Here is a 63,407-nt window from a genome sequence, read left to right as displayed (position 1 = left end):
AGAGGCTAAGGCAGGGGAATCGCTTGAACCCGGGAGGCGGAGGTTGCAGTGAGCCGCGATCAGCCACTGCACTCCAGCCTGGGCGACAGAGCGAGACTCCGTCTCAAAAATAAATAAATAAAATGAGGGTTCCCAGGGGCAGTCACAGTGTGAAGCTGCATTTAATTGGTGTCCCCGGGCGATGCCATAGGAGAACGCTGCCCTAAAGAGCGCAAGAAGCGGGGAAAGGGTGCGTCCAAACCTGGGGGCGGGATGGGGCGGGCCAAAGTAGCGGTGGTAGTTCCACCGCTGGGCCCTTCCTTACTGACCGGGTCAGGGAATAGATGTGAGGTTGAGGTTTGGTGAAAGCCCGCCTCGAGACACTGAGAGCAGATTGATTGATTTATTGATTGATTTTGAGACGGAGTCTCGCTCTGTCGCCAGAATGGAGTGCAGTGGCACGATCTTGGCTCACTGCAAACTCCGCCTCCCGGGTTCAAGCGATTCTCCTGCCTCAGCCTCCGGAGTAGCTGGGACTATAGGCGCGCGCCGCCACGCCCGGCTTTTTTTTTTTTTTTTTTTTTGAGACGGAGTCTTGTCATCCAGGCTGGAGAGCAGTGACACGATCTCGGCTCACTGCAACCTCTGCCTCCTGGGTTCAATGAAGCCATTCTCCTGCCTCAGCCTCCCCGTAGCTGGGATTACAGGTGTGCACCACCACGCCCAGCTAATTTTTGTATGTTTAGTGGAGATGGGGTTTCACCATGTTGGCCAGGCTGGTTTCGAACACCTGACCTCGTGATCCGCCCGCCTCAGCCTCCCAAAGTGCTGGGATTACAGGCGTGAGCCACCGCGCGTGGCCAATTTTTGTATTTTTAATAGAGACGGGGTTTCATCATGTTGGCCAGGATGGTCTCGATCTCTTGACCTCGTGATTCACCCGCCTCAGCCTCCCAAAGCGCAGATTTATTTTTCATGAGATATACAGGAAACCAACTGTTAGGCTATCCTGCCTTGGCTCCTCCTGGAAAGGAGAAATTCCTTGGGATCCACCAATGTGGTTTCCGCAGAAGTAGTCAAAGACAGAGCTCATTCATAAGAAGCAAAGAGTAGCCAGCTAGATTGAGACCTCCTAGTAAATCAATGATTCCGTGGTTGCAGGTGTAGAGTCCCTTAGGAATGTTGTTCCAGGTTGTGACTAGACACAGAAACACTATTATATGAAATTTAAATCATGTGGAGTGAGGATATTTGTAAAATGAATTATGCACTTTATTGAAACAAAACACCAAATATCATTTGTCCTTTTCAGGCTCTGATCCTATTGGACTGTTGTGTTCTAGACTGTATACACAGCCTCTGACCACTCTGGTTTTGGTCTAGGTCACTATGCAGCTTCTAATTTTAAACATTTTAATCTGCCGTGAGCTTAGCAATCATCTTAAAACTGGCTCAGAGGGCCTATTACTTGCATCTTAGAACTGGCTCAGAGGATCTATTACTTTCTTTGGTCTCAGCCATGTTTTGGCTAGGTGACACTGTTAGATAAGGAATTCCATTGTATATTGAAAGATGGTTGACAAGTTGGTCTCAGGTGATGTGGTAGATTGATGAAAAATGGCTCTAATTGGCTGGGCGCGTTGGCTTATGCCTGTAACGCCTGTAATCCCAACACTTTCCGAGGCAGAGACGGATGGATCATGAGGTCAGGAGATCAAGACCATCCTGGCTAACACGGTGAAAGCCTGTCTCTATTAAAAATACAAAAAAAATTAGCCGGGTGTGGTGGCGGGTGCCTATAGTCCCAGCTACTGGGGAGGCTGAGGCAGGAGAATGGCGTGAACCAGGGAGCCAGAGCTTGCAGCGAGCCAAGATCATGCCACTGCACTCCAGCCTGGGCAACAGAGCGAGACTCCATCTCAAAAAAAAAAAGACAAAAAAAACTTGTAACTGAATATTGCATAGCAACTTTATTTGTAATAGCTAAAACTCTGAAAGCAACCCAAATGTCCATCAACAGGATAAACAAACAGTGGCACATGTATATAATAGAACACTACTCAGCAATAAAAGGGAATGAACTGGTCAAGTGCAATGGTGCATGCCTGCAATCCCAGCACTTTGGGAGACTGAGGCGGGCAGATCACCTGAGGTCAGGAGTTTGAGACCAGCTGGCCAACATGGCGAAACCCCATCTCTACTAAAAATGCAAAAATTAGCCAAGCGTGGTGGCAGGCACTTGTAATTCCAGCTACTTGGGAGGCTGAGGCAGAAGAATTGCTTGAACCCAGGAAGCAGAGGTTGCAGTGAGCTGAGGTCGCACCATTGCACCCCAGCCTGGGCGACAAGAGTGAAACTCCTCAGAAAAAAAACCTCAGAAAAAAAAAAAAAAAAGCTGGGGGAATGAACTATTGATATATGCCTTAACATAGCTGAGTCTCAAAATAATTATGTAAGTGAAACAAGCAGACCAAAAAAACAGTGTGTACTCAACGATTACATTTATATAAAAGCCTAGGAAATGGAAGCCCATGTATAGTGACAGAAAGCAGATGAATGGGTCCCTAGGAGTAGAGGAGGCAAAGAGGGTGAAGGGATTGCAGTGGGTCAAAAAGAAACTTTGGTGTGATGGGGATGTTCACTGTTTTGTTTATGGCAATGTTTTCATCATAAGACACTTGTCAAAACTTACCAAATCATACATTTTATATATGTGCAGTTTATTATATGTCAATTAAACCCCAGTAAAGCTGTTGAAGTCTTGTCATTGTTACAGAAGCATGGGCCTCTGCAACAATGACAAGACTTCAACAGCTTTAAAACAGTATTTTAAAAAATCATGTATTAGGAAATCAAATAGTTTTCTTATGTATAAATTGTTCCCCAATTACTCTTGTATGTTTTGGTTTTGTTACAACAAAAGCATCAGAACAGCAAAGCAGATGATCATTTTTTCTTTACCTCAACCCCCTATCACTAGTTAAAACTGCCCTTTGTCCTTCCAAAATGAATAGTGGCATTCCCTGCCATTAAAGCATTTCTATTATATGAATACTTTTCAATTAACATTATTTAGTTTATTCAAGGCCATTGATGACCTACAAATGTAGTAGGGCATTTTCCAAAACATTTGTTGGGGGTGAGCAGGGAGAAACTTTCTGAAAAATACAGGAATAACTCAAGGTGAATTGAGGTAGAACAGTAGGATAGTGATTAAAAGCCAGGAGTTGGCTTTTATGAACTGCCTCACTTGGTAAAATGGTAAGTGGATGTGGTAAGCAGAATGCCCAAAGATATCCACGTCCTCACCTTGAAACCTGACTGTGCCACCTTACATGGCAAAAAGGGCTCTGAGGAGGCAACTAAGGATCTTGAGAGAGGGAGCTGACCCTGGATTGTCCATGTGGGCCCAAATCAGTCACGAAGGTCCTTCCAAGAGGGTGACAGGAGTGTCAGAGTCAGAGAGTAAGCTATGATGATGGATGAGTGGCGAGAGAAGTGACATTGCTGGCTTCAAAGATGGAGGAAGGAGCCACGAGGCAAGATACAAAGGCGGCCTCTAGAAACCGAAAGAGCAGGGATGAGACTCTTCCCAGGAGCTTCCAGAGGGACCTAATCCTGTCTGCACCTTGATTTTAGCCAAGTAAAGCCTGTGTGGAACTTCTAACCTCCAGAACTGTAAGACGATATGCATGTGTTGTTTTAAGCTACAAGGTATATAACTTGTGAAGAGCTGTAAGAAAAAACTAACACAGTTAAGTATGCCAAATTAAGGGAAGGAGAAGATGCTGGGATCCCCCAAATGTCTTTGTCAAAAATAAAACAGATTCAGTGTTACAGATGAGCAACCTGGTCTGACCTTCTCTCCACCCTCTGGTCCATCATGTCAGTGATTTTCACAGACTCATTGTATTTGTTACTTGGTCAGCACCTCTGCTGTCCTGCTCGTCACCACCCAGTTCCATTCCTCTTTCTCATGTCCTTGGCTGGAATGAATCCTGTCCTCTTTGGACTGGTAATAGACAGGTACCCAGATCTTTTTTTTTTTTTTTTTTTTTTTTTTTTTTTTTTTAAGATGGAGTTATGCTCTTGTTGCCCAGGCTGGAGTGGAACGGCGCGATCTCAGCTCATTGTAACCTCCTGCCTCAGCCTCCCGAGTAGCTGGTATTACAGGTGCCCACCACCATACCTGGCTAATTTCTGTATTTTTAGTAGAGACAAGGTTTCACCATGTTGGCCATGCTGGTCTCAAACTCCTGACCTCAGGCGATCTGCCCACTTCGGCCTCCCAAGGTGCTGGGATTACAAGTGTGAGCCACTATGCCTGGCTCCCACCCAATTCTTAAAAGCCTTCAGTAAATTCTAAACACACAACTTTCCTGAGACTGTCCCCAGGAAGCCTGTCCCAGGGCAGCCATGCGAACCCCTCAATGGCAGCCCTCCTGCGCAGCCTGACTTTGGGCCCATCCTCACCCACCCAGGCACACTCAGCCTCTGCTGCACCTGCTGAGTGATGGCACTGCTATTCTAATGTTGCCATGGGCTTTCCACAAATGTCTTCACATCCTGTGAATGTTTCTCTTCCATAAGCCCTGCTTCAATGGGGCTCTGACACTGAACGTGACCCACCTGCCTCCCTGCCTGCTTCCCACAGCATGTCATCCAAAAGCATGGCAAAGAAGTTTGCAGGCAGCCCCATCCGAGCCTATGCTGTAGAACATGCTCCCTGGACTATGTCATCCAAAAGCATGGCAAAGAAGGCAGGCGGTCCCATCCGAGCCTATGCTGTAGCACGCTCCCTGGACTATGTCATCCAAAAGCATGGCAAAGAAGGCAGGAGGTCCCATCCGAGCCTATGCTGTAGCACGCTCCCTGGACTATGTCATCCAAAAGCATGGCAAAGAAGTTTGCAGGCAGCCCCATCTGAGCCTATGCTGTAGAGCATGCTCCCTGGACTATGTCATCCAAAAGCATGGCAAAGAAGTTTGCAGGCAGCCCCATCCGAGCCTATGCTGTAGAGCATGCTCCCTGGACTATGTCATCCAAAAGCATGGCAAAGAAGTTTGCAGGCAGCCCCATCCGAGCCTATGCTGTAGAGCATGCTCCCTGGACTATGTCATCCAAAAGCATGGCAAAGAAGGCAGGCGGTCCCATCCGAGCCTATGCTGTAGCACGCTCCCTGGACTATGTCATCCAAAAGCATGGCAAAGAAGGCAGGAGGTCCCATCTGAGCCTATGCTGTAGAGGACGCTCCCTGGCCTACTGGGACTTGTACTGTGTGTCTGGCTGATTCTCTGGAAAGTTCCTCTACAACTGAAAGAAGGCCGGGTGAGGTGGCTCACACCTGTAATCCCAGCACTTTGGGAGGTTGAGGCGGGTGGATCAAGACCACCCTGGCCAATATGGTGAAACCCTGCCTCTACTCAAAATACAAAAATTAGCCAGGTGTGGTGGTGGACGCCTGTAATCAAGCTACTGGGGAGGCCGAGGCAGGAGAATCGCTTGAACCCGGGAGGCAGAGATTACAGTGAGCCAAGATGGCACCACTGCACTCCAGCCTGGGCGCCAGAGCAAGACTCCGTCTCAAAAAAAAAAAAAAAAAAAGTGAAAGAGGAAGCCATGCCTCAAACCCCCCCAGTAGAAGGACTGTGACCAGAACTTGACTCCCCTGAAGATGAGACTCTCTAGAATCTCAAATCTAGAAATGCTAGCACCTGGCAATTCATTTAAAGTTTCATTGTTTAGCTCCCACTTATAAGTGAGAACATGCGGTTTTTGACTTTCAGACATACAGAGTGGAATAACAGACATTGGAAACTCCAAATGAATAGGAATGAAAGGTAAAGTAGACTTGGAAGAGGGCCAAGCGGGCGACTTGAGAGATCAAGTACCTTCATTAATTTCATACTTCGCCAGTGACCACCCAGTGCCACTGATTCAGGCTAGCTGGGTTAACCTGAAGGGAAGGGTGGAAGGGATGAAATATTATATTCAGGTGATGTTACACTAAAAGCCCAGACTTCACCACTGTGCAATATATCCGTGTAACGCAACTGCATTTGTACCCCTGAATCCATCAAAAAATTTATTTAAAAAAGTTTAAAGCTTAAACTTTCAGTAAGACACAACTTTTTCCAGCATAAGGACTGTCACGCTAGGTCTCCCTTAAAGCAAGAACTTCCCTCTCTGGTGCTTGTGTATCTCCCCTCTCCTCCTCATCCTCTATTTCTGTCATTTCGTACTGGTCAATTCTGCTGCTTGCCACAGATGTAGAAAAGGATTTTACGGCGAGTAGATTTTAAAACTGCTGTATTCTCAACACCTACACAATGCGTGGTACATTATAAGAGCTTCATCAAGGCCGGGCGTGGTGGCTCACGCCTGTAATCCCAGCACTTTGGGAGGTCAAGGTGGGTGGATTACCTTGGGTTGGAAGTTCGAGACCAGCCTGACCAATATGGAGAAACTCGTCTCTACTAAAAACACAAAATTAGCCAGGCATGGTGGTGCATGCCTGTAATCCCAGCTACTCGGGAGGCTGAGGCAGGCGAATCGCTTGAATCCGGGAGGCAGAGGTTGCAGTGAGCCGAGATCACACCATTGCACTCCAGCCTGGGCAACAAAAGCAAAACTCAGTCTCAAAAAATAATAATTAAAAATAAATAAGTAAATGAAAGCATAGTATATAGGGACAAGAAACAGCATCTATCTTTTTTTTTTTTTTTTTTTTTGAGACAGAGTCTTGCTCTGTCACCCAGGCTGGAGTGCAGTGGCACGATCTCTGCTCACTGTAAGCTCTGCCTCCCAGGTTCATGCCATTCTCCTGCTTCAGCCTCCCGCGTAGCTGGGACTACAGGTGCCCGCCAGCACGCCTGGCTAAATTTTTTTTTTTTTGTATTTTTAGTAGAGACGGGGTTTCACCGTGTTAGCCAGGATGGTCTCGATCTCCTGACCTCGTGATCCACCTGTCTCAGCCTCCCAAAGTGCTGGGATTACAGGCTTGAGCCACCGCGCCCAGCATTTTTTTTTTTTTTTTAGACGGAGTCTTGCTCTTGTCGCTCAGGCTGGAGTGCAATGGCATGATTTCTGTTCACTGCAACCTCCCTCTCCTGGGTTCAAGCGATTCTCCTGCCTTAGCCTCCGGAGTAGCTGAGATTACAGGTGCCTGCCACCATGCCTAGCTAATTTTTGTATTTTTACCATGTTGGCCAGGGTGGTCTCAAACTCCTGACCTCAGGTGACCCACCTGCCTCAGCCTCCCAAAGTGCTGGGATTACAGGCATGAGCCACTGCGCCTGGCCTATCATGTTTTTTTTAAAAGGCTGATCTGTTGTTTATTTTCTTATTCATCAATTCCTTTGAGCCACATGAGCTGGGTTGAAATAACACAGTTTTCCTCAATTTTTTAGAAAACTAAAGCCTGTAATCAGCTTTCCTTCATTTTTCCCTAATGTCTTCCATTTGGTGTTCACGTGTTCTTAGGATTCTCCTGGTTGTGACATGCTTTCAGATTCCATGACCTTCACAGAGGACTGGTCAGGTGTACTGCAAGATGTTCCTCTACTCCGGTTTGTGTGGTGTTTTCCTCATGCTGATGCTAGGGCCGTGGATTGGGGGGTGATGTGCTTTCTCGGGCCATCCTATTAATAAGGTCATGTGCATTGACCATCTCACGCAGTCCTGGGACCTGTCATATGGACAGGTGCTCCCTGAAGTGTGGCTGCGGTGTGTGTGTATGTGTGTGCCTTAGAGACAGACACATCTGCTTCCTTGGGAAATCATACTTGGTTTTATTTAATTCTATTTAATTAAATTGTATGGGAAGACCGCTATGCTTTTACTTCAAAGCTGAATTCCTTAAACTATCCTTGATTTTATATTTTCATTCGAGACTGTTAGGCCCTTTATCTCTTCTCTGAAGCCACACCTGGCTTGCTCAGAGAAAGTTTCACCTGCATTCTGCAATGTAAATTATTACATGAGTTCACTTTCTCTCACAACCCATGACTCGGGGGCCACATCCTTCCCAGACAGCTCTTAATATTCTTCTCCTGAGAATATGGCCAAGAACCACAAGACTTTCTCAGTCCCTCTGGAAGCAATGGAAATGGACTGTTTCACAGCCTGCCACATCCTGCATCGGCAAAACTGTCCCGTCCGGGGCCTCCCAGCACAAACCACACCGGCAAAAAGCTCTGCCTCGCAGAGCACTAAGGAGTGCAGGGCTGCAGTGCATCCACCTGGGAAGTGGCCATGGCCCATCCAGGGCTTGGTTTTGGATCTGCCGTGCGTGTTCGCCATACTGAAGATCACTTGTATTCATTTGGTGCAGGTTTAAGCCGCAGCAGGCTCCGGAAGAGCACCCCAGGAATGCACAACTCTGAGAGGTACTCGGGAGGTTGAGGCAGGAGAATCGCTTGAACCCAGGAGGGGGAGGTTGCAGTGAGCCAAAATGCTCACTGCAATGAACACTTATGTAAACGTATCTGTATGAGTCCCAGATTTAAATTATTTTGAGGACATACCTAGGAGGGGAATTGCTGAGTCATAGTAATTCTATGCTTAAATTTTTTAGGAACCTGCCAAATTTTTCCACAGCAGTGGCGTCATTTTACATTGCCACCAGCAATGTGTTGGCTCCGTGTTTTCCATGTTCTCACCAATACTTGTTATTTTCTAGGTGCCTTTTTTCTTTTCCTTGTTGTTGTTGTGGGTTTTTTTTTTTTGTCATCCTAGTAGGTATGAAGTGGTTGCTTCTTCTTTTTAAATATACTTCTGAAGTCCAGGCTTTTTGAGATGGAATTTTGCTCTTGTTGCCCAGGCTGGGGTGCAATGGCACGATCTCGGCTCACTGCAACCTCTGCCTCCCGGGTTCAAGTGATTCTCCTGCCTCAGCCTTCCGAGTAGCTGGGATTACAGGAATGTACCACCATGCCTGTCTAATTTTGTATTTTTAGTAGAGATGGGGTTTCTCCATGTTGGTCAGGCCGGTCTCGAATTCCCAACATCAGGTGATCCGCCTGCCCTGGCCTCCCACAGTGCTGGGATTACAGGTGTGGGCCACCATTCCTGGCTTCAGCCCATACTTTCTTTTTCTAAAACATTGTAGGTGTTGTCCCATTGTCTTTGGCATTAAATGTTATTCTATTTTAATGTCTGAGGCCACAATCAAGAATAATTAAACACAAATAGGGTATAAATAATGTTAAGGAAGGATTGTTGATTTTGTTGGGTGTGATGGTAAAATTGTGGTTAGGTTAATGTCTTTATTACAGATAACTACTAAAGTATTTATAGCTTAAATGATTATGTTGGGGATTTACACTTTTAAAAATCTCATAAGGAAAAAAGTGAGTGTGTGAGCAAGAGTGGATATAGATTTGCCAACAGATGACACCTGTTACCACCCCAAGGAGGATAGCAAATAGAATAACAGCTGGGTGTGGTTGCTCACACCTATAGTCCCAGCTACTTGGGAGGCTGAGGCAGGAGGATCACTTGAGGCAGGGGAGTGTTTGAGGCTGGGCTGTAGTGTTCTATATTCATGCATATGAATAGTCACTGCACTCCAGCCTGGGCAACATGGTAAGACCTCTTCTCTTCAAAAAAAAAAAAAAAAAAAAAAAAGGCTAGGCACAGTGGCTCACACCTGTAATCCCAGCACTTTGGGAGGCCGAGGAGGGCGGATCACAAGGTCAGGAGATTGAGACCCTCCTGGCCAACATGGTCAATCCCCGTCTCTACTAAAAATACAAAAATTAGCTGGGCGTGGTGGCACATGCCTGTAATCCCAGCTACTTGGGAGACTGAGGCAGGAGAATTAGCCTGGCATCAGAGTGAGACTCTGTCTAAAAAAAAGGCATAACAATGCCTGCCATTGGCTGGGCACAGTGGCTCATGCCTGTAATCCCAGCACTTTGGGGGGCCCAGGCGGGAGGATCACAAGGTCAGGAGATCGAGACCATCCTGGCTAACACGGTGAAACACTATCTCTACTAAAAATTAAAAAAAAATTAGCTGGGCATGGCATCATGCGCCTCTAGTCCCAGCTACTTGGGAGGCTGAGGCGGGAGAATTGCTTGAACCTGGGAGGCGGAGGTTGCAGTGAGCTGGGATCGAGATCATGCCACTGCACTCCAGCCTGGGCAACAGAGTGAGACTCCACCTAAAACAAAACAAAACAAAGTAAAACAAAACAAAAACAAAACAATGCCTGGCACCAGGAGTACAGGTGTAGCAGTCTCAGAATGTCAACTCACTCCATAGTTTGCAGATGTCATGGTCACCAAGAAAGACCCAACTCATATAGGCGGTGAACAACACTTTACTCACATTGAGAAGAGGCAGGGCAAGATCAGCTTCAATAGTGGGCATCAGTCTCCCAAGGCAACCTTCAGTCTACACGGGGTGGTGTTCGGCTTGCACCTCTCCTGTGCTGTAGACAAAAGATCCTGTGTCCTCCCCACCAGGAAAGATGGAATAGTGAGGTTGGCCAAGTACTACATAAAGCACATGCTTTAGAAGAACAAAGAAGACAATATTGAGTCTGAAACAGAGAAAGATATTACCACACAGGGAAATAAACCCAGTCCAAGTTGCAAGGGCTTTTTTTTTTTTGAGACGGAGTCCCACTCTGTTGCCAGGCTGGAGTGCAGTGGCATGATATCGGCTCACTGCAACCTCTGCCTCCCAGGTTCAAGTGATTCTCCTGCCTCAGCCTCCCACATAGCTGGGACTACAGGTGTGCGCCACCACACCAAGCTAATTTTTGTATTTTGAGTAGAGATGGGGTTTCACCATGTTGGCCAGGATGGTCTCTATTTCTTGACCTTGTGATCCGCCTGCCTTTGCTTCCCAAAGTGCTCGCATTACAGGCTTGAGCCACTGCACCTGGCCACCCAAGGCCTATTCTAATGCTGCCAAACAGGGGTCAAAAGATTGCACACACGTGACTGCCTTTCCTAGCAAGATTAAAAGTTGAAAGATCAGCAGGAAGTTGCTAACTGATTAACGTGGGTAGTGTATATAAAGTTATGTGAATTGCATGCTTTCTCCCTTCTTTATCTGTGTGTTTGAGAACATCCGTAATGAAAGTATTTATGGTGGCTGGGTGAGGTGGCTTACGCCTGTAATCACAGCACTTTGGGAGACCAAGGCAGGCAGATCACTTGCCTACTTTAACTTATATTCCTTTATTCCGGGAGAGAAGTTATTGAGATGTTAACTGATTGTAGGCAAAGGGAAGAAACATGGAAGTCAGGTTTGTTGGTGGAGGAAAAATGGTACTAAAGACTCTGCCCAACAAATATTCAGAATCCAGAAATGTTCGTATTTCTCCGTGGTTCAATTTCTCATGTGTCACTTTCCATTATAAGGATTCTGGGGAGCAAATAAGATACGATTCTTCCAGGTATCAACCCAGAGTCTTTTTCTTTTCTTTTTTTTTTTTTTTTTTGAGACGGAGTCTTGCTCTGTCGCCCAGGCTGGAGTGCAGTGGCACAATCTTGGCTCACTGCAACCTCTGCCTCCCAGGTTCAAGCAATTCTTCTGGCACAGCCTCCTGAGTAGCTGGGATTACAGGCCCATGCCACCATGGCTGCTAATTTTTGTATTTTTAGTAAAGACAGTGTTTCACCATATTGGTCAGGCTGGTCTTGAACTCCTGACTTCATGATCCACCCTCCTTGGCCTCCCAAAGTGTCATCCCAGGATTACAGGCATGAGTTGCGGCGCCTGGCCAAAATGGTGTTTTTTTTTTTTTTTTTTTTTGAGACAGAGTCTTGCCCTGTCACCCAGGCTGGAGTGCAGTGGCGCGATCTCAGCTCACTGCAAGCTCCACCTCCCGGGTTCATGCCATTCTCCTGCCTCAGCCTCCCATGTAGCTGGGACTACAGGTTCCTGCCACCACGACCAGCTAATTTTTTGTATTTTTAGTAGAGATGGGGTTTCACTGTGTTAGCCAGGATGGTCTCGATCTCCTGACCTCGTGATCCGCCCACCTCAGCCTCCCAAAGTATCATCCCAGGATTATAGGCGTGAGCCACTGCGCCTGGCCCAAAATGGTGATTTTTATAATTCAATCATTCTGTTTACTAATGGAATCTTTTTTTTTTTTTTTTTTCTGGGACAGAGGCTCACTCTATCACCCAGACTGGAGTGCAGAGGCCGAATCTGGGCTCACTGTCACCCCAGCCTCCTGAGTTCAAGCGATTCCTCTGCCTCAGCCCTCTGAGTAGCTGGGATTACAGGAGCGCACCACCATGCCTGGCTCATTTTTGTATTTTTAGTAGAGAGGTCTTTCATCACATTGGCCAGGCTGGTCCCAAACTCCTGACCTCGTGATCTGCCCACTTCAGCCTCTCAAAGAGCTTGGATTATAGGCGTGAGCCACAGTGCCTGGCAGGAATCTGTTAATGTGCATCTTGGCATATACACTGAGACACACACACACACATATATTCCAATATATATCAACGTATGTGATAGCCTCACCTAGGTCAAGATATGGTAAATTTATTTTCTTTCTTTTTTTCACTTTTTTTTTTTTTTTTTTGAGACAGACACTTGCTCTGTCACCCAGGCTGGAGTGCAGTGACGCAATCTCAGCTCACTGCAACCTCCGCCTGCCGAGTTCAAGGAATTTTCATGCCTCAACCTCCTGAGTAGCTGGGATTACAGGCATGTACCAACATGCCTGGCTAATTTTTGTATTTTTGGTTTTGCCGTGTTGTCCAGGCTGGTCTCAAACTCCTAGCCTCAAGTGATCCAGCTGCCTTGGCCTCCCAAAGTGCTGGGATTACAGATGTGAAACACTGCGCTCAGCCTTTCCTTTCTTTTCTCCTTCCTTCCTTACTTCTTGTGACTGGTCTTGCTCAGTCACTGAAGTGATAGGCTGCGGTGCACTGACACAATCATAGCTCACTGCAGCCTCAAACTGTTGAGCTCAAGCAATCCTCCTGCCTCAGCCTCCTGAGTAGCTGAGACTACAGGCGCACACCAGCATGCCATGCTAATTTTTAACTTTTTGTAGAGATGGGATCTCACTATGTTGCCCAGGCTGGTCTCTAACTCCTGGGCTCAAGCGACCCTCTCACCTAGGCCTCCCGAAGTGCTGGGATTACAGGCGTGAGCCATTGCATCCAGCCAAGATACGGCAGATTTCTAGTACCCCAGAGAGCTCCTTCCTGATCTAACTTTCCCACAAAGGAAACTACTCTTCTGACTTCAATCATCGTCAGTTCTGCCTTCCTGCGCTTCATCTAAGTGGGCTGGTACAGTGCACTGTTTCTCATACCTGGCTCCCTCTATTCACCCATGTTGTTGAACGTTCCTACCACTTCATTTTTCTTTTTTGGCTATGTAGTATTCCATGATGTGACTATCACCACTTATTCACTCTCCTGTTGATGGACATTTAGGTTGTTTTCATTTGGGGCTCTTATGAATAAAAATGGCAATGAACATTTTTTTTTTTTTTGAGACGGAGTCTTGCTCTGTCACCCAGGCTGGAGTGCAGTGGCACGATCTCCGCTCACTGCAAGCTCCGCCTCCCAGGTTCACACCATTCTCCTGCCTCAGCCTCCCGAGTAGCTGGGACTACAGGTGCCCGCCACCACGCCCAGCTAATTTCTTTTTGTATTTTTAGTAGAGACGGGGTTTCATCATGTTAGCCAGGATGGTCTTGATCTCCTGAGCTCGTGATCTGCCCGCCTTGGCCTCCCAAAGTGCTGGGATTACAGGCATGAGCCACCGCACCCGGCCAACATGGAGATTCTTTACATTGTTCTACCCTGGTGTATGTCTTAAGATTTTTGTAATAAAAAGTCAAAAACAGGCCAGGAGCAGTGCTCCCAGCACTTGGGAGGCTAAGGCAGTTGGATGACTGGAGGCCAGGAGTTCAAGACTAGCCTGGGGAACATAGCAAGACACCGTCTCTACTAGAAATACAAAACAATTAGCTGGGTGTGGTGGCAGGCGCCTGTAATCCCAACTACTGCGGAGGCTGAGGCATGAGAATCTCTTGCACCTGGGAGACGGAGGTTGCAGTGAGCTGAGATTGCACCACTGTACTCCAGCCCGGACCACAGAAGGAGACTCTTCTCAGAAAAAAAAAAACCACAGACCTCTCTCTGTGAAATGCAGTGCAACATAAGGAAAAGAGCCTAAGCTTGACAGCCAAACAGACCTCAACATGAATCCTCCTGTGGGCAACTGCTGGAAACGGAAGCTCGTTCAAATCACCTGTTTTATCTATAAACACTGAGCACATCCAGCAAATAAATATTTTAAGAAAAATATTTGAATATGTAAACAGGCAAAACACTACCTAATGCTGAATAACTGGTAGCTTTTTTTTTTTTTCTTTTTTTGAGACTCAGTCTCCCTCTGTTGACCAGGATGGAGTGCAGTGGCATGATGTCAGCTCACTGCAACCTCCACCTCCTGGGACCAAGTGATTCTTGTGCCTCAGCCTCCCAAGTACGTGGGATTACAGGTGCCCACCACCACGCCTGGCTAATTTTTGTGTTTTTAGTAGAGATGATGTATCGCCACATTGGCCAGGCTGATCTCAAACTTCTGACCTTAAATAATCCACCCCGCTTAGCCTCCCAAAGTGCTGGGATTACAGGCATGGTAGCTATTATTAAACCTGAGCAATCTAAACAATGATGTGATCACCCTATTGCAGGAAAATAGGGTAAGCCAAGAGCACTAAAAAATGACTCCCATTTCTTACACTGTACCAAAACTGGTAAAATTTCCTACTCTCAAAGATAATAGCTTTCCTAGGAAAAAAGGGAAAAAAATCCATAAATTTAAAAAACCAAAAATAAAAAAATTCCTTCTCTATACCTCACATCATATGCAAAAATTAATACAAAATAGATTGTAGACCTAATAGTGAAATGTAAAACTAAAAAATTCTATGAAGAAAACATAGAACTAAAATTCTTTGTGACACTGGCCAGGTGCGGTGGCTCACACCTGTAATCCCAGCACGTTGAGAGTTTGGGAAGCCAAGGCAGGTGGATCATCTGAGACCAGGAGTTTGAGAACAGCCTGGCCAACATGGTGAAACCCTGTCTCTACTAAAAATGCAAAAGTTAGCTGGGCATAGTGGTGCATGCCTGGTATCTTGGCTACTTGGGAGACTGAGGCACAAGAATCACTTGTACCCGAGAGGTGGAGGTTGCAGTGAGCCAAGATTGCGCCACTGCACTCCAGCCTGGATGACAGTGAGACTCTGTCGCAGATTAAAAGAAAAAAAAAAAAACAACTTTGTGACACTGGCTTAAGCAAAACTTCTTAGCTATGACAGCAAATCACAGTCCATAAAAAGAACAAATTGATAAACTGGATTTCATAAAAATTAAGAACTATTAGTCTTACAAACACATCATTAAGAAAAAGAAAAAGTTGGCCAGGCACAGTGGCTCATGCCTGTAATCCCAGCACTTTGGGAGGCTAAGGCAAGTGGACCACCTGAGGTCGGGAGTTCGAGACCAGCCTGACCAACAGGAGAAACCCTGTCTCTCCCAAAAATACAAAAATTAGCCGGGCGTGGTGGCGTATGCCTGTAATCCCAGCTACTTGGGAGGCTGAGGCAGGAGAATCACATGAACCCAGGAGGCGGAGGTTGCAGTGAGCCAAGATTGCGCCATTGCACTCCAGCCCGGGCAACAGTGCGAGACTCCATCTCAAAAAAAAAAAGAAAAAAGGAAAAAGAAAATGTGGCCAGAAGTTGTGTGTTGCACCTATAATCCCAACACTTTCAGGGGCTGAACAAGGAAGACTGCTTCATCCCAGGAGTTCAAAACCAGCCTGGTAATAAAGTAATAAAACCCTGTCTCTACAGAGAAATTTAAAAATTAGCCAGGCATGTGGCAGGCACCTGTAGTCCCAGCTACTAAGGAGGCTGAGCCAGAAGGATCGCTTGAGCCTGTGAGGTTGAGGCAGCAGTGAGTCAGAGTTGTACCACTGTACTCCAGCCTAGGCGACAGAGAGAGACCCTGTCTCAAGGAAAAAAAAGAAAAATGGGAGGGGGAGGGGAGGGGCAGGTAGGGTACAAAGTGTCCAAAAACTTGAATGTTCTTAGCAGCTTTATTTATAATAACCAAAACGGGAAACAACCCAAATGTCTATCAACAGGTGAATGGATCAACAACCAATTAAATCCATACAACAAACTACTACTCAGCGATAAAAAGAAATGAACTATTGATACATACAACAACCTTACTGAATCTCAAAATAATAATGCTGAGTGATGATTTCACAGGTGCATGCATATATACATATCAAAATTTATCAAATCATGCACCTGAAATATGTGCAATTTTTTGCACTTCAATTCTACCTTAATAGAGCTGTTTTACACACTCAAAATGATTTTTCTCTTGACCATGTAATATCCTCCCTTTAGGTACTGTCTTCCTTTCTGTTGAAGTCAAGTTTCTTCAAGAAGTTATGTATACGGCTATTCACTCACCCTTCAATCTAGTGTAATGAGACATCCTCTGGCAAAAATTGAAGCATTTTCTCACTGCCACATACAAAAGCCTCTCTTCACTCTGGAACCTCCTTAGTGTCTTTGCTGCATCTGCCCCTACAGATAACACCTGACTCCTGTGGCTTCAGAGATATTCACTAGCTCCTCCTCTCCTTCCAGTAACTCATTATAAGAGCCTATATGCCCAGGTAGTGTCACTGACCATTACCTTACCCTAATGACACTTTTTCTTTGGGAAGTATGATCCATATGTGCGGCTTCAATGACTTACAGGCATAAGATCCATACCTCAGCCCTGATTTCTTCAGTTTACATGCTGTAATGTCTACATATCATGCTAAAAAAAAAAAAGAGAGAGAGAGAGAACACTTTCCAGCCTGGGCAACATAGTAAGACCCCCTTCTCAATAAAAGTAAAAAAATATTACCCAGGCATGGTGGCAAGTGGCTGTAGTCCCAGCTACTTGGGAAGCTGAGTTAGGAGGACTGCTTGAGCCCAGGAGCTCAAGACTACAATGAGCTCTGATCACGCCACTGCACTCCAACCTGGACCACAAGACCTCATCTCTTAAAAAAAAAAAAAAAAAAAAAGAACATTTTACTTAGCACAGCTTTATGAAGGGCTTTACCAGCAGGTCTCAGCTGACTATTCCTATTTTCTAACCCAATCTATTATCTTTTTACTTTTTTGGTACATATTTTTATTGATGTATGATGTACACACCATGAAGCACACACATCCTAAGAGTATAGTTGATGAAGTAAACATGCTCATGTAATCACTATGCAGATTAAGAAATATAAAACATTACCAGTAACCAAGAAGCCCTCTTAGTTACTGCCTATGCCTCTTAACTAAAATATCCTAAACTCTAAACACATTGGCCTGTATTCTATATTCCCCAAATGTTTTACACACTTTCTTTACTGGACCTTCTGCCCTTCCCCTCCCGACACCATTTTCTCTTTCTCTCTTAAAGCTAAACACAGATCTCTTCCTCTATGGCATTAGCTCATCTTTGCTTACATTACACTCTAAATGTATCACCAACACAATGCTTTTTGCACTGTATTATGCCACCCACTTATTATTCACTTGGTAACTTTTCTGAAAGCAGTGACCCCACAGCACCATTTCTATATGTGTAACAACTAGCCCAGTGTTGCCACAGGAAAGTGTCTCCAATAAAATTCAGAGGGGAGGGGAGAGGGATAGCATTAGGAGATATACCTAATGTTAAATGAAGAGTTAATGGGTGCAGCACACCAACATGGCACATGTATACATATGTAACAAACCTGCACGTTGTGCACATGTACCCTAAAACTTAAAGTATAATAAAAAAAAAAAGAAAAAAAAAGGAAAACTTAAAATTCAAACTTTCTTTGGAGGAAGACCATTTGATATCTACTTTACCTGTGTGTGACATTCATTGCAGATAAATTTCCCTCTTGGCATCTCAGTCAATCCAAGGCACTCCAGGTGGAAAGCCCCGCAGCACTGAGCCTCACATAACAGCAGCTCACCTGATTTTTCACAATTCTGTTAAGAGAAAGAAAACATCTATCTGTTTTTTCATGTTTGAGAATGAAGAGTAAAACCAGTGTCAGTGGGTTAAAATAAACAAAGGTTAAAAGTGGCAGAAAATGAGGTGAGAAAGAGGCAAGGGCCTGTAGTTGTAGATTTTATTCTAGTTACAAAGGTGTACCATTGGAGAGCTTTGCCAAAGGAAAGCTAAAATCAGGTATTCATTTTTAAAAAGATTGTTCTGACTGCTACATGGAAAATGAGTTCAAGAGTAGAAAGGTCAGAAAAGAGCATAGAGATAAACCAGAAAGCTACTGAATGGTTCAAGCAACAGACACTGGCTAGCTAGACTTGGGCCATAAAGTTCCAAAAGAGCTCCCACCAAGGTCTGAACAGCCCTTTTGGGACACATCTAGAACCATCCCAGAGAGAGATCACTTTTCTGAAATAATCTCAGCTAAGATAGGGCCTCACTTAAGACAGGGGCTTAGGAAATAACAACAGGCATCTGTCATTATAAAACACTGTAAGATTTATGTATGTTTTTTTTTTTTCTGAGAGAGTCTTGCTCTATCGCCCAGGCTGGACTGCAATGGTGCAATCTCGGCTCACTGCAACCTCTGCTGACCAGGTTCAAGTGATTCTCCTGCCTCAGCCTCCCGAGTAGCTGGGATTACAGGCACGCGCCACCACGCCTGGCTAATTTTTGTATTTCTAGTAGAGAGGGGTTTCACCACGTTGGCCAGGCTGGTCTCAAACTCCTGACCTCATGATCTACCCACCTCAGCCTCCAAAAGTGCTGGAATTACAGGTGTGAGCCACTGCACCCAGCCTTGTACTACTATGAAAGGCAAACAAGGGGAAAGGTGACTAAATAAGTTTTAGCTTCAAGAACTCATAGAAACAGAATAGGTCTTGATCACTTAAGAATTAAAGCTTAAATAAAAAACTAACTAGGACAGCTTTAGGGAGAAAGGTTAGAGAGGTAGGCTAGAATTGATAGGGGACCCCAGGGACTTTATCAACCTATAGTCTGAGCTATCCTCAAATGTCTGACTCCCCATTATCTACTGTTCACATGTAAAAATTGAAAAATAGCATTATACATTGTACTTTGCATATTCAGAGTGCCAATAACATAAGTTTTTATATATAGTGAAAAAAACTGACCTTCAGCACTTAAATAGGAAAATGTTCATTACAATGTGAATTAGAAACAACATTTTTGCATTAACTAAATGTTATAGACTAATTCTTCAACTGGGATAACCATGTAATTTATCTTTCAAACTGGGACACTTGAGAGTGAAAGGAAGTGCTATTAATAAATTATGACAGAACAAGGGACCTACACAAAGACCGATCCAGACAAGCCAGGACCACAGGGTCACCTTACCTTTAATCTTTTTATTAAATGATCTTTGCAAAATGTATTTACACTCTGACCTGTCTCATTAAGTAAATAATGGGCATAACTGTTTTCGATGATTAACACTGTTGTTTGGGATCTGGTCCAAGTATGTAATAGTGAAGATAACAGGCAAAGAAATTCAATTGAAATTATATTGGCCACGATAACATTTTCTGGTCTGAGTTTACTTTTTTAGAGATCTCAACTTATTTATCTATTACTATTTATTATTTATGCGATAGGGTCTCACTCGGTCACCCAGGTGGGAGTGCAGTGGCATGACCATGGCTCACTAAAGCCTCTACCTCCCCAGATTTAGGTGATCCAATGACCTCAGTCTCCCAGTAGGGGAACTACAGGCATGCACTGTCATGCCTGGCTAATTTTTATATTTTTGGCAGAGACAGGGTTTTACCATGTTGCCCAGGCTGGTCTCAAATTCCTGGGCTCGAATGATCCACCCACCTCAGCCTCCCAAAGTGCTGAGATTTGTGCTGTGCTCGGCCTATGGTTTCAACTTAAAAAAGAACTAATATCCTCAAGTTTTTTGTTTATTTAAAAGTCTGTAATCTTGACCTCTTGGGCTACAGGTATGAGCCAATGCAGCTGGCTAATTTAAAAAAAAAGACAAATTTTTTAAAAATAGAGACAGGGGTCTCACTGTGTTGCCCAGGCTGGTTTAGAACTCCTGGCCTCAAGCAATCCTGCTGCCTCAGCTTCCAAAAGCACTGTGATTGTAGGTATGAGCCACTGCGCATTGCCTATCTTCAAGTTTTTATATACCAAATTTTAAGAATTACATAGGTACATCAAGACCATTAAAAAAAAATTCAAATGGTCATTGACTCTACTCACAAAGACTTAAAGGCTCTTTAACAATAAAGTGGAATCCCCTATCTCACAGAGAGGCAATCCAGCACAATGGTTAAGACTCTAAACCAACCAAGTCCAACGGAGCTTAAAGGTTAAAAAAAAGGAGAGGGAGACTCCATATCCAGACGGCCAGGCTTCTCTCATGAATATAAGCAAGCTATTTATCCTGTCTGTAATTTAGTTTCCTCATCTGCAAAATGGGGATAATCACAGAACTCTACTTATGAGATTATTACAATGACTAAATAATGTAATATTTATAAAGTGCTTCGAACAATACTTCATACATAGGAAATACTGGATAAATATTTATTAAATAAATAAAATATAGATGATAGGCTTTCTAAAGTCACCACGTTAAAGGAAAAATATCTCAAAACTAAAATTACCCTTCAAAAGTTCCTTACAAACCCAAAGATTCTGACACCATGAGAAGTACTGGAGAATTATATTTAAATAAGCCACCAGAGATTCACATATTCCATCTCAGACTTGCTTCACGGCATATATTCCTTCATGGGCCTTAAGGGCAGGTGGTTCACCAACACTAAACTATTTCTCCAAGTATCTTTCTTTGTGGGAAGAAAAAAGGGTCAAATCCTTAAAGAAAGTGACTCTACTGGAATCATCCAAAAGCACTGTTATTCTACCAAGAAACCATCATAAAGAGATGGAGTGGGTTTCCCTTTAAAGATGAACGTGCAATGAAAACACAAGTGGGCAAATATTTCTCTACCTGTCAAACATTCTCCTTGAGTGCAGCTCCTCCACCACGTTCACCCTGCATTGTGTTAGAGGCAGCCATCCGAGGATCGTGTTCTACACCTTCCTCAACAGTCTCCTTGGGGCTTGTGGCCGTCCTGTGAGGCATTAGTTCTCCCTTGCAAAGAAAAAACAATGTCCCACATCTGTATTATTGATGTCTCTTCCATTTGACCCCCTCCCTCTGGGCTATTTGTCTAGCCATTAAGCACTTACAGATGTTCAGCCAATCACTCGGGCGGACTGCATGCAATGTTAGTTCTAACCCTGCTGTGATTGGGCAGGTAGTGGGCGCCTCATGCCCTGCCACTAACTGCTCTCAGGCTGTTTGTTCCACTGGAACTTTCTGAGCTGTTCCATTTTAAGGTTTCACTAAGGGAGAGAAAACATTCTTAAGTTTATTTGATTACTTATTTGTCCTTCCAAGGTCAGTGTTTCCTAAATAATGCCCCTCTTGGGCATTCTATTCAAATCGTCCTGGAAAGAAACATTCTGCATCATAATGTGTGATGCTGACCTGACTTCTAACTCTCTTTTAACCTGAGTTGGAAACCCAAAGGTCATATCCATGATTGCACTGATGCTTTACAAGGAAATGGTTTTAAATCTTTTGTTTCCTGAAGGTCGATATTCATAAAAATTGTCCTAAGATTAAGTGGCTGATGGTCTCAAAAAATAAGCAAGTAAATCTTCCCGCTGATCACAGCAGTCTCAACTTTTTTTTTTACTTAAATAGAGACAAAGTCTCATTGTATTTCCCAGGTTGGTCTTGAAACCTTGTTCTCAAATGATCCTCCCACCTCAGCCTCCCAAAGAGCTGAGTGGCATGAGCCACAACGACCAGCCAGCAGTCTCAACTTTTTTCTTTTGAAACAGAGTCTCACTCTGTCACCCAGGCTGGGTGCAGTGGCATGATTTCAGCTCACTGCAACCTCTGCCTCATGGGTTCAAGCGATTCTTGTGCCTCTGCCTGATTAGCTGGAATTACAGGTGCACACCACCAGTCAGCTAATTTTTGTATTGCTAGTAGAGATGAGGTTTCACCATGTTGGCAAGGCTGGTCTTAAACTCTCAACCTCAAGTTATTTACCCGCCTCGGCCTCCCAAAGTGCTGGGATAACAGGCGTGAGCCACAGTGCCTGGCCAGTCTCAACATTTATAGGGCAGTATCTAAGTTCCTTCAGGTCACATGTTGAGTTGATATTGTGCTCTCTGGTTTTACAAGTTTACTTAACGATGAAACACATATACTTGATTGGACACCTACAGCACAGGATGTGATGATCTTTTAAAAAGACCATATTGACAGTTGCAATACGTGCCTTGCCTTATTATTAGGATAAGGCTCTACTTTTCCTCCAGGATGCCTTGTGGCCATGAGCCACTTCGGTAGAATAGTGTTCTTAAGAAAACTCAAGGGAAACAGGGATGTGGCCTCTGGTGTGAAAAGTAGCTTCTCTTTAGAAGGTGAAGAGACCAGGAACTGAGTAATACCTCTGAGCACGGAATCTCTTTTGATGAGTCATCATTTTTCACTTTTTTGCATTGCATCTTGGCTGCAGCATGCCTCTGTCGTTTTCCCGTCCTTGGTTTGTCAAATATCTTGATAGTGCCTATGACAGGAAAATAGGTGCTATCTGCTGGCTAATAACACACATGTCCAAAATCTCTTATCCTATTATTAGAATAAAAACCAACCTTAAAACTCATTTAATTCTCCAGCTTTATGGATTAGGAAAATGGGGGAAATAAGAATTGAGACTAACTCATCATGACATAACTAGTTGGGAAATGGCTACATATATGTAACTTCTCCCTCATACAGATTAAATAGTAAGTGTATAGGTTATTACAGAAATTTTAATTTATGTGATTGAAATGACAAATCTTGTAGTTCCTCAAAGGAATTAAATCCTATAGATGAAGTGGAAATGCATTTTACTAGTTATGAAAAGATAGCACTCCCTAGGCTTCAAGATTGGAGACAATAATATCAATCACTATATGATTTAAGGATTAAGGGCTGGGCACCGTGGCTCAAGCCTGTAATCCCAGCATTTTGGGAGGCTGAGGCCGGCAGATCACATGAGGCCAGGAATTCAAGACCAGCCTGACCAACATAGTGAAACCCCATCTCTACTAAAAATACAAAATTAGCCAGGCATGGTGGTGCATGCCTGTAATCCCAGCTACTCAGGAGGCTGAGGCAGGAGAATCACTTGAAACCAGGAGGGAGAGGTTGCAGTGAGCCAAGATCACGCCACCACACTCAGCCTGGGTAACAAGAGCGAAACTCCATCTCAAGAAGAAAAAAAAGAAAAAAAGGATTAAGATGGAGAGTTGAGGCCGGGCACAGTGGCTCACGCCTGTAATCCCATCACTTTGGGAGGCTGAGGCAGGCAGATCACGAGGTCAGGAGATTGAGACCATCTGGCCAACATGGTGAAACCCTGTCTCTACTAAAAATACAAAACAAATTAGCCGGGCATGGTGGAGTACACCGGTAGTCCCAGCTACTCAGGGGGCTGAGGCAGGAGAATCGCTTGAACCCAGAAGGCGGACGCTGCAGTGAGCCGAGATCGTGCCACTGTACTGCAGCCTGGTCGACAGAGCCAGACTCTGTCTCAAACCAAAAAAAAAAAAAAAGAAATTCTTCTAGTCCCTCCTGCACTTTCCATTAAACACATTTCAACTGTGTTATAGAAACACAAAGAGGAATGTAAGAGGTATTTCATAAAACATTCCAGGATATTTCTGCTAGTTAACAATATGAAAGCTGGAGTTTTGAAGACTGCCTCAGTGAGCTCTTTTTTTGACTGCCTGATTTGAGCTGGAGAAGCTCTGCCATCAAAACTGCTCGCAGCCTAACACTATAAGACAACTTAATATGAGCACAACAGAAAGGTTTGAAATTCTCATAAGCTGGAACACTTACACAAAATTTATAATGGGTAAAGTTCATGTTTTAAGTTTTATTTTTAAAATGAAATATAAAAGTATAGGAAAAGAGCTGATGATATTATTATTACTACTATTATTTTAAGACACATGGTCTCTCACTGTTGCCCAGGCTACAGTGCCTGCTGTGAGCAACAGCTCACTGTAGCCTTAACCTCTAGGACTCAAGGGATCCTCCCACATCAGCTTAACAAGCAGCTGTGACTACAGACATACACCACCATGCCTAGCTGATGTTTTTTAAATTGTAGATAGAGACAGGGTCTCACTAAGTGCCAAGCCTGGTCTGGGTGGAACACCTGGCCTCAAGTGATCCTCTTATCTCAGCCTCCCAAAGTGCTGGCATTGCAGTTGTGGCCCACCATGATCGGCCTGATATTCTTTTGAAAGCAGCCTATTTTTAAATCTTACAAGAAAATTGACCAACCTATGGGATTACAATTGCCACATGGCTAAATAAGCTAACATATTGCTATTTACTTGTTAGAAAATTTAATAATCGTAGGTCACATGAAAAATAATCTTGCCTCCATGATACTCTTTGCTGGCAGATCATGTCTGCTGCAGTGTGCTCAAATTTGGAATAACATTTCAAAAATGACACTAATCAATAAATGGGTTTGGCAGACAAATGAAGAGTGGAAGACAGAAGTGGCAAGGAGGAAACCTGGGGTGGATAAGAAGACAGGAGTATGACCATGAAATTGGTCAGGTGTGGATTTAGTTCCCTGACCTTGCTACCTTGTTCATCTTCACTTTTCTTCTATAAAACAGGAATACTATAGATAATAACCAAACTCTCTGTAATGCTTTAGAGAGATTACAGGTAGCATTCCTACTAAAAGTCCTGGTAGAGTAGATGTTCAATTTATGAATATTTTATCTGTTTCAGGAAGCAGATTTTGGGCAAACCAGTTTGAAAACTTGTACCTCACTGGTCTGGCTTACATATGAAACATTTTTTGTGGTTAATGGACAAAGTGCTTCAAACTTACTACTGTATTACATTCTTTAAATCTCAAAAATACTCACCTCCACCAAAATCTTTTGAAAAAGATGTGGCACAAGATTCAGTTATTCCATTCTCCAGGTGACCAGCTTCTTAAGCACTACAAATAAGTGAAAACAACACCATTTACAGATGAATGAAAAAAATAAACCCTTTACCTTATATGCCAAAGTCTAAATTGTCAGCTGCTATGGATATACACTTTTGACTTGTTTTAGCAATTAAAAAAATCAACATGACCACAGTAAAGGGTTAAACAGAAACTTCAGGGGGAAAAGGAATCAGATTTAAAAATGCTCCAACAGACTGGGCACGGTGGCTCACATCTGTAATCCTAGCACTTTGGGAGGCTGAGGCGGGTGGATCACCTGAGGTTGGGAGTTCAAGACCAGCCTGACCAACATGGAGAAACCCCGTCACTACTAAAAATGCAAAATTAACCGGGCATGATGGCACATGTCTGTAATCCCAGCTACTTGGGAGACTGAGGCAGAAGAATTGCTTGAACCCGGAGGGAGGAGGTTGCAGTGAGCCGAGATCGCACCATTGCACTCCAGCCTGGGCAAGGAGAGAGACTCCATCTCAAAAAAACAGAAACAAAAACAAAAATTAAAAAAAAGCAACAACAAAAAAAACTCCAACAGACCTGTGAACACCACAATAAAGACTGGCCAGAGATTTCCAACATATAGACTATATAGACTAGGTACACAATGCTTTCTGTGAATACACTATGCTTTCTGTGACTGAAGTGGAGAAAGAGAAGGGGTATGTACCCAGAGACCCACAGGTTCAATGTTATTGCACTGCACCCTGTACTTAAAATCCATCTTCCTGGCCAGGCACGGTGGCTCATGCCTGTAATCTCAGCACTTTGGGAGGCCAAGGGGGACAGATCATCTGAGGTCAGGAGTTTGAATCCAGCTTGACCAACCATGGCCAACATGGTGAAACCCCGTTTCTACTAAAAATACAAAAATTAGCTAGGTGCGGGGGCACATGCCTGTAATCCCAGCTACTCGGGAGGCTGAGGCAGAATTGTTTGAGCCCAGGAGGTGGAGGTTGCATTGAGCCAAGATTGCATCACTGAGCTCCAGCCTGGAGACAGAGCAAGTCTCAAAAAAAAAGAAAAATAATCCATCTTCCTACAATTGTGTTCACAGCTATTAGATTTGACACAGACCTGTTTACTTGGTGAACTGTACATTAAACAGTTCTGAAATACTGAATGGCATTCCAACTTAAAATGACTTCAGATTAATCCAAATTAAAGCAACATTAAAACTCAAAACAAATACTCAACATCAGGAGTCTAATCAACGGACATTTTATTCACCCACTACTAATACTTGTACTTGTATGAATTAGTTCAACCCAAGCAAATGTCTTTTCCTACAAGAATGATAATATTCCTCATCATAACTGTAAAACAACATTTAGTGGTCACAAAAAGTCAATACAATAAAGGCCCTTCTGTCCGGGCATGGTGGCTCACGACTGTAATCCCAGCATGTTGGGAGGGTGAGGCGGGTGGATCACCTGAGGTCGGGAGTTCGAGACCAGCCTGACTACCATGGAGAAACCCCGTCTCTACTAAAAATACAAAAAATTAGCCGGGCATGGTGGCACATCCCTGTAATCCCAGCTACTCGGGAGGCTGGGGTAGGAGAATCACTTGAACCTGGGAGGCGGAGGTTGTGGTGAGCCAAGATCACGCCATTGCATCCTGCCTGGGCAACAAGAGCAAAACTCCATTTCAAATAAACCAATAAATAAAAAATAAAGGCCATTCTTGCTATAGAGTTCCTAATGTTTGGGACTAAAACAAGATAAAATACAGCTGTGAATTTCTCAATGCTCATTTTATCATATTAATAAATCATAAGACTGCAATTCTCCTCATGTTCAGTATATATCAGAAGTCTAACCAAGTGAAGTAAAATGAATGGGCAAATGTTAGGTATCCAATTCAACAAAACGAGACTCCTAGACAAATCCACAAAATACATTTCCGCAATTTTCTTTAAATACCAATCATTTCATTTAGATAACAAATTAGTTCATTCTTTAACAGTTACCCAAAAGCTGTGGAATAAAATAATTACAATGCTCCCCAAACTACAGTCAGAGAATAATGCAGGAAATATTCTCATTTCTATTCTGATCAATTTTATAAATTAAAATAAAAATTAACAGCACACACACACCCCCCCACCCACCCACGCACACACACAAGAATCATACCATATGAATAAAAATCAAACTGTTCTGTTTAGAATGAAAAAGACCAAAGAACTTCTTAGAGGATGTGACTAAGATTCCAGTGACTTACTGTGTATATAGAGCCTAGTGTGGATATACATTCAGCCAGAGTACCCTTAAAGCACTACCAGAACAGATCATCTCTCATTCTGTTACTGATTAATCCACCTGCAGACAGGGTGGTGGTGTGCCTGGTAAACTAAAATGGAACTGAATCATGGCTTTAGCCTTATGACAAAATATACCTCAGAGTAACCAGGACTTCAACAATGAAGTAGGCCAGGTCAGATGGCAGGACAGACTCCCAAACAGACAAGAAGGCACTTTTCTCCAGAGTTTGGTGCTAGCCATAACCAATAATTCTGATTTTCTCTTGCTCTGATCCCAAATTTAATGGCAATCCCCTCTCCCCAAAAGTAAAAATTCAACAGTGACAAAGAGTTATTAAGCATAATTAATACTTAAAAGAGATTAGGCATCTGAGAGATGGTGAGGATAAATAGCAGGGAATTTTTTTTTTTTTTTTTGAGAGACAGTCTGGCTCTGTCACCTAGGCTGGAGTGCAGTGGCATGACCTCGGCTCACTACAACCTCTGCCTCCCAGGTTCCAGCAATTCTCCTGTCTCAGCCTCCCAAGTAGCTGGGATTACAGGCAGACACCACGACACCCAGCTATTTTTTTTTTTTTTTTTTGTATTATTAGCAGAGATGGGGTTTCACCATGTTGGCCAGGCTGGTCTCCAACTCCTGACCTCAAGTGATCTGCCCGCCTCGGCCTCCCAAACTGCTGGGATTACAGGTGTGAGCCACCGCACCCAGCCAATATCAGGGATTTTTTGGTAAATGGTGGTAAAACAACTGGACATCAATATGGGGGAGAACAAAACTCCATCTCAAAAATTCAAGATGGAACAAAGATCTGTATGTGAAACCAGAACCAAAAAGCTCCTAAAAGAAAACACAGGAAGAACACGTTTGTGTCCATGGGGTACACAAAGATTTCACTGATTGATTGACTGACTGAGACAGGGTCTTGCTCTGTCACCCAGGGTGGAGTGCAATAGTGCAATCATAGCTCACTGCAGCCTTGACCTCCAGGGCTCAAGACATCCTACCACTTCAGCCTTCTGAGTAGCTGGGACCAGACACGCAACACCACAGCCGTTTTCTGGTGTTTTTGGCATTGTGTTTTGTTTTGTAGAGAAAAGGTCTCCTTTATTGCCCAGGCTGGTCTCAAACTCCTGAGCTTAAGCAATCCTGCCGCCTCAGGTTCCCTAAATCCCTGGATTATAGGCTTAAGCCATCACACTAGATTTCTTGAATAAAACACAAAAAGTATGAATCACACAAAAAAATTGATACCCCGTCTCTACCAAAAAAATACAAAAAATTATCTGGGGAGCCTGGGAGGCAGAGATTACAGTGAGCCCAAATTATGCCACTGCACTCCAGCCTGGGTGACAGAATCAGACCCTGTCTCAAAAAAAAAAAAAAACAAAAGGGCTACAACGACATGGCAATAGGATAGAGCAGACTAGTGATGTTTGAGATAGTAGTTTAGTAGAAAACAGTTAAGAGGATTTGAACCCAGAAAAGAAATTATAACAAACACAAACTTAATCTTAAAAGCATTTTAAAATTTTTTTCACTTGGAAAGGACACCTGAAACCAGTTTATACACATACATGGTTACACAACTGCAAAACAGCCTTTCCTGTAGGAAATCTCAGATCATGTATGCCTGCTGACACACACACTAATTTCTATATGTATGTACATCAATGTTATAACTACTACTCAAAATGTCATTTTTAAAATTCCTCATTTCCTGAGTTTATTTCTTTTAGAACTTACAAAAATAACATACCTTTTTAGAAAGGCCAAGGTCCCCCTTCTTGGGCATAAATCCAGGGTCTAAATCATTGGATTCAAGAAGTTTCTTAGTTGGTTTTCTTTGATGTTTACTTTCATAAAGTCCTGAAACGCATGTATCTTTATATTAAATGATTTAGAAACTGGGCACAAGTTAATTTTTTAAAAATCCGTATACCACACAAAGTGAATCTCAATGTTTTTGATGTTTTCTCCATCATCTTATGGGAAGAGGCAGGATGGTAATTTGATTATAAAATATTAGTAAACAAAACAAGTAAACAGTTCTCAATGCAAACACAAACTAATGTGAGGGATGTGTGTGTGTTGACTTTAAATCACAAAATAACTAAGGGAGAAATCAAAAGGACAGAACTATCTTTATGACAACTGATTGTTGGTGAGGACAAAATAAGGAGGAGTGAAATAGAGCTTGGATAATGGTCATAAATGGACCACGATTACAGTTTCTGCTCTGCCCCTAAGAAAATAAAATTCAATAGGTAAAAGATAATTCATAGGATGACTCAAGAATTATATAAAAGAGCTGACTTAATAAATCGAGTTTGGCACATAATAGGTACTGAAACAACAACTATCTTTACTATTCTTTCAAAAATCTTTTTAATTATACCCAACTAGTTTAAGCACAATTGGAATCATTTCTTTAAGGAACAACATCAAAAGCTCCTGTTGATGATGTAAAAAAGTTACATCCAAAATTTAAAGCGGTACAGAAAAGAGGATTCTTCCCATTCCTTGACTGCCTATAATATTCAATAGTTACAAGGTGAATTAGAGACAATATGTTTAGATCCAACTCTCCCCAGGTGATTCATAAAGAATGATCAAGTGAGAAGTAACTGGTAATTAACTTCTAATGAACTGGTAATTACTATGTGGTCAGGTATATAACATCATACATTAATACATTATGATCTCCATTTTATAGATGAGGAAACAAGTTCAGAGACTAAACAACTTCCCAAGTAACACAAGGACTGGTGGAGCCAGCACCTGAAGCACAGTGCTTATTCCACTAATGTGCGGTGCCCCTCTTGAAGCCCTGTTATGCTGGTTGTAATTTACACAGTGGCTGATCAACAATCATGAAGAGCAACACTGGAGCAAGGAGCATAGTTATCAAAAATATGTCTTCTTGATAGCGTGCCACAATTCATAGTTAGTAACTATATCTAATTAGCCATCATTGTAACTATTTCCCAGGATAAAAGGGGGTAGTTTATTGTATATAGATACAATGTTGGCTTTACATCAAAACATACTAAAATCTCCTGCTTCCTCTAATCATATCTGCTCAAATACTGAGACCCCAACCACACCTTACCTGGCGTTTTAACTAGCAATTCCTCAGACTCAAGGGCAGGCCGTGGAGAGACTCCCGGAGCCACAGGTACAGACAAGGTCAGCTGTGGCAACTCAGCATGTCCACCTCCAAGTTCTGACTGAGCCAAGGGGCCCTCCAAAAATGGAACCTCCTTTTTTTTTTTTTTGAGACAGAGTCTTGCTGTGTCACCCAGGCTGGAGTGCAGTCATGGGATCCCCGCTCACTGCACGCTCAGTCTTCCGGGTTCATGCCATTCTCCTGCCTCAGCCTCCCTAGTAGCAGGGACTACAGGCTCCCGCCACCATGCCCGGCTAATTTTTTGTATTTATAGTAGAGACAGGATTTCACCATGTTAGCCAGGATGGTCTCCATCTCCTGACCTCATGATCCACCCGCCTCGGCCTCCCAAAGTGCTGGGATTACAGGCGTGAGCCACTGCGCCTGATCTACAGAGCCTCCCTTTCAAGAACTGGAAGCTCTTCCTTGGTTGAAATCAAAGAATTCTCATCCACCTGCTTGTTCTGAGCACTAGATCGACCTCGGGCTAGAAGGCTTTCCTCTTCACAGCGGGAACTTACCTAAGAACAAAAAATAAAATTAGAGTCCACAGGCCAAAATTGTTGTAATTTAAGTGTCAAAAAGAATAATGCACTTTAAAAGGAATGAAATTCTGACAAAGGCTACAAAAAGTGGATGAACCTTGAAGACATTATGTATGCTAAGGGAAATTACTTAGACACAAAGAACAAATATCATATGATTTCAAGTATATGCGGTATCCAGAATAAGAAAATTCTTAAGACAGAACATAGAATGGCAATTGCCAGGGGTTGAGCAGAAAAGGGAGTTATTGGTTAATGGGTATTGACTTTTAGTTTGGAAAGATGAAAAAAATTATTGAGATGGATGGTGGAGATGGTTGCACAACAATGTAACTGTGCTTCATGCCACTGAACTGTACACTTACAAATGGATAAAACGGGCCCAGCGCTGTGGCTCATGCCTATAATCCGAGCACTTTGGGAGGCCGAGGCGGGCAGATCACGAGGTCAGGAGATCGAGACCATCCTGGCTAACACGGTGAAACCCCGTCTCTACTAAAAATGCAAAAAATTAGCCAGGTGTGCTGGCGGGCACCTGTAGTCCCAGCTACATGGGAGGCTGAGGCAGAAGGAGGTGTGAATCCGGGAGATGGAGCTTGCAGTGAGCCGAGATCATACCACTGCACTCCAGCCTGGGCGAGAGTGAGACTCTCTCTCTCAAAAAAATAAAATAAAATAAAATAAAATAAAATAATAAAATGTTTTATATATATGTATATTTAACCAAAATTAAATAAAGAAAAAAATGAAGTTGACTGAGATACACTGAAGCTATAATATTGATAAGTCCACAACAATAATTCAAAGGCAGGGGAAAAAGACTGCTCTAATGTCTCCAATTAAAACAACTACTAATGAACTCCTTAATGTTACAATTGGTAATTAATGGGAAAGAAAGAAGCACTTATTCTGCCTTTCAAGTATTTCAGGACAATAATAGAGTCCAGTTAATGAAAGAGACTATCACTTAATAAAAATAGAGAAAATAATAAAATCTGAAAGTCTTCATTTTGTAACCTCTAATAAAATTATTAATATAGGTAAAGATCTTCAACTGGGGTTTTCAAAAAACCATCAGGGAAGCTGGGCGTGGTAGCTCACACCTGTAATCCCAACACTCTGGGAGGCTCAGGCAGAAAGATCACTGGAGCCCAGGAATTCCAGACTAGCAAGGGCAACATAGTGGGATATCGCCTCTACAAAATACTTGTTGTTAAAAATTAGCCAGGTGTGGTAGTGTGCACCTGTGGTCCCAACTACTCAGGAGGCTGAGATGGAAGGATTGCTTAAACCCAGGAGGTCAAGGCTGCAGTGAACTGTGTTCATGCATCTCTGCACTCCAGCTTGGGCAAGACCCTGTCTCAATTTTAAAAAAGAAAAAACAAACTGTCGGGCAATGGCTGATGGGAATAAAATATTCCTTTTTTTTTAAACCCTCAATATGCAATGTATTACACATTATCATCTCTGATATAGTCTAGCTAAAAATGTTCAACTTCAATCTATCAAACTGATAGATTCTATCTTCCACTTCACAGAGAACAGGAGATAGAGAAAATCTAAGTGACACCTATGAGAAAGCAATTACACAAATATAGAGAAGTAGATAACTTTACATGTCACTCTCTTAAAGACATGATCTTGATCAGGAAAAAGAGATTGCTCTGAATTCAAAGGGATTTGAGAACCATAACAACCAGTTACAATGAGTAGTCCTAGACTGAGTCCTGGTATGAATAATCCAAAGGTAAAGGTTAGGGGATAACTGGTGAAATCTGAAAGGCAGTTGATGTCAGATAAACAGATCTTATATAAGATGTAAGTCTGTTAAATTGATTATAAAGGAAAATGTTCCATTTTTTAACTACATATTAACCTATGTAGGCGTAGAAGGTCAAAATGTCTCTACTTTAAATACTTCATTTTAAAAAAACCGAATTAAAAAATAAGACAAATAAGATGTATTTATTTTTGAAATTAGGATCAGACTATATATATTTCACTTTATATCCTATATTTTTACTTAAGATAAAATCACAACAATATTCCTAAGTCATTAAATACTCTTTGAAGACAAAGAAGAAAAAATATATACATAAAGAAATATAATATGTAGACTCATTTATATATTTCCTGAATAACCACTAAATCCTAAGTACTGTGCTAGAAGCTGAGAATAAACAACAAGATCCCAGTTACAGAAATTATTATTTCATGAAGTTAAAGTATGACACTGAAGATAAAATTTCAGTTTCCTAAGGACCAGTGAAAGTTTGCCGAAATTTTGCAACACACCTTGTGCACCTGCTCCTGTACCTTCTTTTGTTTTTTCTTAGGAGTAAATATCTGATCATATTCTTCTGTATATTCCAAAAGCCACTTGCTTGCCTTTCTAAGGCATTTCTTCTCTGACCGCACAGCTAAAAGATGATAAACAAGTTCAATATTAATCCAAAAGTTTCAGGAAAACCCACTGTTTTTATGAGACCATCTGGTACTCCCAAAAATAACTAGATGGGAAACCACATAGTAAAATAGACTATGGCTTAAGATGCAAGAGGCACAAAATGGCTTATGTTTTCTCATATGCAAAAGGAACTGGGGGAGACAAAAGGACTTGTGTTACCTTATATACACATACAACAGTATATATGGGGTCCATCCAATATTAAGGAAAAGGTTAAATTTAAAGCCAGGTCTTATAGTCACTGACACCTGTACATATAAAGCTAATATACACCTAACAAAAATATAGCATCTAGATCAGGTAAATGGGTAAAATACATCTTGAATTGCAGATTAAGTATGGCTTATCTGAAATGCTTGGGATCAGAAGTGATTCAGAATTTTTCATATTTTGGAATATTTGCATCTACATAATAAGTTATCTTGGGGATGGGACCCAAGTTGAAACACCAGACTCATTTATGTATTATATACATCTTTTATACACATAGCCTGAAGGTAATTTTACAAAATATTTATTTTCTACATTACACAAAGTTTGTGTACAGTGAACCGTAAGAAAGCAAAAGTGTCATTATCTCAGCCACCCACGTGGAATATCTGTGGTTGTTTGGCATTACCATCATTCCTGCCTCTGAATTTATATGCTACTGATAGGCAAACATTTCCTTACACTTATTCACACATAAGTACTTAACAGTAAAAATATGACATACCCTTAATACAGTGAGAAAGTAGTGTGTTCAGGGTAGCTACGCAGCACAGCAGCATCACGAGAATACTTGTACCGGCTGATAAAAAAACAGTAATAACAATGTCGGGCTTTGTGTCTCCATCTATGATGCTGTGTTTTGATTAAAAGGTTACTGTATCCTGTTTTATTTTATAAGGTAAGCAGAGGCCAGGCGCGGTGGCTCACGCCTGTAATCCCAGCACTTTGGGAGGCCGAGGTGGGCAGATCACATGGTCAGGAGATCGAGACCATCCTGCCTAACACGGTGAAACCCCGTCTCTACTAAAAACACAAAAAATAAGCCGGCCATGGTGGCGGGTGCCTGGAGTCCCAGCTACTCCGGAGGCTGAGGAAGGAGAATGGTGTGAACCCGGGAGGCCGAGCTTGCAGTGAGCCGAGATCATGCCACTGCACTCCAGCCTGGGCAACAGAGCGAGACTGCGTCTCAAAAAAAAAAAAAAAAAGACTTTCTAATCATATTGGAAATGTGTAACAAGGGCCAAGTACTGTGTATTAAACTTAATAAATCAAAACAACAGGCCCTCTAAGGCCAACACGGTGAAACCCCGTCTTTACTAAAAATACAAAAATTAGTCGGGCATGCATGGTGGCTCACACTTGTAATCCCAGCTACTCAGAAGGCTGAGGTGGAGAGAATCACTTGAATTCGGGAGGCGGAGCTTGCAGTGAGCCAAGATTGCACCACTGCAACCAGCCTGGGCGACAGAGCAAGACTGCGTCTCAAAAAAAAAAGACTTTCTAATCATATTGGAAATGTGTAACAATGAGCAAGTACTGTGTATTAAACTTAATAAATCAAAACAACAGGCCCTTTAAGACATAAATGTGCCTCCCTGGGTTATCTGCCTAACCCATCATAGGAACTCAATTCAGCATTAAACTGGTTTTAGATCAAGACACTAGAACTCATATTTAGCAGTTATTAAATTACAATTATTAAGAAAAAAACTTTATTAGGTAAAGTCCTTTACTCCAAAAGGTTTCTCAAAATACATAGACACTAATATAAAAACAATTATTAAAACAACTTTGCCTGAATCTCAGGATTTCAGAAATATGAAAGTACTCATCTCTCACCTCTCCCATCCACTTAAAATGACAAAAACAGACCATTATAGCTAAATCAAAGGACATGTTTAAAGAGAAACAAACCCAAAGTGTAACTACACCAATTCTTGACCCAATTCTCTGTGCTCTGTCTTATGTAACATCACACTATGAATAACAATCCCATCATCCACAACAGTTTTTTTTTTTTTTTTTTGAAACAGGTTTGCTCTCATTGCCCAGGCTGGAGTGCAATGGCGTGATCTTGACTCACTGCAACCTCTGCCTCCCGGGTTCAAGCGATTCTCCTGCCTCAGCCTCCCGAGTAGCTGGGATTACAGGCATACACCACCACGCCTGGCTAATTTTGTATTTTTAATAGAGACGAGGTTTCACCATATTGGTCAGGCTGGTCTCCAACTCCTGACCTCAGGGGATCCACCCACCTCGGCCTCCCAAACTGCCGGGATTACAGGCGTGAGCCACTGTGCCTGGCCACACAACACACTTCTAAACACTGGACTCTCATATCTACCAACACTCAACACCTGTTTAAAAAGAAAAGGAAAAATTAGGAAGGGGCAATAACACTTCAGTGTAAGTATCCATGATCAACTACTGCTTAACAGCCTACACGACTTTTGATGAACAGTCAAGGCAGATTACTTAATACTTAAAATGGTTAACCTTAGGGAGTAGGAAAATACACAGACACACACAAAATATTTCAAACACTTCTTTTTGCTGCTGATAAGGAGTTCCAAAAGTAGTTTTTCCAAGCTATTTCCAAATAAAAGTAGATTAGGTGTAAAGAATTGTCTATCGAAATATTACTGTTATTTATTTAATAACGTCCTGACAAGCTTGCAATTACCTCATTAAATCAAAAAATTAGGACCTAAGGCCAACACTGTTTCCTCATATTCTTGATGTGAAAATCTGAGCACTCCTCTTAATAAGGAGTTACAAATACAAAACAAACAGCTCAAATGAACTAACTCCTCTCTCCAGAAACACAAACACAAGGCCTCATAATGAGTGAGTTCCTAGCGGCCATAATTACTGCAACTTACTTCTCCAATTTTCCCCTCCACAGTTAACTCAACAGCTCAAAAACTGTCAGTAACAAACAACAGTCACCATGATATGGTTAGGAGTGTGGCAGATTTCTTAACCAGTAATAATAGGAAAAAAAATTTGCCTATTAATAGATCTCAAGTTTCATGCACTTACTTGCAAGAAACTAATTAAAAGGCAGCCGTGCACGATCTACAAAAACAGCCATAAAGACTGTTAACATTTTAAGTTAAAGGAAACAAACCTGCTCCTCAATATAGCAAGATACAACTGACTTCCCCTTACATACCCTAAAAAAAGCCTTACATGAGAAATTTAAACATGGGAGCAGAAACACACCAACAAAAACACATATCAAACCCCACCTGTATATCTGTTTTCAACCATTTGGAGTCAAGGCGAGCCTGGGCAGCCAAACAGAAAGATTCAGAGGGCATCTTTTCTCCAGCTTCCTCCCAGGTCTCAGACCTGCAAAGTAAACATACATGTTGAAGACCTAACGCTTTTTAATAGTTTACAAAGACACTCCCGAAAGGTTTAATGCAGAAAAGGAAAGAGAGAGAGAGAAAACAGAAAGGGGGGCGAGAAGAGCTGGGGAGGGGAGTGAAAGGGAGAGAGGGAAAGAGGGAAGAGATGGAGGGAGAGGGAGGTGGGGAAGGGAAAGCTTCCTTCCAAGGTAGGCAGGGTGTGCCGAGTTTCTGCACCATGCTGACAAGACCTTGAGAATGGACGGTCACAGGAAGCCAAGTCACAATGTCATCTCCCTGCCCTCAAATCCAAAAGGTACACACAAGCTCATCGTTTTAACGACAAATGACAGTAGCACGAATCTGCCGCTTTACCCCACAGCAGGGCGCGTGCGTGAAACAAATCACTCAAAAGGATCGCCTGCAGAAAAACCCACAGCCGCCACCACTTGAGAGATGGAGAGAGGCCCGAGGCTGCGCCGCGGGCGGTCAGCGCAGGCCGCGGTGCTGCCGCCGCGTCCACGCCCGCCTCCCGGGCTCCGCCGCCCACCAGCCCCGCGCCCGCACCGCCCCCGCCACCGGCCGCCCAGGTGCCCCAGGCCAGGACCTGACGCGCAGGGCCCAGTGGCCTCGCCCCGCCGACGTGCGGACGCAGCCTCCCAGGAGCCGCTGGCTCAGCCGGCGCCCGCGATCCCGGCGCCTCTGGCGGCCCGAGGGGCGGGCCGACGCGGGACTGCCGCCCCCCTGCGTACGGCCAATCGCAACGACGCTGCTCCGCGGGCGCAGCCAATGGGGAAGAGGAGCCCTTCGCCGCTCCTCCGGTCTCTCCCGCTTCCAGCAATCCCGCTTATCTTCCTATTTGGAGCGCCCTGGCCGCGCCAAGGCCAACAGCGGGAGCCGGAAGGCGGGATTTCCGCACGCCAGCACTCCCACGGGAGACTGCTTGGCCCAGAGCGCTCTTAATCACGCGGCGGCAGGTGGTTGCGCTCACACAAACTGGAGCTATCCAGGGCGCGGGTCTAGTGGGGAGACCAGCTCCCCTGGGTATGAGAACAGATCTTTGTGCGGTCGGCTCGCTTGGGCCTGCAGAGCTTCCTCCTGTGTGTTCAACTGAACACAGCAAAAGTCTTGGGCAGATTACACGGAGCAGCTGTGGAAGCACTGTGCAGGGAATCCAAGAAGGAAACAGACCTCCAGCGACCACAAAACAAAATTGAAGAAATATAAAACAATATAGGCTGGGCATGCTGGCTCACGTCTGTAATTTTCAGCCTTTGGGAGGCCGAAGAGGGAGGATCCCTCGAAGTCGGGAGTTGGAGGATCCCATGTTGCCAGACTGGGCAACATAGCAAGACCCCATCTCTAAAAAATAAAAATAAAAAAATTTAACAATTGGCCAGGTGTGGTGGCACACACCTGTGATCCCAGCTGCTCGGGAGGCTGAGACAGGAGAATCGCCGGAGCCTGGGAGGTCAATGCTACAGTGAGCTGAGATCGTGCCACCGCACTCCAGCCTGGGAGTAAGATCCTGCCTCTAAGAAAGAAAAATACTGGCCGGGTGTGGTTTCTTATGCCTGTAATCCCAGCACTTTGGGAGGCCGCGGCAGGTGGATTATTTGAGGTCAGGAGTTCAAAACCAGCCTGGCCAACATGATGAGACCCGCTTCTCTACTAAAAATACAAAGATTAGCTGGGTGTGGTGGCGCGTGCCTGTAATCCCAGCTACTCGGGAGGCTGAGGCAGGAGAATCGCTTGAACCCGGGAGACGGAGGTTGCAGTGAGCCGAGATTGCACCACTGCACTCCAGCCTGGGGGACAGAGGCTGCACCACTGCAGCCTTGACTTACCGAGTTCAGGTGGTTCTCCACCTCAGCCTTGCCAGTAGCTGGGACTGCACGCACATGCAACCACGCCTGGCTAATTTTTGTATTTTTTGTAGACAGGGTTTTGCCATGTTGCCGAGGCTGGTCTCGAATTCCTGGGCTCAAGTGATCCACCCGCCTCAGTCTCCCAAAATGCTGGGCTTACAGGTGTGAGTCGCTGCACTCGGCTAATAGTAATGAACTTTGAACAGAAGGAAAGATATTATTATTTTGTTGGTTATGTTTTATCTATATTTTCTAATTTTTCTAAACATGTAAAGATAAAATTCTAAAACCTCAATAAGACCTCAGAACAAAAAAATTAGAGTATAAATATTTATTTTAGTTAACTTGTACAAATTTGGTTTCTGGAAAAAGAATGGAATAGATTCCCTGAGAAAAAAAATACACCACTTTGGCCGGGCGTGGTGGTTTACGCCTGTAATCCCAGCACTTTGGGAGGCCGAGGCAGTGGATCACCTGAGGTCAGGAGTTCAAGACCAGCCTGACCAACATGAAGAAACCTCTGTCTCTACTAAAATTACAAAATTAGCACGCACCTGTAATCCCAGCTACTCAGGAGGCTGAGGCTGGAGAATCCCTTGAACCCAGGAGGCAGAGGTTGCAGTGAGCTGAGATCGCACCATAGCACTCTAGCCTGGGTAGCAAAAGCAAAACTCTGTCTCAAAAAAAAAAAAAAAAAAGAAAGAAAGAAAGAAAAGCAGACTGGCTGAAAGGATTAAAAAACAAAATATGATCCACCAATGTGCTATCTACAAGATAAATATTTTAAATACAGAAATGGATTGAAAGTCAAAGGATACAAAGATACAATTAAAATAGTAACCCAAAAAGAGCTGAAGGGGCTGTACTAATATCAAATGTAATACACTTTAAATTAAAGCAGGGCTGGGCATGGTAGCTCACGCCTATAATCCCAGCACTTTGGAAGGTGGAGGCAGAGAGATATTTGAGCCCAGAAGTTCGAGATCAGCCTGAGCAACATGGCATAATCCCATCTCTACAAAAAATACAAAAATTAGGCGGGCACGGTGGTTCCCACCTGTGGTCCCAGCTGTTTGGGAGGCTGAGGTGGGAGGATCATGTGAGCCAGAGAAGTTGAGGCCGCAGTGAGCTAAGATCGGGCCCCTGCACTCCACTCTCGGCAACAGAGTGAGACCCCGTCTGAAAATAAAAAAAATAAAAAACGGGGTTGAGAGACAAAAAAGGACATCCTTTTTTTTTTTTTTTTTTTTTGAGATGGAGTTTTGCTCTTGTTGCCCAGGCTGGAGTGCAATCGTGCGATCATGGCTCACTGCAACCTCCGCCTCCCGGGTTCAAGTGATTCTCGTGCCTCAGGCTCCTGAATAGCTGGCATTACGTGTGCCTGCCATCACGCCCAGCTAATTTTTGTATTTTGGTACAGATGGAGTTTCACCATGTTGGCCAGGCTGGTCTCGAACTCCTGACCTCAGGTGATCCACCTGCCTTGGCCTCCCAAAGTGCTGGGATTACAGACGTGAGCCACCACGCCAGCCAAAACCTTCATTTTAAGAAAGGCTGGGTCAGGCATCATGGCTCATGCCTGTAATCTCAGCACTTTGAGAGGCCAATGCAGGTGGATCACCTGACATGAGGAGTTCCAGACCAGACTGACCAACATGGCGAAACCCCATCTCTACCAAAAATACAAAAATTAGCCGGGTATGATGGCCCGTACCTGTAATCACAGCTACTCAGGAGGCTGAGGCAGGAGAATTGCTTGAATCTGGGAGGCGGAGATTGCAGTGAACTGAGATTGTGCTGCCACACTGCAGCCTGGGTGACAGAGTGAGATGCCATCTCAAAAAAATAAAGGCTGGGTGCCAGATGTGATGCATAGGCCTAGTTTGTTGACTCCTGTGCTTAAGATATAAAACTCTAAAGAACAGTGGGAGGAGGGAGCTTCCCTCTAGAGGCACAGGAGTGGGCAAGTTGGTCCCTGAGCAGTGACTTTATAATAACATGTTACACTGTGTTTTTTGTTTTTGTTTTGTTTTTTTTTTTTTTTGAGACGGAGTTTCGCTCTTGTTGCCCAGGCTGGAGTACAATGGCATGATCTCAGCTCACAACAACCTCCGCCTCCCAGATCAAGCGATTCTCCTGCCTCAGCCTCCCAAGTAGCTGGGATTTCAGTCATGCAACACTACGCCCAGCTAATTTTGTACTTTGAGTAGGGACGGGGTTTCTCCATGTTGGTCAGGCTGGTCTCGAACTCCTGACCTCAGGTGATCTGCCTGCCTCGGCCTCCCAAAGTGCTGGGATTACGGGCATGAGCCACCACACCCAGACTATTTTTTTTTTTTTTTTTAGACAGCGTCTGACTCCGTTGCCCAGGCTGGAGTGCAGTAGCGCGATCTTGGTTCACTGTAACCTCTGCCTCTCAGGTTCAAGCGATTCTCCTGCCTCAGCCTCCCAAGTATCTGGGATTACAGGCATGCACCATCATATCCGACTAATTTTTGTATTTTTAGTAGAGATGGGGTTTCACCATGTTGGCCAGGCTGGTCTCAAACTCCTGACCTCAAGTAATCCGCCCGCCTCGGCCTCCAAAAGTGCTGAGATTATAGGCCTGACCCACCGGGCCTGGCCCTGTGTTTTGTTTTATGTACATTTCTATATGTGTTATATTTCACAATAAACTAAATATTAAAACAAGGAATAACTGATAGCTATGCACAATCAAAGGCATTTAATTTTCACCCTCACAAATAATTTTTTTTTTTTTTAAAAAAGGGTCTCACTCTGTTCCCCAGGCTGGAGTGCAGTGGCACCACCTTGGTTCATTGCAGCCTTGACCTCCCAGGCCCAAGCGGTCCTTCTATCCCAGTCTCCCGAGTAGCTGGGACTACAGGTGCACTCCACCACACACGCCTAATTTTTGTATTTTTGGCAAAGATGGGGTTTCACCATGTTGGCCAGGCTGATCTTGAACTTCTGGGATCAAGGAATCCACCAACCTTGCTTTCCAAAGTGCTGGCATTACAGGCGTGAGCCACTGTACCCAGCCAAGAATTGCTTCTTCTCTTTACCTAAGTAAAGACCTCTGCAGAAACACTGGGAGATCTTTGGAGAGAGGAGATTTTTCAAATAAAAAATTTAATACTTGGCTGGGCGTTGTGGCTCACCCCTGTAATCTCAGCACTTTGGGAGGCCGAGGCAGATGGATCACAAAGTCAGGAGATCAAGACCACCCTGGCTAACACGGTGAAACCCCATCTCTACTAAAAAATTACAAAAAATTAGCCGGGCATCGTGGCAGGTGCCTGTAGTCCCAGCTACTTGGGAGGCTGAGGCAGGAGAATGGCGTGAACCTGGGAGGCGGAGCTTGCAGTGAGCAGACATCAGGCCACTGCACTCCAGCCTGGGTGACACAGCAAGACTCCATCTCAAAAAAAAAAAAAAAAAATTAATACTTTGGGAGGCCGAGGTGGGCAGATCGTGAGGTCAGGAGATCGAGACCATCCTGGCTAACACGGTGAAACCCCGTCTCTACTAAAAACACAAAAAATTAGCCGGGCATGGTGGCAGGCACCTGTAGTCTCAGCTACTCAGGAGGCTGAGGCAGGAGAATGGTGTGAACCCGGGAGGCGGAGCTTGCAGTGAGCCGAGATCGTGCCACTGCACTCCAGCCTGGGCGACAGAGCGAGACATCTTCTCAAAAAAAAAAAAAAAAGTAAGCAGAAACATCATCAGAAGCAGTTGAGAAGAATTCCAGGGAGTCCTCTAGGAATAAAGAGGCATTCTGAGGGATGGCTTTTTAAAATGTTTCCTCTAAAGTCATCTGTCTCATTAACAATGAGTATTGTCTAGAAGGATCTCGTTTTATTTATTTATTTATTTTCTGAGATGGGGTGTCGCTCTGTCACCCAGGCTGGGGTGCGGTGGTGTGATCTCGGCTCACTGCAACCTTCGCCTCCCAGGATCAAATGATTCTCCTGCCTCAGCCTCCCGAGTAGCTGAGATTACAGGCGCCTGCCACCAGGCCCAGCTAATTTTGTATTTTCAGTAGTGTCAGGGTTTCACTGTGTTGGCCAGGCTGTTCTTGAACTCCTGACCTCAAGTGATCTGCCCGCCTTGGCCTCCCAAAGTGCTGGGATTACAGGCGTGAGACACTGTGCCCAGCCCAAGGCTCTCATTTTATAAACTGACATGATTTCTTTTTGTTATGAATGAACACTGTTCTGGTCCTTCAGTAAACCCGTCACATACATTAACCATGTCATCTATAGGTACTTTTTCTGCAGTGTTAATGTCATTATCACAATCACCCTGATTCAGATCAATGTCAGCTCTATCACCATGGGTGAACGAAGAAACTGGAGCCTCTTTGTCGATATTAAAAGCTTTCTTGTTATCCGCTTCTTCCAGCTTACTGACAAACTGAAGGTATATTGTTTGCATATGTAAGGATGTTACATATTTTTCTCACTTTCCTGAAGAAACCATCAAAATCACCACCTTGTTCATTATCATCAGTGAATACAGTTGAAGGTCAGAAGTTGTGTCAGGCATGCACAGCTGTACCTTTAGTCACTGTGTTGCAGGCCCTGACAACTGCACATATGGCATCCTTCACTCCTTTTGAAACCCTTTCATACCCATACATCTATTCACAGCTGCCAGCGTATTGTTCAAGAAAGTGTTTTTATGTTTACTCTTCATCAATCTAGGGATTCCCTGGTCACATGGCAGTGAAGTCACACTTCAGGGAAAGCACACAGCATAAACATTATTTTTGAGAAAATTGCAGCTGCAGGATGAGCTGAAGAGTTTTAAGGAGGAACAGTCATCATCCAGTCCAGCTTCCCTGAAATAAGCACCAACTACTGCTACAAAATGTTTGTGAAACCAATCAGAAAAGATGTCCCTAGATATCCATGCCTTTCTGTTAGCATAATAATGAACTGGTAAGAAATTCATGCCTTTAGGGCAGGTGCGGTGGCTCAGGAGCTCGAGACCAGCCTGGCCAATATGGTGAAAGCCTGTCTCAAAAAAAAAAAAAAAAAAAAAAAAAAAAATCAGGAGATGCTTTATCACCACAAATCTTTTTTATTTTTATTTTTTATTTTTCATTTTTTTTGAGAGATTTTTTCACTCTTGTTGCCCAGGCTAGAGTACAATGACATGATCTCAGCTCACTGCAACCTCCGTCTCCTGGGTTCAACTGATTCTCCTGCCTCACCCTCCCGAGTAACTGGGATCACGGGCACGCGCCACCACGCCCAGCCAATTTTTGTATTTTTAGTAAAGACGGGGTTTCACCACGTTGGCCAAGCTGGTCTCAAACTCCGGACCTCAGGTGATCTGCCTGCCTTGGCGTCCCAAAGTGCTGGGATTGCAGGCATGGGCCACCATGCCTGGCCCTAGCACCACAAATGTTTAAAATGTTAATATCATGATTTTTCAGAAGTTTCTGCAACCAGCCTGTTGAATATTCACCGTTCCTTTCAATTTTCAGTTCATCATGATATATCTTTATTTCATGATTAGTGCACAGTAAGTTGCATGTGTTCACTGCATTGCTGATGGAGCCACTCTCAATACACAATGGAGATCTTCATTATCAGCTTCATGTGGTGTTTTTCTATATTTCATTAACTTCTGTTAATCACCTTCAGCACAGAACATCAACAGTTACCCTCCTGTTTCTTCATATCATACATGGTGGTCATTCTAACACCATACTCTTCTGTAAGATATTTCACACTTACACCACTGTCTAGTTTCTCCAAGAGCCTGACTTACTTTCTGCACTATACATAAACATAAATTCTTCCTCTTTTCTTATTACTCTTATCCATGGGGATATCTGCAGGCTTTCTGAAAAGTTCAACAAAAGATTTATACCACAAAGCAGGAAAAATTTTTTTTTAATTTCAAAACACAATGAATAATGCAAGGAGGCTTTTGCCCCATGTGGGTTATTTTGGAAAACTTTCTGTTGGTGCATCCAGCCTGCACGTGTGCCATTTTATCACCTTTTATGGCTATAATTGCATGGGAAAATCTGGCCATGCACGTAAAAGATACATCTAAGCTGAAGGGAGCTGGAAGGATAGTTTTTCCCTGGGGGATGTTGAATAAACTGTGCTGTGTTCCTGTGTTCTGACTGACCCATTGCATGAGGTCAACTGTGGAATTTTCCACTTGTGGCATTATGTCAATATTCAAAAAGATTTTGATTTTGGAGCATTTTGGATTTTCAGATTAGGAATGCTCAACCTGCATTTTAAACAACATCTCTGTGGATTATATAGGATATCAGAATGACATTTCAACAGAATATTATATAATTGGCACTACCACATGAATTTCAAAACCACTTTATAAACACTTCATCAATTTAGTGTCATATGGTTGTGTTATTGTCTCATGCTAAAAAACTGAGAACTGTACATCTAAACAGAATTATCAAAAAATATAACAGACATGGGAGGCCAAGGTGAGCAGGTGGTTTGAGCCCAGAAGTTCAAGAACAGCCTGGGCAACAAAGTGAGCCCATGCCTCTACTGAACATAAATAAATAGCTGCCTGTGGTAGCACACACCTGTGGTCCCAGCTACATGGGAGACTGAAGCAGGAGGATGGCTTCAGCCCAGGAGATAGGGGCTGCAGTGAGCCAAGACAGTGCCACTGCACTCAAGCCTGAATGACACAGCGAAACCCTATCTGTAAAAACAAAATAATAATAATATATATAATTGATTATATGTCATTATCTCAATAAGATAAAAGTGTATGTCATGTAGACAAAACGCAGGAGAATAAGATTTAATATATGCGCAATTGCTTTATGGATCAAAAGAAAAGAAAAAAATTGAAAGATTAAAAATGGAATTTTGGGTATGTCCTTTAAAAAATCTTGTTACAGGTCGGGCACAGTGGCTCATGCCTGAAATCTCAGCACTTTCGGAGGCCAAGGTGGGCGGATCACCTGAGGCCAGGAGTTCGAGACCAGCCTGGCCAATATGGAAAAACCCCATCTCTACTAAAAATACAAAAATTGTGTAGTGGCGCACACCTGTAGGCCCAGCTACTCAGGAGGTTGAGGTAGGAGGATTGCTTGAACCCCTCGAGATCACACCACTGAACTTTAGCCTCCATCTCAAAAAAAAAATAACAAAATCTTATCATGTTTTATGATCAAAATATCAAAGTATATATTTTTCTTCAAAGTAATGATGAAAACAGCTAGGCAAAGTGGCCCATGCCTGTAATCCAAGTACTTTCGGAGGCACAGGCAGGAGGACTACTTGAGCCCAGGAGTTCAACACAAGCCTGGGGAACATGGCGAGACCCTGTCCCTACAAAAAGTTAAAAAATTAGCCAGGTGTGGTGGGAAACGCCTGTAGTCCCACCCAGCTATTTGGGAGGCTGAGGTGGGAGGATCACTTGAGCCCAGGAGTACGAGGCTGCAATGAGCTAGGATTGTGCCACTGCACTCCAGCCTGGACAACAGAACAAAACTCTGTCTCAAAGTGGGGGCAGGGTGGTGACTTACACAAACCCATCAAATTAGTTAAGTTTTTTTGTTTGTTTTGTTTTGAGATGGAGTCTTGCTCTGTCGCCCAGGCTGGAGTGCAGTGGCGCGATCTCGGCTCACTGCAAGCTCCGCCTCCTGGATTCACGTCATTCTCCTGCCTCAGCCTCCTGAATAGCTGGGACTACAGGTGCCTGCCACTTCGCCTGGCTAATCTTTTTGTATTTTTAGTAGAGACGGGGTTTCACTGTGTTAGCCAGGATGGTCTCGATCTCCTGACCTCATGATCTGCCCGTCTCAGCCTCCCAAAGTGCTGGGATTACAGGCGTGAGCCACCGCGCCTGACAAATTAGTTAATTATTGAGGTGGCAAGGTCATAATTCCATCCCAACATCTCTCAAAACTCCCCATGAACACTGTTCATTAAAAGAGGTCCCTATGCTGTCACATCATGCCCCTTATCTCCCTCCATCACTAACCCTCCTCACACAAATCAGATCTCAATCCTAGACAGTCTCCTTCCTTTGTCTTCTTCTTGGCAGGTTCCACAGGCTGTGTCTTGTTGCATTTCCTCTTTTTTTTTTTGAGACGGAGTCTCGCTCTGTCCCCCAGGCTGGAGTGTAATGGCGTGATCTTGGCTCACTGCAACATCCACCTCCTGGGTTCAAGTGATTCTTGTGCCTCAGTCTCCCAAGTAGCTGGGACTACAGGCACATGCCACCACACCTGGCTAATTTTTTGTATTTTTAGTAGAGACGGGGTTTCACCATGTTGGCCCAGCTGGTCTCAAACTCCTGACCTCAGGTGATCTGCTCGCCTCAGCCTCCCAAAGTGCTGAGATTATAGGCTTGAGCCACCACACCTGGCCGCATTTCCTCTTATAATTGCTGTTTCCACTCTACCTTTGGGGTTTGCTTCTCTCATAGAGTAACTTCTCAGACTAGGCTTCAATCCTCCAGCTCTCTATTTCCTTGCAGCTCACAATGAAACCAGCAGATAGCACAAAGGACTGGAAATTAAAGTGAGAAATTCTGTACTGGGTACATCTATTAGGTGACAGAGACCTTATGGCTCGTAAAACCTAAAATATTTACTATCTGGCACTTTAAGAAAAGTTTACCAACTCTTTTCCTAAATAAAAAATAGAGTAACATACTGAGGCTGAGGCACGAGAATCGCTTGAACCCAGGAGGCGGAGGTTGTAGTGAGCCGAGGCAGCTCTACTGCACTTCAGCCTGGGCGACAGAGTGAGACTTTGTCTAAAAAAAAAAAAAATAGAGTAACATATTGTAGGTGAAACAGTCTGGCGACAACTGAATGAACTTAAAAAAGATGCTTCCTGGGTGGGATGCAGTGGCTCATGCCTGTAATCTCAGCACTTCTAGGAGGCTAAAGCAGGCAGATCACCTGAAGTCGGGAGTTCGAGACCAGCCTGGCCAATATGGTGAAGCCTCGTCTCTACTAAAAATACAAAAATTAGCCAGGTGTGGTGGTGCATACCTGTAGTCGCAGCTACTCAGTAGGTTGAGGCAGGAGAATCGCTTGAACCTGGGAAGTGGAGGTTGCAGTGAGCCTAGATTGTGCCACTGCACTCCAGCCTGGGTGACAGAGCAAGAGTCCATCTCAAAAAAATAAAAAATATATAAAAAGATGCATACATTGATTCTCCTTTTTGAGCTCCATCAGACTCAAGCCTTATGCCCCCAAGGCCAGAGAGAAAGACTTCTTTCTAAAACCCAATCACCCAAAGGTGAAAGAAACTAGAAAAATATCTTACCCCTGGAAAAATAAACAAAGTGTCAATGCATGAAAGTTTCAGTACGGAATCTTTTTGTGATTGCAGTAACACAGGTGATTCTGTGTACGGAGAACAAAATAGTAAGACTGGCTTCAGACCTTTTGGTTAGAGGTTCAAACACCCCACTGTCGCTGGCTAGTGAATAATCCAACAGGCATGTGGAGATGCAGCGTACCCTCCTCTCCAACCTCTTGGCACTGTCTTCTCAAAGAGTCACTGCACTGTGGCAAGTAAGGGACACACACAGGGTCAGGAAATGACAGCACTGGGTACCGGGGTCCTTGACGCTGGAGCACACACTTCGTCACTGAGTGTTCCAGAGACTCACTGGGACACACACACGGAGACTTGCTGCACTCTAGTTGTTTTTCACATTGGAAAATTGAAGAAATGAATTTCTGGCTACCTCTTGGATTCATAAATCTATTTCCACCCCCTTAATGAACACACAGAACATAAGATGATGATGAGAAGCCCCTCAAATGGCACTTTCTGAAAGCCGCGCACACCCACGAGACAGGAAAGCAGCATTAGCCTGATGGGAACAGCAGTGGCGCTCGCCAAGAGGTCATGGTTTTCACTGCCTTCTTTATGCTGTCGGATATTTCCCATGTTTTATACAACAAATACTGCTTTTATACTCAAGAAAAAAACATTTTAATCATCCAAATAAACCCTAGAAAAATTAGCAACCTTCGAAGCAGAGGACAAAGTTGAACCCACACTCATCCTCTGAAAACACCACCTGGGAGGCCTGCGGCCCCGGGGGAGGAAGCTGGGGCTCAAGCCTGGCCGTCTCAGTGACCGCAGGCAGGAGCCTTCCAGCCGCCCTTCTGGGTTAGCACGCTGCTATTCCTGGCACGCTTATTTTTATCTTTCACATCTATTTTATTCAAGAGCCAAAAATAGCCATTGAAATGTTTCCTTTTAACATTTCATCAGCTGTTTCTACCCATTTCCTCATAGCAATAAGTTCCTTTTAACAAAACCAATACAAACGTGTATATAATCTTCCCACGCTAAATGCACCTGTGAGCCCAGGAGTCTGTTTTCTGGAGGGGCGCACTCGGCTGGAACACGGAATCAAATTGGAAGCCCCAGCTGGGCACTCCACTGTCACTCAAAGCCAGCTACCACTTCCGTCTCTGCACTTTTCTTTGGCTAAGTTCTAGAAACGGAAAGGGTTGACTTTGTGCCTTCCTAAACTGACTCCACTGGTGACTGTCTCTCCTTTCAACCAAACTATCATCCACGCCAATGAAATATGAACATGTTCAACAGCACACGGAGCACATGGGGCTGTGGCCTTTGGCCTTGCGAGGTCAAGTGGAGGCTGAGTGAATCTTCCAAAGGTCCGCCATGCCACATCTGGGGAATTCACTGCTTCTCCCCCATCAGCCAGGGCTGGAAGCTGGCCTCCATCCTGGGGTGGCTGGAGGCACTGCCTCTCAGACAGATCAGGACTCCAGACGCCAGCTCTCCTCTTTATCCCCACCACGTGGAAGGACCCAAACACCTGGCCCTCACTCCCCATCCACTGCATCAACCCCCAGTGAAGGAAACCACCACTACCATTTGCATTCCCAGCCCTGACACGCGTGGTCCCCAGACTCAGCTGTAGATGCCTGCAAGGAAACAGCACCAGGTAACGAGGCTAAGCACTGCAACCACCCCAGCCCAAGGCACAAGTCTGGCCACATTTCTCTCTCATCATTGCCATAGAAGTCAATGCAGAGAGGAAAGAAATGAAGGAGCTAATCCTCGAAGCCCAGGCTGAGTCACTGGACCCACAGGGTGTGTGGAAGTAGGAATTGCCAGGAGGAAGTCCCATCGGCAACTGCCCCAGCTGAGAAAAAGCACAGACTCCATGCTCCACACCCAGGATGCCTGCCCTGAGGCTTCAAGGCACAGAAGTGGACCCTCACGAGCAGTGTCAGGGAGACAAGGGTCAAATCTTCCCCATGTTCATGAGAAAATCTCTTTACTCCCTTTTCATCATTCAAGACAGACAGACACTAAAAGCCAAGGACGTGAACACTGCTTGGTAAAAAGGAAGAAAATATAGTGAAAACCACAGCATAGCAAATCTGCCAGGTGGCATAGGACAGTAATGAACGCCATTATGTTCCAGAAAAAACACATACAGGGAATGAACAGTGAAAGCTTCTAGGAAAGTTCTTAAACAGCTTTTGTAGCCGCCATGAATATTAACAATGAGATAACGATACAGCCAATTGCTAAGTTGTGTTGAAGCGCAGCTATAAGATAACCCTCAATGGCCACACCCCAGCCATCCTGAACACATCCATCCACAGCACAAAGGTATGCCTGGGGCCTGAGCAACAACACTGAGCAAGGGGACTCCCAAGGCCACTTACAGTGAGCACTTCTGTCGAGCCGCATGAGAAGAGATTAAAAAAAAAAAAGGCACAAAGTGAAAACACTGCAGAATTTAAGCCAACAACATTAAATGGAGTATCAGTATCATAAAAACATCGATATGAGCAAAGTCAAGATTTTTATGGGTTTTGATTAGCAAATACTAGTGGGTAGATGAAAATAGATAAGTATTTCATAATCATAACACATTTGACTTTTAAAATCCAGGGAAGACAAAACGGTAACAAAAACGTAAATAGCACGAAAGATCACAGTGTATTGCCCCACTCCTCTTACCTGCCTTCTGTTTCCTCAGATTGATTGAAAACACAAGGAAAAAATCATTCAGAGGCTGGTTTGCAAGTTTGGACAGCTTTGATTTTTATCTTACAAAAATTTTGTCTTAGTAAGACTTGCTGGGGGCCAAACTTAGACCACAATTTTCCCAGCACAGCTGATACATGATGGGGCAGGGGAGGCGAGGAGCCCCCCTGTGTCCATGCCTGAAGCTGGCTACCCAACCCGGCCCTCTGGGGACACCCAGCAGGGTCAACCATTTCAAGTTTCTAAGGACACAAATAAATTTTGTTCTTGTGTCCTTGAAACAATGTAATAGATGTAACATATAAAACCACCACCAGATGGCAGTATCATAAAAAAAGCTACAGCTAGGCGGCGGTGTCACCCAAGAAACCGCCACCGATGTCATATACCAGTCTACCACCAGATGGCAGTGTCACTCAGGAATTTATTGGCAGTGTCATATAAGAATCTGCCACCAGATGGCAGTGCCATACAAGAATTCATCACCAATGTCATATACGAATCCGCCACAAGATGGCAGTGCCATACAAGAATTCATCACCAATGTCATATACGAATCCGCCACAAGATGGCAGTGCCATACAAGAAATAATCACGAATGACTTATGACTCCACCAGGAGATGGCAGTGTCTACACACGTAAGCAAATACTTCCCAGTCTAAGAAGTTTCAACCATTATAGCATCTGCCACGGAAAGCAAAGGAAAAAATAAAGAAATCAGGATGTGAAATTAAGTCAGCACTTCTCTCTCCCACTCTGTCTCTCCTCCGTCCCAAAGTGGCCCCTGGGCCTTGTGCAGATTTTATGCCTAACTAGACCGACATTCTGGAATCTCAATCCCTTAAGGAGAAGGTGGTGGGAGAGAGGAGGGAGACTAAGAAAAAAGTCCTAATTGGATATTTCTTTTTTGACTGAACAGAATAAACATGGAGCAATCAACGTGTGGTTATAAAGAGGAACAAAGCTAATGAAGGATACCTGCATGTGTGGACTTCAGAAATAATGTATCTGGGGATACCAAAGTGTGTTTGCAAACACAGGGGCAGACACCAAAATAGAGATGCCAAAAAGCCATGGGGCAGTCTCAGGACATGATGGCCTCTGGTTACGCAGGTAAGTGCCAACAGACTACTATTTTATAGAGTGATGAACCTATCTATTGATCCACCAATCCATCTATCTCTTGGGTAACAGAATGGTGGTAAATGGAAGGGGTCACAGAGTTGACTGCATTCAAGGGTGGAAAAGGTGAGACTCAGTCCAGGAATGTGTTCAAGGTCACACAGCTAGAAGTGGACAGGGCAGGGAACAAAAGCTTGGTCTCCCAGGTGCTAGTTTGAAGCTGTTTCCACTACACCACACTGGTTCTGCTCTCTAGTTTTATTTCTACCCTTTGAAGCATAAATACTCCATGGTATGTGACTAGGGTTTCTCAGCCTCAGCCCTCTTGACATTTGGGGCTGGACCATTCTCGAGGGGGAGGGGGTGCTGCCTTGTGCATGGTAGGGTGCTTAGCAGCATCCCTGGCCTACACTCGCCAGATGCCAGGAGCATCTCCCATCCCCTAGTTGTGACAACCAAAAATGTTTCCAGACATTGCCAAGTGTTCCCCAGGGGCAGGAGGCAAAAACACCCCTGGCTGAGATCCACTATGCTGCACAAATTATCTAGTGTTTGCCTCAATGGAACATTTAAAACATTTTTGCTGTGCAAATAAAAATCAATTAAATGGGCTGAACTTCAGGAACGGGAGACCTTGTTCTTGATCCTCTTTAAAACCAAAGGAAGATAAAGTTGCCATGGGTGGCTCACAAAAGCACATGGGATCAATATTCCCTTCCATAGCAGTTTGGTCTTCCAAGAAGGCTACAAGCAGAAAGACCCCAGCTCCAAGGAGGAGCTGAACCAACACCATCTGAATGGATGGGGCTCCACGGAGCTCTGTGTTTTTCCATTTGAAGAACCACCAGAGAAACCAATTCAGTAGAAATGACTGATACGTACAGGCATGTCTTTTGAAATTACCCAATTATTTTCACTTCCACATTTGATAGAATTATGTTCTTGAAAACTATAAAAGATACAGAGATGTCAAAGCAACAAAAGAAGTCGAGATTTCCACTAGTTACAAGCAGACACCTGTTGGCATAATGGTCTCAGGCGGGCACACACTGACGGTTCCATCTCAGCAGGCATGCTGCAAAGGTCACGAAGGCCCTGATCCATCTCTAGCAGCCTCTGAATGTGGAAGACTGTGTGGTTCTTACCCTAGTTTTCAACAATTAAGTATTTTTTGAAAACAAGCCAAATACCTAGGAAAGACAACTTTGTCAACTTCAATGATCTTTCCCCAACACAGATCAGAAAGAGCAGGTGTGTGCTCTTCCCGATCACATCAATATTCCTAAACGTAGAGCTCACCATGGACCTGGAAAGCCAGCCGTCCTCACTCTGGACCCCACAGTTTCCTCCCTGGACATAACCCTCACCCCGCAGGAGGCCGTGTCCGCACTTACTTCCACCCAGGGGAGCGCCAGCTGGTGGGAGTCCTCGCTCGTGCGACCCTTCCCCATCCCCAGGGACCCCGTGTGGCTCAAGGGCTGCCACGCCTGGTAAGTCTTCGTCCCCCAAAGCTGAGGCGTGGGCCCACAGTGTGTCCAGGGCCCCCAGGCCTGGCCCCTCCCAGCTGTCCACCAGCTGCGCCAGTGGCGAGTCCCGCCAGCAGGGAGGAAGGGCATGTCCAGGGGTGAGCTTGGGGGTGACAGCGAGGACAGGGAGGAGCGGGAGGACAGCGATGCCAGAGACTGGGGTGTGTCCAGGGACCGCCTCTGCTTGTGGAAGCCGGAGGGACCTGGGGGCTCTGAAAAGGGGGCATCTCACCCCAGCGCATTGAAGGGAATGAGGTGGAAGTGTAGAAGCTGGTTGCCCTCAGCGATGGGCTTCTCGTACTGCGGGAGGCCGTAGATGTCCATGAAGCTGACCGAGCTCAGGGAGCCCCAGCTGGAGGCCAGAGACCACGGCTGCTCTCCGAGGACACTGGCAGGGTGCTGGCACACAGGCTGAAATGAGACAGTATGGCCATCTGAGATGGCAGGGCAGCCACCCCTGCTCACCCTGTGAGCACGGAAAGAGTAGCAGAGAGCAGTCAAGTCGGCAACAGCAGAGACCCGTGCCCAAGTCCCAGTCCCAGTCCCAGTCCTGGCTGGAACACCTACTAGCCAGGTACACTTGCTTAAGCCATTCATCCCCTCTGGGCTCCCACGGGCTCACTGGGGCTGGGGTGAGAACAGTTCCCACCTTGGGCATTGTTAGGAGGAATATCTGAGAAAATGACACATCTAAGGCCCTTGACATTGCACTCTACCATATGGTAAGGGCTGAAGAATGTGCGCAGAGCCATTCTTGAGCAGCCAAATCTTACTAGCTTAAAAAATTCATATGCTTTAAAAAAAAACCCAAAAGAAAAATGTGCATGTGTATAGATGTACACTCCTGAAACTGTTAATTAGGTTACAAAATCCTTGAATACATTTGACTTCAGGCCTCTTACCCTGAAGCCAAATGTGGTTCTCTCCATATTCCTTGAGTCATACAGCAGTAGCGTGTTAAATGTATAATGTATCCATTCTGTGTTAACAACATTTCAGGTCGAGCTCCAGTAGGAGAAAAATAAGCTACAAGAAACGAGTTCATGTACCAGTCATTGGAACACTATGAACAAATACAGTTTTCTCTTTGAAAGTAACCTACCTTTTTAACTGGGACTGGAGGTAGGATGTTAAGCGGGTGGCTTCTTCCAGCTGCATAAGTAGACAATTCCTTTTTTCCTGAAGCAGAATCCTGTAGGTAAGAAAACAGTTGATGAGTACATTTCAAAAAACAGGGAGAATATTTTCATAAAAAGACATTCCACTATCAATTCCCTCCAACAGAATCAGGTTGCGATGACCCCCCATTCTCAAAGCACCCAGCTCACAAGGGCCAAGATCACACATCCCTGGCACCCTGAGCAGGGCCTGCTACTCTGTGAAAGCACCAGGCACAGTGCACGGGGGAGGGGATGCCTGAGAAGAGGAGTGGGCATGGGGATGGGTCAATGTGTGGGTGGGTGGCTGGGTGGGTGAGCTACAGGTGGACAGATGGGCGGGCAGCTAGATGGGTGGGTGGCTGGATGGGTGGGTGGCTAGATGGATGGATGGGTGGGTGGGTGGCTGGATGGGTGGCTGGGAGGGTGGGTGGCTGGATGGGTGGGTGGATGGGTGGCTGGGTGGGTGGATGGGTGGCTGGGTGGGTGGCTGGGTGGGTGGCTGGATGGGTAGGTGGCTGGGTGGGTGGCTGGATGGGTAGGTGGCTGGGTGGGTGGCTGGATGGGTGGCTGGATGGGTGGCTGGACGGGTGGCTGGACGGGTGGCTGGGTGGGTGGCTGGGGATGGCTGCTTGGATGGATAGGAGGAGGGTGAAGTGAGCAGAAGGACAGATAACTAGCAGATGAGCTCAAATGCAGAGCACGCAGTCATCTGTTCAAATTCCTTGGAACAAATCAGATTCCCTCATACTAGGCCACCTTCTAGACAAGAACAAATATCATTCTAAATTTATACAGTTAAAACATTAGAAGCAAATGAAACAAAATAGCAGCCGTTGCCATCTCCAGGTTATGGGGTTGGAGGTATTTTTGTTTTCCTTCCTTCTACTTTTTTCTACTTAGTAATTTTCTAGAATAAAATTTGTTCCTACTGCAGTAAGCCCATCACCTAGAATCGAGCCTACCATGGATAGGCACTCAATAAACAGTTGTTGGACAACTCCATGAATAAATATGTTCACCTCTAGAAGGAAACACTCCTGGTTTACAAATGGAAATGACACTGTGATGTGTGGCCACAGGCCCCTTTAATACCTTCCTCATTCCACCAACAGGGAACGGGACATGCTGAAGGGGTCTGAAGAGCTTGGCTAGGTGGGAGTGAGAGGAAACCAGACACAGTGTGCAACAGCAGCCTGGGATTCAGAGAATCCCACCTGGCCGGTCACTCACAAGCTGTGTGGCCTTAGGCAAATGTCTCACCCTCTCTGAGCCCTTAGTTTCATTACCTGTAAAAATGGAGTCCACAATCTCCAGCTCAGGGAACTGATGCTGCATAGATAAAATAATGTACATCAAATGACACGTGATCGACAAAGAGCTGCTATCACCCATAAAGGAAACACATGTGCCACCAACTTAGGATAAGGAAGACAAACCAGTCTGAGTTTGTTTACATGTTTCAACCACATGCCAGAAATTCTGATGAGCCTTTGTTTCTCTTGATGCAAACAAAATTCCAAATGGTGCCATGCAGAGGCCAGCTGGCAACAGAGTACAAGCATTGTTGTACATGAGCCACGACACAACCCACTTTCAAGTTCAATATCATATATTGAAACCAATGCTTTCCAAAGCATGACTCAAAGACCCCTGCAGATCCCTGAAACTCCTTCAGGGGTCCCATGAGGTCCCCTCCTTCCCAACGGCATTCAGTAGGCAGCTAGATGGTCTTCAGGTGTTCAGTCAAAATGACCCCATCTCAACTGGCCAAATGCACCAAGGGTCAAAGCAGCTGCCTTCTAGCAAGCCAGATGCTAAAGAGATGGACAGCAAGGGCAAATAATACCACTCTTCTCACTACAGTTTTTTGTTTCAAAAATTTTTATCAGTCATAAAAATATTACCAATATTAACACATAATAAAGTTTTTATTGTCTTTTTTTATTTGTTGAGATGGGGCCTTGCTCTGTTGTGCAGGCTGGAGTGCAGTGGTGGGATCAGAGCTCACTGCAACCTCCACCTCCCGGGATCAAGTCATCTTCCCACCTCAGGCTCCCAAGTAGCTGGGACCACAGGCACGTGCCACCACACCCAGCTAACTTTTGTATTTTTTGTAAAGATGAGGTTTTGTCGTGTTGCCTAGGCTGGTCTCAAACTCCTGAACTAAAGTAATCCTCCTGCCTTGGCCTCCCAAAGTGCTGGGATTACAGGCATGAGCCACTGTGCCAGTCCTATTGTTATCTTTAATAAATAAATATTTAAAAAATTCCCCAGGGCTAACTTCTAAATTAGTAAATACTGACAGATAAAAATCCACGTAAACACTGACAGGTCCCTGGGTGGGGAAAAATGAAAAACAAAACAAAACAGTTAGAAAAAAGAACTTTAAAAAAACTAACACAAACAAAAGCTCTTTGGAATCCACAGCACTTTAACATTGGAAGGAGGTTCTGAGACCAAAATGTTTGAGAACACGTGTAATAAACTCTTGAGTAGAATGTTCTAAGATTCCACTTACCTATGATATTTTAATTTTAAAGGAAAATGTTTTGATAGCTTGTACACATGAAAGTAATGTTTAAAAAGCAATTCTGGGGCCAGGCGTGGTGGCTCACACCTGTAATCCCAACACTTTGGGAGGCCGAGGCGGGCAGATCACGAGGTCAGGAGATCGAGACCATCCTGGTTAACACAGTGAAACCTGTCTCTACCAAAAATACAAAAAATTAGCTGGGTGTGGTCATGGGTGCCTGTAGTCCCAGCTACTTGGGAGGCTGAGGCAGGAGAAAGGCATGAACCTGGGAGTTGGAGCTTGCAGTGAGCTGAGATTGTGCCACTGCACTCCAGCCTGGGCGACAGAGCGAGACTCTGTCTCAAAAAAAAAAAAAAAAAAAGCAATTCTGAAGTTCCACTGAGGGGCTTATAGAAAGGCACACTGCTTTGTATGCACTGCCTCATTCCTTACTGGTCTTTGGGTTGTATCCCTGCTTTTCAGATGAAGAAACTCATATACAGTAGCTTGCCTCTGCTACACAAGTTCAAAGTTCGGTCAGGCTGGCTTGACCCTAAAGCCAAGGCACATTACCAACAAACAGGAATTTCCTTTACTACTGAAAAACATTTCCCCAATTTTCTGTGATACTCACATCCTATCTGATGCTTATCAAGGGCGATATCCTCAAAAACCCCATCTTTTTCAGAAGATGGGGAGCTGAGAGTTTTCAAAGGGAGTTTAAAAGTGAGTTCAAAATACATCCCTCATTGGGCTTTGGAGCTGTAACTTGGAACCCACTCTCACAAGCACCAGGACACTATTAAGTCACAGAGGACCCCAGGGGCAGAGATGACACCAGCAGAGCATATCCAGTGGCAAACAGTGACCAGCCCCGGGAAGTGATTTGTTGTAGGGAATTTACCCAAGCCCAGTCCAAGGCTATTAACTTTTTTCTTAATGCTTTTCAGAAATTCTAACCCAACCTGAATTCTATTAGCTCAAATCCCAAATTAATAGAATCTAAATTGAGTTCCTACTGAAAACTGGCTCCACTCTTGAGTGACCAGGTAGAATTTCCAACCCATCGCTAAATCCATCAGCACATTCCAGCTCTGTTTTCACACAGATGACATACATTTACACTCATACGTATGGCTCGGTTTTAGACTGCCTTTAGTCATGACTTATTTTCAGATTGTTTTATCTGTAGTGAAAAAAGTTTTGGATCAAATTCCCCCCTTCTATCCAATACAACACATTTGTCATTATACAAATAGGTGCATTTTGGAGTGTGCAAGAGACAGTGCATCTGGATACAAGATCACACACAAGTGCCCATGAGTGCCACATGTGCAGTCTAATTTTATGCTGGTTATTCTGAAAGTTGCAGATGACTAAAAATGTAACTTCCTTACCAAACAGGGGCCACGCTGGCAATAACTGAGACATCTAAAAACTGGCTGGAAAATAAACTGCTAGAATAAGAGTCTTAGACATTTGCCTGACTTCTGTACTTATATTTCCACAAAAAGAAAAGGGGTTACAGTTTCCTGGCAGAAAACTGGCCAGGGCCCAACTCCTAAAGCACATAGCCTTGTGTCTCCAATTCAAAGGAAACTAACTTCAAAGAATATTTACCACTGCTATGAAAAGGAGTAGAAAAGTAAGCTAACAGATTAAGAAAATATAAAGTCTAACTTACTGTCTTCATTTACTTTACATAAAGTACTTTATTGTAAAGATGCCATTAAATTATGACAAAGGAAAACGTGACTTCAGGTTCAGCAGAACCAAATTTTTGCTTTTTGATAGATCTTTCATTTTATAATCACCCCTATAATAAAAGCAGTCATCCTTGGAAAGAGGATTTCTCAGGATGACAGGCATCTTGCAATAGAGACGTGGGGTTCTCTGTCGAACATCAGCATCTTGTATAAATGCCTGCCACACACTAACATGAGCAAGCTAAAATAAGAAAGGATATCACAAGCATTGACACAAGCCTTCCAATAGATTATCTAGGGTATGTGTCCTTCACCTCAAGCCTGCTCCCTCAGCCCAGGAGATGTGCACCAGCTCCCTCCAGAGATGCCGGCTCGGAGCAGCTGGGAGGCCGCCGCACGTATCATCTGCCAGGGCGGGAGGCTTGAAGGAGGTGAGCATCTCTCTCTTTCTCCCCCCGGATGACACCCCAGCCAGGCAAACGCCTCCCATTTGCTGCTGATAACACTGCAGGTGAGACAGGAAGACTGGGCCCAGCTCTACAGCTGGCACAGCTCAGCCTTAAGGCGCCAACCTCACTCTCTCTGCACCTGGCCCACGCCGGGTCTCCTAATGCTGCCAGCCTGTGCTGGGGGAAGCCTCCTACCATGTGGCCCCATACTTGCACACTGCAAGCACCCCTCCATTGAAGGGAGGCAGCGTGGAGAAATGGGCCCTGTGTGTACTGGCACAGAAGGCCCAGAGCTACAAGCGCCCCACCCCCATGAGATGTGCGTGCCAGTGCTTAGCACATGTGGATGTGCTTCTCCCACCAAGGTCATTTAGCAGCAGATTCAGGAAACACGCTTGGGGCGATTAGGTCCTGGTCGAGGGCTCTGAGTCCCAGGACTCAGCACCTGGGCTGGTCTCATGTGAGGCCCCCATGAGTCAAAACTGGTCTGGCTTTGCTGTCCCCACCCTTGAACCCAGGCATCGGGGCTAACACTGGCTCCATGGAGGGCTGCAGACTTGTACTCAGGGGCCACAGCACGTGTGTGTGCTGGATTTCCACATGTTGACAGCAGCCACAGTCAAAGGAGCGTGGGTGTGGGGCCCTGAGATGCAGGCGACATTTGTGGGGCCAAGTCCTCCCCCCTTCACAGAGAAGCAACAGCAACTCCCAGGTCCTCCTATGCAGAACACACATACAAGAATATCAGGGGTGGAACAGAAGGAAATGTTTAGCTGAAAACAAATGCAGCCGTGCAAGAGCACAGTAGAAAACTTCAGCTGCACAGTCCCTTTCACATTCAGATTCTCCTCGTGGTTGATTCCGGGTGAGGTGACAGGGCATGCCACCATCTCAGGCAAATTCCATTTGACCCAGCCATCCCATTACTGGGTATATACCCAAAGGACTATAAATCATGCTGCTATAAAGACACATGCACACGTATGTTTATTGCCGCATTATTCACAATAGCAAAGACTTGGAACCAACCCAAATGTCCAACAATGATAGACTGGATTAAGAAAATGTGGCACATATACACCATGGAATACTATGCAGCCATAAAAAATGATGAGTTCACGTCCTTTGTAGGGACATGGATGAAACTGGAAATCATCATTCTCAGTAAACTATCGCAAGAACAAAAAACCAAACACCGCATATTCTCACTCATAGGTGGGAATTGAACAATGAGAACACATGGACACAGGAAGGGGAACATCACACTTCGGGGACTGTTGTGGGGTGGGGGGAGGGGGGGAGGGATAGCGTTGGGAGATATACCTAATGCTAGATGACAAGTTGGTGGGTGCAGCGCACCAGCATGGCACATGTATACCTATGTAACTTACCTGCACATTGTGCACATGTACCATAAAACCTAAAGTATAATAATGATAATAATAATAATAATAATAAAAGAAAGAAAGAAAAAAAAAAAAAAAGAAAATTAGAAAATCAAAAAAAAAAAAAAAAAAAAAAAAAGAAATTCACCTGCCCAGGGCTCTGAGCTCAACTCTCCAGACACCACTGCTTCCGAGGCTGCCGTGAGCCCCTCGTGCCAAGCCACAGACTTGTTTCCTATGAAGATGACCCATGAACATCCAAGCATAAAGGACGCCAACAATACAGACACCCATTGTGAAACAGTAGGAGTAAGAGCATCTGAACAGATCCAATCATCCAAGCGTCTATTAGAGTCTCTGTGGAGCTGCTCATTTGAGCTCCGGGGGCGAGACTTTAACACGTGGGGGAGGGGCTGCTCTCCAAAGCCCAGCTGATAGCCACAGAGAAACTGCTGCTAAGTGTGGAAGGCAGGCCCAGCCTTTGACACAATCTGCAATCTCACACAGCAAGTGGAAACCAGGACACATGGCACATGAGGAAAGGCTGAACAACCGAGTGGCACCGAATACCAAAGCCGCCATGCTGGCTTTGCTTGTCCTGCGTGGTGAAGGAGCCTTGGGACAGATGCACGACAGGTGGCCAGCTTCCCAATGCCAGAGAAGAGCAGGCTCTCCTGGTTAGAAATCAAAGTTGGAAAGGAAAGCAGTAGGTGGATACCCACCATGCTCACCATGTCAGGAACAGGGAATTCTTCCCCCCATGCAACAGAGCTGCCCGGGCCGGAGTGGGACCACAGCCTGCTCAGGGCACTGTCCCACAAAGGCAGGTGAAAGCACCAAGCACAAACTTCGGGAAGGGTGGGGCATGGTGGGAGGTGGAGGTCACCCATCTTCCCTCACTCCTTCCCCCTTATCACCTCCTGCTTCAGAGCAGAGGCTCCAGAGACCCAGGGAGCAGAAGGCAGTGTCCCCCACTGCATGCCCCTCCTAGACCAGGGAACATCCAGGCAGGAGAAGCTCTGAGCGATCATCAGGAACACCCTTCAGCCACACACAAGCCACCCCGTGGAGTTTTTCCAGCAGGCTTTCCGCTGGAGGTCCTGTCCCCGCTGACCCATCTCTCCATGGCGCTTTGTGCGGAGGTGGCCCGTGCACATCGCAGCTCCTCCTCCAGGCGCTCCCGCTCCTCCTCCAGCAGGGCCACATCTCCCGCGGAGCGGCGCTATGCAATGATGAGCTGAAGCTCCTGCCGCAGGGCCTCCTTCTCCTTGATGAGCTGCAGCCGGTCCCTGTCAGCCTCGGCGGTGCCTGGCCGGGACTCATTGTCAAGCTGGGCCAGCTGCTGCTGGATGTTGGTGACTTTGCAAGAGAGACAGGGAGGAAACAAGGACATCAGCGGACTGAAAACGCCATCTTCACATCGTCTCCACGTTCCACACTGATTCTGTAAACTCCCTTTGCCAAATAAGTAGTGAAATGATTGCACCAAGTGACCCTTACACTTTAAAGGATTTGGAAACAATGTCCTAAAAAAATGGTGCAGAAATCTTTTCCTGAAGCTCCCTTAGCCTGAGATTCGAGATGACAATAACCCCATCGTGCCTGTTCCGAAGACCTGACAAAAAGGCCAGCAGCCCTCAACATGCCCATACTCTGGGCGGCTCAGACTCCTGGTTTCCTACGTGAAACTGTCCCAGAGCAGGAGGGAGTCTGCTTGTTTCTTCTTCTTCAGTAGCTAAACAGCATGCTGGACCCCCAGAAGCGCTGCAGGCCTCCCGCCTCCTCAGCTGTGTCTAACGACTGTCAGCCGCTTTAGCAAAGTAACAAAGGAGAAATGCCCTCATCATCTGGCTTCCTGAAGGGAAGACCTTCGAAGCCCCATGCTCCATGTCTTCTGGTTCTGTGTGCTCCTCCCTGCACCAGAGCCCCTGGCCATACGTGAATTCAAAACACCTTGCAGAGAGCAAGTGGGCACTCGACAAAAGCTGAGTGCATTGAATAGTGAACAAACACGCCTGAAAATATGTGAGAGGACGAGAGGCAGCCCTGTGAGCGTGGATGCTGCTGAGAGATGACCTGGGTGGATGCAAAGTGCAGAAATCCTCAAGGTGGAAAAACGGAGGCTCCTTTCAGTTTCCGTGCCTCGAAATTTCCAAGTGCTTGCTTGGCAAACAGACTGCATTACTTTTTGTGTCATGAGGTGCTGTTGAATGCAGATTAAGTGAAACAGATGTGGCCTGTTTTTAAAGCATCCTTTAAAAGTAAGAGTAGAATGTTTTAAACCCTTTAAGTAGGGTTAAAGAGGAGGGATATGTTTCCAGGGAGAAACTAGGAATGGCAAAATCAACCTGAACCCCGTGCTGTGGAGGCCATAGTTTGGCATACTCTCCCAAAAACAAAATCCAAAGGCTTCTCTGACATCACAAAGAGCTATGAGAACAGGGAAGTGGCAGGCACACATGGCCCTATATCCTCCGAGGGAGATGCAGGGCAGAGGTGCTCCTGAGACTGACTCCTCCTGTGCCCGTGGTCCACGGCACTAACCAAGGCTGGCTTCCCACCTGCTGGGTCTAGACCTCAGAAGCCTTCTCTACACTATGAGCCATGTGGATATCCCCAACTGACTAGCATTGCCACACACGTTAAAACCTGCCACCCAGCCCTGAGCCAAGTCAGGCTTCACCTAAACTAGACACGAGCACAGGGACTCATGAGGATCAGGCATGACTCCCTCTCT

General features: G+C 44.8%; 1 pseudogene; it reads right to left on the bottom strand.

Annotated features, from left to right (window-relative positions):
* Positions 1-29,227: 29,227 nt before the first annotated feature.
* Positions 29,228-57,906, bottom strand: LOC129014692 (uncharacterized; annotated as a pseudogene).
* Positions 57,907-63,407: the final 5,501 nt, after the last annotated feature.

The sequence above is a fragment of the Pongo pygmaeus genome, chromosome 16 (assembly GCF_028885625.2).
Source record: "Pongo pygmaeus isolate AG05252 chromosome 16, NHGRI_mPonPyg2-v2.0_pri, whole genome shotgun sequence".
Classification (NCBI taxonomy): Eukaryota; Metazoa; Chordata; class Mammalia; order Primates; family Hominidae; genus Pongo; species Pongo pygmaeus.
Note: the sequence above shows the minus strand (reverse complement) of the source record. Positions and strands in the feature narration are given on the sequence as shown.